The 72,089-nt window shown below is 39.8% G+C and overlaps 1 protein-coding gene and 1 non-coding gene across 4 annotated transcripts; one reads left to right on the forward strand and one right to left on the reverse strand.

The window, feature by feature from the left end:
- Positions 1-36,029: 36,029 nt before the first annotated feature.
- Positions 36,030-57,246, reverse strand: LOC140866300 (uncharacterized). 3 transcript variants are annotated; one of them, XM_073271269.1, is made up of 6 exons: positions 56,973-57,246; positions 55,301-55,927; positions 54,520-54,929; positions 53,451-54,120; positions 53,302-53,357; positions 52,636-52,905 (listed from the first exon to the last, which is right to left on the reverse strand). In XM_073271269.1, the coding sequence occupies exons 2-4, from the start codon at positions 55,321-55,323 to the stop codon at positions 54,023-54,025; spliced, it is 531 nt and encodes a 176-aa protein (XP_073127370.1). In that variant the 5' UTR covers positions 55,324-55,927; positions 56,973-57,246; the 3' UTR covers positions 52,636-52,905; positions 53,302-53,357; positions 53,451-54,022. The 3 variants fall into 3 exon arrangements, with proteins under 3 accessions (XP_073127368.1, XP_073127370.1, XP_073127369.1); XM_073271268.1 differs by having other exon boundaries at positions 54,520-55,927; XM_073271267.1 differs by lacking the exons at positions 52,636-52,905; positions 53,302-53,357; positions 53,451-54,120; positions 54,520-54,929 and adding an exon at positions 36,030-36,226.
- Positions 55,317-55,423, forward strand: LOC140869865 (small nucleolar RNA R71). The gene has a single exon (XR_012146856.1). It is a non-coding gene; the product is annotated as a small nucleolar RNA R71 (small nucleolar RNA).
- Positions 57,247-72,089: the final 14,843 nt, after the last annotated feature.

The following is a 72,089-nucleotide window of genomic DNA, read 5'->3' on the forward strand; positions in this document are numbered from 1 at the left end:
CGCCATACCGATACTCGCTTGGAAGCTGTTGTTGTAAGAAAACTCGACAAGAGGCAAAGAATCCTGCCAACTAGTGCCAAAGTCTAGCACTACCGCTCGTAGCATATCCTCCAACGTCTGGATAGTCCGCTCTGACTGTCCATCTGTCTGAGGATGATAAGCTGTACTCAGATGCAATCGAGTACCAAGCGCCTCTTGCAAACTATGCCAGAAGTGCGAAGTGAATCTCGGGTCTCTGTCTGAAACGATCGACTTCGGCACCCCATGCAATCTCACAACATTGCTAACATAAAGCTCAGCCATCTGATCATGACGATACGTCATCCTGTAAGGAATAAAGCAAGCTGACTTCGTCAAACGGTCGATTACTACCCAAATGGCATCGCATCCTCGAACGGATCGTGGTAGCTTCGTGACGAAATCCATAGAAATGTGATCCCATTTCCAATCAGAAACAGATAAGCTGTGCAATAGACCACCTGGTCGCTTCCGCTCTGCTTTTACTTGCTGACAATTCAAACACCGTGACACAAACCTCGCGATGTTGCTCTTCATTCTCTTCCACCAGAACTGACTCTTTAGATCATTGTACATCTTACGACCTCCAGGATGAATGCTAAACGGACTTCAATGAGCCTCCCGGAGAATACGCTGTCTCAACTCCGAAATATCAGGCACAACAATACGGTTATTCACAAACAAAACGTCATCTCTAACCTGGAATTCTGACTGATGCCCAGTTCTGACTTTCTCTACTGAAACCTGAATGATCGGCTCAGACTTCTGTGCTTCTCTGATTGCAACAAACAACTCCGGCTCGGCTTGAATAGCAAACACTCTGATAGTCTCCCTATCTGTTTCAAACTCTAAACCAGAAGTGCAACAATCATCGACCAACTGAGAAACACCGATAGTTGAAAGAGATAAAGAACAAAGCTTTCGGCTCAAGGCATCTGCAACTGCATTCGACTTCCCTGGATAATACTTGATCTCACAGTCGAAATCCTTCAACAGATCTAACCATCTTCTCTGTCTCATATTCAGCTCTGCCTGTGAAAACAAGTACTTAAGACTCTTATGATCAGAAAAGATCTCGAAAGACTCACCATAAAGATAGTGACGCCAGATCTTCAAAGCAAATACAATCGCTGCAAGTTCAAGATCATGAACAGGATAACGAGTCTCGTGCGGTTTCAGCTGCCTCGATGCATACGCTATCACATGCTTATGCTGCATAAGAACACAACCCAAACCTCGGTTAGAAGCATCACAATACACTGTGAAACCTCCAGTACCCTTCGGAATAGAAAGAATTGGAGCACTGGTCAGTCTCCTCTTCAGATCAACAAAGCTAGCCTCACAATCTGTAGTCCAGACAAAAGGCGCATTTTTCTGAGTCAGCTGGGTAATAGGCTTGGCAATAGATGAGAAACCCTCGATGAAACGACGGTAATAACCAGCTAAACCCATGAAGCTTCGGATCTCAGGTACTGATGTCGGTCTAGGCCAATTCATAACCGCTTCGATTTTGCTGGGATCGACAGAAATCCCATCTTCAGAAATAATATGACCGAGAAAGACAACTCGATCTAACCAGAATTCGCATTTCGATAGCTTGGCAAACAACTGCTCAACTCGCAAAATCAGCAAGACGATTCTCAAGTGCTCTGCATGGTCAGTACGGTTCTTCGAGTAGATAAGAATATCATCGATGAAAATAATGACGAACTCATCTAAATAACACTGAAAGATACGGTTCATCAAACCCATAAAAACAGCTGGAGCGTTAGTCAAACCGAACGGCATGACTATAAACTCAAAGTGACCATACCTCGTTCTGAATGCGGTCTTAGGAACATCTTCCTCTCGCACTCTCAGCTGATGGTAGCCTGACCTCAGATCAATCTTAGAGTAGACAGAAGAACCCTGCAGTTGATCGAACAAGTCATCTATTCGGGGTAAAGGATACTTGTTCTTAACTGTAGCCTGATTCAATTGACGGTAGTCGATACAGAGCCTCATAGAACCATCCTTCTTCCGAACGAATAGAACAGGAGCACCCCAAGGCGATACACTAGGTCTGATGTATCCCTTGGAAATCAAATCCTCAAGCTGCTCCTTCAACTCTCTCAATTCAACAAGTGCCATACGATAAGGAGCTTTTGAAATAGGTTGAGTACCTGGCACTAATTCAATGCTGAATTCAACCTCTCGAATGGGTGGCAATCCAGGAACATCTTCCGGAAACACATCAGCAAAATCTCTAACCACTGGTAAGTCAACCAAAGCTGGGCTAGATTTCAGTACATCAACCGCATAAACCAAAAATCCTTCTGCACCTCTCTGTAACAAACGAGTCATAGATAACACTGAAATCAAAGGAATTCTAGATCGAGAACCCTTACCAAAGAATTTCCACTCGTCTGCCATTTCAGGTCTGAACCTGACAACTTTCAGAAAACAATCAACTGTTGCCCTATACTTGGTCAAAGCATCTATACCGACAATACAATCAAAATCTGACAACCCAAGCACAATACAGTCGAATTCTAACAAGTTCCCCTCGAAACAAAGTTCACAGTTCCTGACTAGTCGGACAGAAACAATTCCTCCACCCAAAGGTGAAGTAACAGCTACTACTGTAGGCAACAATTCAGTTGGCAAAGCATGCAATAACACATATTTCTCAGAGATAAAGGAATGGGAAGCACCTGTATCTATCAAGACATGAGCAGAATGACCGAAAATCGAACAGTTACCTGCTATGACATCGTCAGGTGCTGCCTGAGCCTGATCCTCTGTCAATGCAAAGACTCGTGCTTGCTGTCTCGGAGGCTGATTTGCACTAGAGCTACCTCCCTGTCTGTTCTGTTGTTGCTGGGGTTGGAAAGAGTGCACTGCAGACGACTGCCTCTCCGGCTGAGCTGCAGGTCTAGACGAACTCCCACTCTGAGCTCTATCTCTTTTACGTTGAGGGCACACTTTAGAGAAGTGTCCCGGTTGCTGACATGTGTTACAATTGCCGAAGACTCCCACACACTGATCCGGTGAGTGTCTTCCTCCACACTTGCTGCAGTACAAGGATGATGACCCAGAACTCGGTCCTGAACCGAATTGCTTTGAACCACTGGAACTGGACGAACTGTTCCCCTGTCTCTTGAACTGTTTACCTCTTGCCTTGTACTGATCCTTTCTGTTTCCCCCACTGTTTCCACCTTCATACCTCTGCTGCTGGTTCTGATGTTGAGGTGGCTGATTCTGGTACTGAGATGGTTGGTTCTGATACTGCCTCTGCTGCTGAGGTGCCCCCTGATTACCTCTTTGCCTCCACAAGCCTGCTTCTGCTCCCTTTGCGTAATTCATGGCATCCGCAAAGTTGCTAGGCCTGTTGGTGTTAACCAACGTGAAGACATCGGGGTTCAACCCGTTGATGAACTGATCTGCCTTAGCTTCTTCATCTCCGGCAATTAGCGGTGCAAAACGCAACAGACTATCGAACTTAGCCACGTACTCTTCAATGTTCAGATTCCCTTGCCTCAGATTTGCAAACTCTGCTCCCTTATCCTTACGATACGAGATAGGGAAAAACCGCTTATAAAACTCAGATTTAAAAAGAGTTCAAGTAACCTCTGTACCTCTACTCTCAAATGCTTTCTTTGTCATGATCCACCAGCTCTTAGCACCACCACGCAGCTGATGAATTACTAACCTGATTCGGCGGTCATATGTGTAGTCAATGGAATCAAACAACTGATCCATATCATCCAACCAACTCTCACAGTCAACTGGATTTTCTGAACCCATCAACAATGGCGGATTGAACGACTGAAACCTCTTCAGCAAGGTTTCCATAGGAGTCGCTGAAGCATCCAACTGATCAACCTCAGTGCTAGCTTGCTCAGTCGCAGGGATAACTGGTGGTGTGTTTCTGTTTATCACTCGACGAGGACCCATCTGATAATCAAAGGTTAGCACACGAGATATCTCAATCGCTACCATCAGTGCCCTTACAACCGCTTGGAATACCGAATACCAGTCGAGAACAGAAACAGTTATATCTCAAGTAGATCATGCTTTATTAATTTAAATCACACAACCATGTAATTCAAATAATGCTCAAACAATAAAGCATGCTCGCATGGAATTAAGTACACAATTAAATAATTCAAACACATGCGAGGAGTCATTGCACAGAGACTCGATCTACCCCGCTCACTCTAGTTCGACCAAGAATCTTAACGCTCTGATACCACTTAATGTGAGACCTCGATTCTAAACCACTAATCTCGGATTAAACAACAATTAAGCGAACAAGAATCCAAGAGTAAAACAATTCAAAGTTTTTTTTTTTTTTTTAAACGCCGCGCGCCCGCGCGAGGAACCAAGCTCGCGCGTGCGCGGGCTTCAACAACCGATACCAACCAAAGGCTCGCGCCCGCGCGAGGTACCAAACTCGCGCGCGCGCGGGCAAACAATTCAGAGGCCCAACAGAGGCCTCGCGCGCGCGCGAGGAACGCCTCGCCCGCGCGCGGAAGGCCTGGGCAGAAATGCTCAGGCTGCAGAAAAATAAAGAAAGGATTCCGCGCTTGGTCCGACATGCCTTCAAATACATATGCAATAACAGGGTGTAGGGAAACATGCCATAAAAAGTCATGCTTTCAGAAGGCCTAAAAACAACCAGAAGTCTAAATCGATACAACAACAACATACTGCGATTTTAGATTACAATCCGAATACAAACTAATTCGAATAACAAAACATATCAAGTTCGAGTTCTAACATGCTTCAATCTTAAACTAGATAAACATGCTAATTCGACTTCTAAACCGAGTCTCACTTCTACTACTTGCCCTCGAAGCTAACCATGCCTCTTCTGACTTGTTCCTGCCCCACCTGTTGCCAAGTACACATACAAAACAAAGCAACAGCCGGATAACCGGTGAGAACGACATTCCCAGGAAAAGCAACATAACAAGTAATACAAGTAACAAACATTCTTTCAATACAATAACAAAATCAAAACATCGTAATGAAATTCATGTCTTTAAACAGGGATATCAAATCTGATAACGAGGGATTGCTGTTGTGCCTTTGGGATCCCGAGGATAAGATCACGTAACAACTCACCGACTCTCCCAATCGAGGTGGTGCCACGTATCTCACTCCTCTAGACTTTGAGCAACTATAATGAGTATGCTAGCACCAGACGAAACGACTACGACCTGGGCCACTCAATCATAGTTCCCAAACGTCTAAACAAAAAGGGCGGTTCTGCCCGCTGAAACAAGATTGGCTCAAGATGAATGCATAACAGAAACATAAAACATAATCCTTCTAACAAAACCAATACAATCAAACAATACACAAGTTCCTCATGCTAGAACAAGTGTAGATGCAAGTATGAGATTTCAAAAGGGAAAACTCGAGAACCACAGTCCCGAGTATGCTATCCCGCTACGATGACTGCTTTTACCTTTCAATGCAGTAGCTCCAACTCTGGATAAGCTACAAAAGAGATTGTATAAACAACTACACAATCTAACAACAACAAGGCAACGGTTCAAGGAAAACTCTTTATACCGTTCTTCGTCCAATTCTCTGAAACGATCAAACAGCTGCTAACTCTGGGCTTGACAACTCCAAACGAATCTGTTCAGATACAAGAGATGATTGATCAATAACCACGATCAACTTACAAGCCAAGTTCAAACTCAAAAACTGTTCAAAATCTCCAAAAACTCAAACCGACGGCATAACGGCTATAACTGAACAAACCGGCAACGCAGACAGCAGTTCAATACTGATAACAACTCAATTCAATGCTAATACAACAACAACAAGACAAACCCAACAAATCTCAAAACCACGATTTTCGAAAATGGCTTCCAAAAATCATAACAAATCCGAACGTCGCTCTATTTCAAAACTGACAGATAATAAACGATCAGAACTCTGTAGAGAACAACATACTCGAATCTAGAACGATTCTAACAACATCCAAAAACTAGAATGTATCCGATCGTAGAAAAACTTACGGTATAACGGAGCTCTCGCTGCAGTGATCGTGAACTCTGCAATCTCCGATTAACTCAAATAAACTCATTTAAGATAAAAACGGGGCGTCACATAAGTTCTGTTTAATAGGTGATCTCGGTAAGGGTCACTACACTAATGGGGGGTAATTAGGTTCTATTGGCAACTTTAGCAATTTAAAATGATTTTGCAAAAACGCAGGAAGAAGACTTCGGGACAATCAAATATAAATGCATTAAGTAAATAAAGTAAATGACGAAAAGTAAATAAAGTAGTAAATAAGAGATGATATGTTTATGGAAGTTTGACGATAAATCATCTACGTCTCCCCTTCTTGGTTAAGGTCGATTAACCAAGGTATCACTAGCACTTAGTCTTGGCCTTGATGGCTCCAAGTAAGCCAATACAACAATAATACGATCATCGCGTCTCTTGGCCTTAAGGGCTCCAAGGATAGCCACACAACAACTCAATACACTTGACCTTAAGGGCTCCAAGGATCGCCTCACAACAACTCGATACACTTAGCTTCACACTCAAGTATATATGATATCGACAACACTACAAACATACTTATACACAAATGTATTTGCAGAACTCAAGAATAGCTTTAAGAAGCTTGAAGGAATTGCTCAATGGATTCTTGAAGAATTGTTGATTTGTGTTGTGTTTTAAATGGCCTTGAAAATTCTCTATTTATAGTACTGAGACGGGTGATATCGGAACTTCTAATCTAGGCTTTGGAGCTTCCGATCGACATCAAATTTAAATTTAAATTTCCGGCTTCAAGTAGTGATCGAAACTTCCGAACTATACATCGGAGCTTCCGATCGGCGGAAATAAATACATTGTCGGGCAAAAGTCTCCGAACAAGATCATGTCTTCGCCGTAGAAGATTGGAACTTAAGATCTGGGAATAGAGCTTCCGATCAGGTGCCTTCGCATCTTCTGAACTTCTTTCGAAGAATAAAAAATTGCTGGAAATAGATCTGACTGTGCTTTTCTTTAAACTCAAAAATAGTATAAATATCAATGCACCAATTTAATATATCAGCACGAATTAATCCGCAAGTTTACGGCTGTCAAGTTTTAGTATAGATAGAAAATAAAGGTTATCGTTCCACTAGGACTAACTAACAAATACCAAATAAAATTATTTAAACTATATTTAACCTACGAAGAATGGCTGAATAATTTAATAAACTAAAATAAAATAAAAACAATATAAAAACTCAAATTCCAACAAAAAACAATTAAAGCTAGCAAGGAAAAATTTAATATGAGAAAATTATCAAGATTTCGGTTCACCGTTGCAATCCCCTAAAATTCTCATATTATTTATAATTGAAATTCCATTTATTCCTAAGGTGACGGGTTCTCCTAATTTATTTAATATACTCTCTCGAGCTATATTGTAAGGCCCGAAAATATTAAGTTCTTAATGACGGGATTTAAGATTTAAATTCCGAATAAAAGAGAAAAGATGAATTTAAGAATTTATGGAAAATTAGAGATTTCAATTTCGGGTCAGAAATATTTAATTTGAAGATTTTTTGGATTTTAAGATTTTAATATCCGGAATTCTTAAATGAAAAGAGTAAAAATATTTGAATTGTTATTTATGGAATTTAAAATGTGAATTTCACGATTATAAATATCAAGAATTTAATTTGAGGAAGAAATCCGAGCAAGGGCCAGTTTGCAAATATTGAGAAATTTAAGGACTAAAATGTGATAAGATCCTAAATGATTTAATTTTAATCTGATACTATTTAATTGGAGAATATTTAGAGTTTAGACTTGAATTCTAATATTCTTAAATTATTTAGGATTGAAATTGAATTAAATCGCTTGTCCGGGGACTGAATTGCAATTAAGCCAAAGTACAGGGACCAAAATGCAATTGTCATGCAAGTGGCCATAAAAACGTGTAAAGGGAAGAAAATTCATCAGAATATCCAGCAAGAAATGAGAGAAGAAGAAAAGATAAGGGTTAAGCCAAATTTTGATCTTTCAACTCCGATTTCTTTTGATCCGCCCGGTATAATTTCCGATTGAACATATATTTGCGATCACAGCTTCGAGTGCTACGTTTTGATGTAAGTTTTATGAATTTCTACCATGTTTGAATTTTAAGTTGTTGTTAGAATTAAGATGTGATTGTATAAACATGTTCTAGCATATACGACGATAGCATATCTAAGACGGTTCGAGAAAAGATCGTCGTTTGAACATGATTTCGATTTGTGTAAGAATTTTCAGAAATCTGAATTTTTAAGGCTTACATTTTCGAGATATAGCTGCTGAATTTTTGATGTTATTTTGTTAAGGTGGTGATGATATTGATGTTTAAGCTTTTGGAAAGACCGAAATCGTACCGCTACACCGCCGGTTCAAGATTTTGAATTGTTATGCATTCTAAATGTCTAGAGCTCATCTTCAAGTTTATTGTGGATGAATTGAATGTGAGATTATATTTAGAATGAAGATATAATGATATTTGAATCGAAAGATTTATCGGACTCGAATAGTTGCGACGTCGGTTTGAATTTCGATTGTATTAGCAAGAATTGAACTGTATAAGTTTGAAAGAACCATCGATTCAGATTGGAACTTGATTTTTAGATATGGTATAATCTATTTCAGATTTGAATGGAAGATTATCGAAGTTGAATCGATAGTTCGAATTCGAATGACTTGAAGTGTTTGAAGTTGAATCAAGAATACCTTCAAGTAGCACTGATTGAAATGAGCAGATTGATGACCGATTTGGCTAGCTTTTAGATGATCAGCATTGGCAACAGATTCAAAATATTTGAATCGTGATGAAAGGTATGAGTTGACATTATTCTTGCCAGGTAGAACAAATCGAGAACGTGGTGGTTTTCAAGTTATCTTGAAATCACATACTTACTTGTTTAAGTGTTTTTATGTGTTGTATTTCTTATTATGCCTTGAATGATGTTTGAATGGTGTGTTCAAGATGTGTTAGTTTATTTAATGCATACAGATTATGTTGCATTCATCTTGAACCCTACTTTGAATAGCACAGAGGGCAGAATGGCCTAGAGTGCAGATGACGTTTGGAGAACTGTAGTGAGTGGCATGGAATGTAGATTTACTTCCAAAGTCAGATGACTCATGGCACAGAATATAGATTTATATCCAGAGCTAGATGACTCACTATAGTTGCACCACAGTCAGGAAAATTAAGATATTTAACACTACCTCGATTGGGAGAGTCGGTTGTTAGTTAAAGATTTTATTTCCCGGGATCCCAAGAACTAAGCTTATTGGTATCAGATTTGATAGCCTTTTTCCTTGGCACATGCATTGCATTTATGCATTAACCTAAAGTTTTTTATGGTTTAGATTATGCAGTTATAAATGCTAGCATGTTGTAATACGCTATTCTAGATATGAATATGTGCTATTGCTGTAGATGAATCGTTATGCTTTAAGAGTTTCAGAATAGATGATATTGATTCTATGATCTACATGTTATTACATGTTTTATGATTTTAGATTAGTATGGAATATAGATTCCATATGCTTTCATGATGTATATGCATGTCTTTCATACTGAGATTTATTCTCACCGGAGTTATCCGACTGTTGCTTTGTTTGTATGTGTGCATTGCATCAGGTTGGGGCATGATCAAGCTAGAGTTGGCTTGGATAGCTTGAGAAGAGAGATAGCATGTGGTGATATGGGTTTTAAGCAGATGACATGTATTTATGCCTTGGTAAACATGTTAGAAAGCAAGAACAGTTGTATATGTTGTTTTTGTCAAGTATTGATTTATACTTGAGAGTTCATGTATTCTAGATCACTTGCTATTAGTTTGAATACATGTAAATTATCTAGAAGCATGTTTAAAAATTTATATGATGTTTGTATGAGATTTGGAATCACTTTGTACAGCAAAGTTGAATTTTTATTTCCTGGACAGAGTGCCCGCTCGATCGGGTAAACTCCACGGATCGAGCGCGGGCTGTGATTTTAAAAGCAGAGAAATGAGTGTTTGGGCTCGCTCGATCAGGTGATTTCCACCGATCGAGCGAGGCCAAAATTGTTGCAGGCCGAGAGCTTTTACTTTTAGCTCGCTCGATCGGCTAGGTTTGCCCAATCGAGCGAGGGGCCTTCTTTAAAAAAAAAATAAAATATTTTAGCTCTTGGTTTATTATTCATGTATTGTTTGATTAATTGTTATTAATCGTTTATTGCCCTAAGATGAGATTAGCAACCCGGGTCCCCACAAAAGTTGGTATCAGAGCGTAAAGTCTTGGACTAAGATAGAAGTTGAGCGGGGTAGATTGAGTCGCATGCATTTATAGTATTGCATGATTATGCTTTACTTGCTTTACAGAATTGTATGCGACGATGAGTATTGATTGCCACTGCTTGCTTTCCTGATAGAATTACATGCTTATATGCTGATATGTATGCTTGAGTTATTGAATTCATTAGAATAAGTGAATTCGTTGTAAGCATGTACTATGTGAAAAGCATGAGAATTTGCAAGCATGTGTTCTATTCAGAAGCATGAGATTATATATATGTTATACTGCAATTCTATTTTATAATCTCTGCCATATATATTGCTTCTGTTCTCGAATAAGACAGCTTATGCAGATAGCATGAGAACCTCAGACAGAACAGAACCGTGTTGAGGTAAGGTTTTGAACCGATTGTACTGAGGAGTATGTTAGTTGAAAAACTCCAAAGCTATGAATCATCAACTTAGAAAGATACAGAATATGCTATGTCTAGAAAGGAGTTTATTTGAAGAGCTAGATCAGTTGTTCAAGAGAAGCATATTCAGATGAACATAGAACCAGCCTGATTTTATATCAACTCCAGGACTTAGCAAGAAGTTGGTGAAGTTTCCAGAAGAAGTACTGAAATTGTTTGGCAGGTAAGTAAACAGAATTGTTTCTTTCCGTATATGAAAAATAAGATAGAAACGCATACTTTGCAGACTAGAAGCATAAGTTGATTTCAAGCCAGTAAGAGAAGAACGAAATCATGAACCGGTAGTACGAGGCAGAGTTGAATTTTTATTCATGCCTCTGTAATTGTGGAAACACTATGATCATCACTTCCACTACAACTTTCATAGCATTATAGCTATGAAGCAAGCGATAGTGACAATAACAGCAAAGATCGAGTCAGTCTAAATGCCAGAAGATGAAGATATATAAGCATAGTTCCCCTAGCTAAAAGGCTCAAGTTGTATCACATAAGAATATTACAGGTAAGTGAGTTAATTCTAGTTAACCGCTTATATATTGATTGCATAGTATACAGTCATAGATTAGTGATTTGGTATGCTATAATTCGTATCTGATGAGCCTTTATTCAATATATTTGCTGAGATTTTTGCCTTTGAGTAGAAGAAATGCATTTGAATGATTAGATAGAGAAGATGAAATGCAGACTTGAGGAAATAAGATTGAATATGAATTATAGATATTAATGCAATAACTGAGTATCATATAAGAATTTATTGATTCTGTGCAGTGAGTAAGTTAGATCAGCAATAGCAATGAGTAGAGATCTATTTGATATGAGTTGCAGAAATAAATTTCTATTATGTCGGTACTGTTTATATCACAATGATCGTGGAAGAATGTCAGTAGAAGTCTAGTCGATATATTGAACTAGTACAGAATTAACCTAGAATTGACAGATATGTCAATGGTTAGAATGTACAGCAATAGTTCAATGACATATATCGATTTTTCTACGACATGAATGCAGTTCTATATAGAGTGTTGTCTAGTACAATGGTATGATGACAACTAATATAGAAGAACATTACTTGAACTGAAGAATTTCAGAAACAGTTAGCTGATTGAGTCGAAAAGAGTTATTTGGTACCGAAATAATGATTAATTCTATGACAATAAGTTAAGTCAAAAAGATTATATTCGACTATTGTCAGCTGAGAATTAAGAATTAATAAATGAACTCATATCAATAGAGAATAAGAAAAAATCAGTTACAGTGGAGCTTTTCTTCAATTTTGCTGAAGCTGTTACATCATAGAAATCATGATTCTTGAATTTCTTGATATCAATTCTGAGGTTGTGTTATTTGGCCTCGATTGATGTTGATTGACTCTTATTCTTTGCTAGAGTCTACTTTGATTCACTCGTTGTCATTCAGAATATTTGATTTTGACTGACATTTCCTTGAGCGAGTTCCTTTGATATGAAATTTGAGAATTATTGATTCTTTGATGTGTTTATTCAGTGTATCTTGATGTATTTGGCTCGTAACTGATAGAAATTTAGATTCAGACTAGAAGCAAGATTTATGGGTTTTAGATAATTGATGGATTTATTGGGTACAGATTTGTACTTGTTGAATATTTATGCTTGGCAGATACTTAAACAATCAGAATTGTTGTGATCCAAGCTAAACTCGAATTAGTTTGGACAGATAAAAGAAACATGTTTCTTGAGAACGCTAGATTAAGATAAGAGATAAGACAGCCGAGCAGAACAAATGAATTGTTGCGGTAAATAATTGTTTGATTATGCCAGATATTCTAGATATGGAATATAAGATTCTGAAAGAGGCATATGACAACAGATTTAATATCCATTCAGTTGTCTAAACATGTATGACTTACATGTAGTTATTACTTGGAAATCAGTATTGGTGAAAGAACTGAAAGCATATACGACAGAATTGACAGTACCAATACTAAAATTCCAGTAAAAGAAGCAGAAAAGAAGAACTCAAGTGGTTTCTGTAACAGATTAGTTACATAAGAGTTGAAATTAGATCAACTTTTTGAATGACTTTGGTTCGAATCTACTCGAATCGTCATGATTTTGCGGTTTAGAGTGTAGTAGATTTTGACAGATTTATGAATATGTTGTATTCGATATGATACAAACATAAGAGATACTTGTCATGCATTTAGCAAGATGATCAGATTACAGGAATTATGGAAATCTATTCTCAAGATAGAGACTTTAGATTTGTTTTCTAGATTGTGGCATTGATTGTCAGATGTTCTGAGTGTTTGGTTGTATGAGATTTCATTATATCATCCTCTGATTAGTGGATTATCAGATGTGATTATCCAGATTTCCGAGGATATTCTCATAACGATAGTACTAGATTCAGTACTAATTGATTGATTATTTGCCACTTGATTACTATGATTCCTGTGACAGCTATTTGATTGATATATAGACAATATTTTGATGATTGATTGATCAGAAACACAGAAATTGTGTGTATATGGAAACAATATTTCAGAAGGATCAGCTATCAGACCAGATATGAGTCAAGAAACGATAGAGAATGTGAAGATTGCTTTGAACAGAATAAGAACATAACAGCATAGACAGAATGAGCAAATGAGTAACAGATAGAAATGTGAAGCCTGAACAGAATTATCAGTTAAGAAGTTCTTTTCCGAGCATCATTAGGTTCAGAAAGAGGTTTCAGAATTGATTCCTATGAGTATTTGATCTAGTTTATGGATTAATACTCGAATTGTCAGATAGATGAATTGTTATCCATATGCATTGGCTGAAGCATATCATCTAGAATATGTATGTGCATGCAATTCAGATAAAACAGAAGCAGATAAGAGTTTAAGAGAAGCTGACTAACTGATGCAAAATTAGATCACGAGAAAGAGCAACATAGATATAAGTTGACTCAGTGATTATATGTTAAGAAGCATTGATATGATTGCAGAAGCAATCAGAAAGAAGATTAAGATATTATAGAAGATAAGATATCAGAATAGATATTGAAAGCTCAGAGAATTGAAGTCAGTATTACTTCAGTCAGCTATACAGATTACGAGAATCAGCAGTAAGATCGAATGCGATTTCGAGGACGAAATCATTCCTTAGAGGGGAGGAATTGTAAGGCCCGAAAATATTAAGTTCTTAATGACGGGATTTAAGATTTAAATTCCGAATAAAAGAGAAAATATGAATTTAAGAATTTATGGAAAATTAGAGATTTCAATTTCGGGTCAGAAATATTTAATTTGAGGATTTTTCGGATTTTAAGATTTTAATATCCGGAATTCTTAAATGAAAAGAGTAAAAATATTTGAATTGATATTTATGGAATTTAAAATGTGAATTCCACGATTATAAATATCAAGGATTTAATTTGAGGAAGAAATTCGAGCAAGGGCCAGTTTGCAAATATTGAGAAATTTAAGGACTAAAATGCGATAAGATCCGAAAAGATTTAATTTTAATCCGAGACTATTTAATTGGATAATAATTATATTTTAGACTTGAATTCTAATATTCTTAAATTATTTAGGATTGAAATTGAATTAAATCGCTTGTTCGGGGACTGAATTGCAATTAAGCCAAAGTACAGGGACCAAAATGCAATTGTCATGCAAGTGGCCATAAAAACGTGTAAAGGGAAGAAAATTCATCAGAATATCCAGCAAGAACCGAGAGAAGAATAAAAGAGAAGGGTTAAGACAAATTTTGATCTTTCAACTCCGATATCTTTTGATCCGCCCGGTATAATTTCCGATTGAACATATATTTACGATCACAGCTCCGAGTGCTACGTTTTGACGTAATTTTTATGAATTTCTACCATGTTTGAATTTTAAGTTGTTGTTAGAATTAAGATGTGATTGTATAAACATGTTCTAGCATATACGACGATAGCATATCTAAGACGGTTCGAGAAAAGATCGTCGTTAGAACATGATTTCGATTTGTGTAAGAATTTTCAGAAATCTGAATTTTTAAGGCTTACATTTTTTAGATATAGCTGCTGAATTGTTGATGTTATTATGTTAAGGTGGTGATGATATTGATGTTTAAGCTTTTGGAAAGACCGAAATCGTACCGTTACACCGCCGGTTCAAGATTTTGAATTGTTATGCATTCTAAATGTCTAGAGCTCATCTTCAAGTTTATTGTGGATGAATTGAATATGAGATTATATTTAGAATGAAGATATAATGATATTTGAATCGAAAGATTTATCGGACTCGAATAGTTGCGACGTCGGTTTGAATTTCGATTGTATTAGCAAGAATTGAACTGTATAAGTTTGAAAGAACCATCGATTCATATTGGAACTTGATTTTTAGATATGGTATAATCTATTTCAGATTTGAATGGAAGATTATCGAAGTCGAATCGACAGTTCGAATTCGAATGACTTGAAGTGTTTGAAGTTGAATCAAGAATACCTTCAAGTAGCACAGATTGAAATGAGCAGATTGATGACCGATTTGGCTAGCTTTGAGATGATCAGCATTGGCAACAGATTCAAGATATTTGAATCGTGATGAAAGGTATGAGTTGACATTATTCTTGCCAGGTAGAACAACTCGAGAACGTGGTGGTTTTCGAGTTATCCTGAAATCACATACTTACTTGTTTAAGTGTTTTTATGTGATGTATTTCTTATTATGCCTTGAATGATGTTTGAATGGTGTGTTCAAGATGTGTTAGCTTATTTAATGCATACAGATTATGTTGCATTCATCTTGAACCCTACCTTGAATAGCACAGAGGGCAGAATGGCCTAGAGTGCAGATGACGTTTGGAGAACTGTAGTGAGTGGCATGGAATGTAGATTTACTCCAGAGTCAGATGACTCATGGCACGGAATATAGATTTATATCCAGAGCTAGATGACTCACTATAGTTGCACCAAAGTCAGGAAAATTAAGATATTTAACACCACCTCGATTGGGAGAGTCGGTGGTTAGTTAAAGATTTTATTTCCCGGGATCCCAAGAACTAAGCTTATTGGTATCAGATTTGATAGCCTTTTTCCTTGGCACATGCATTGCATTTATGCATTAACCTAGAGTTTTCTATGGTTTATATTATGCAGTTATAAATGCTAGCATGTTGTAATATGCTATTCTAGATATGAATGTGTGCTATTGCTGTAGATGAATCGTTATGCTTGAGTTTCAGAATAGATGATGATTCTATGATCTACATGTTATTACATGTTTTATGATTTTATATTAGTATGGCATATAGATTCCTTATGCTTTCATGATGTATATGCATGTCTTTCATACTGAGATTTTTTCTTATCGGAGTTATCCGGCTGTTGCTTTGTTTGTATGTGTGCATTGCATCAGGTTGGGGCATGATCAAGCTAGAGTTGGCTTGGATAACTTGAGAAGAGAGATAGCATGTGGTGATTCGGGTTTTAAGCAGATGACATGTATTTATGCCTTGGTAAACATGTTAGAAAGCAAGAACAGTTGTATATGTTGTTTTTGTCAAGTATTGATTTATACTTAAGAGTTCATGTATTCTAGATCACTTGCTATTAGTTTGAATACATGTAAATTATCTAGAAGCATGTTTAGAAATTTATATGATGTTTGTATGAGATTTGGAATTACTTTGTACAGCAAAGTTGCATTTTTATTTCCTGGACAGAGTGCCCGCTCGATCGGGTAAACTCCACGGATCGAGCGCGGGCTGTGATTTCCAAAGCAGAGAAATGAGTGTTTGGGCTCGCTCGATCGGGTGATTTCCACCGATCGAGCGAGGCCAAAATTGTTGCAGGCCGAGAGCTTTTACTTTTAGCTCGCTCGATCGGCTAGGTTTGCCCGATCAAGCGAGGGGCCTTCTTTAAAAAAATAATAATAATTTTTTTTTAGCTCTTGGTCTATTATTCATGTATTGTTTGATTAATTGTTATTAATCGTTTATTGCCCTAAGATGAGATTAGCAACCCGGGTCCTCACATATATCAAACCTAATATTGAATTGTAACAAGTAATTCTCGTTCACTTTTTTGACAAACAATACTGCATTCAAGATTCATGAAAATCACTAACCTTTGATTAAAATAATCTATAGCTATCACACATGTATTTGATTTTATCTCTCGATCTCAATCTAAATCCATGACATAAATTATAATATCATACCACAATTTCATCTCTCGATCTCAATTATAGTACACAAAATCATTCAAAGGTAGCTAACCTTTGAAAGCATTAAAACCAATAAAATATGCACTCAAGAATTTTAGGACTCAATCAATAATCAATAACAAACAATAGGTTCAAGCAACGGATTCCCTAATCTTGATAAACAAAAATTAGTTCATAATCATATTAAATAAAATATGTTCAAAAATATTTCTCAACAATTCGAGCATATTCAATCCAAACTAAAATTCAAGAACAAAGTTTAGAGATAAGAGTAAACGATTCCAATCGATGATTCCTTCTCCGAAATCTGAAAGAGGAAGCAGAAAACTCTAGAGATAGATCTGCTCTGTGCGTGCTCTTCTTGGCTTTGCTTCCTGATGCGCTGCTGGAATTTCTCTTCTCCTGTACGGCGCACACAAACTTTTGAAATTGTCGTGTTAATCTTCTCCTCCTCTCTTGATCTCGATCCTTGCCGCCGCTGTGTTCTTCTCCTCTTTCTGCTATGCTTCGTGTGCTGCCCTTCTTCTTCAGAAATCTAAAAGTGTGCCGCAGAAAATCTGTCAAAATCCTCCCCTCTTCTGTACGTGAAAAGAAATATATATATATAGTGGGTTTCTAGACTTTTTTCCATTCCAATCACGTTCAGTCGTTAAGTTGTGTGGGTCGTCCATATTATCGGGCTTGGGCTGGACACGACTTCACTTGTTAAAATTCTTTGTTTACTTTGCACGTCACAGCCCAATCACAATTCTTGCACAATTCAAGACTTAATACCTTCAACATCTCACGGCATTTAATCCATCAATTTCCTTTCCTTTCTTCTTTCGTTTCGAGATACTCGGTCAGGTGACGCAGGGGTACCGAAACTATTCGAAAACCTTTATTTTTCCATCATTTCAACTCATCTCGCTCGATCGGACCTATACGGCATGAAAAACAATTATTACCTGCCACAAACAACAATTTATCAATTAAAATTTCATTTACTCAAGAAAAAAATAAATTAAATAAATGTATTAAAATATTAACTTATCAACTCCCCCAAACTTAGCATTTGATCTTCCTCGAGCAAGTTTTGAAATAAACAAAGATAAGTTCATTTTAGATAATAGAATAAATTAGTTCGTAAACTAATTATTGTCTCAGAAATCCCACTCACAGACAAACAAGAAATCATCAGAAAGTCATACAAAACATGTTTTCTCCTCAATCAAGCAACACATCGCAAATTCGGAACGTGTGTGTGTGCTATTGTCAATCTCAAGTCTCATGCATATTTTATAGATCAAACAAAGCAAGCCAACAACCACAAAGATCATCTCCAAGCACTCCATAGGCCAATTTTTCAAACACTTCTCCACTAATGTAGTTAGTCATAAAATTTAGATCAAAAGGTCTTTATAAGCTTGTAACGTTAGGCTCGGGTGTCGGCTTCAAAGAAAAGGATAAGATAATCACAAAGAAGAGAGCATAATATTCAGAAAATCAAATCTGCACTTTTTGAGCTTTTCTCTTCTTCTTTTTCTATTTTTTTTCTAGCCTTGTTCAATTTTTTTTTTCAAGGCTGTTCATTTTTTTTCTTCTTGTGCCTTAGCTATTTGCTTCATATTTTTTCACATAAGGCATTTTCCTTCTCTTTTTTTTTCACGCTCTTTCATCATTACATTTTTTCACCAAGATCAGCAAGATATAAAAATATGGCGTGCATCAATGAACTCCATCATACTCCCTTTAAGGTTTGGATAAAAATTTAATTTAGGCTCATCAAGGTAGGTATAATGAGTTTTTATCAAAAAAAAAAATCGAATAGGGGTCTGAAAATATGCAATGCATACACCATTCTTTTTAAATAAGGCTCAACATGGACACTAGGGAATATTATATCATAGGGTAGGCTTGAAAGGCTCAAACGGTCCAAAAATCGCCTAAATCATCTCTAAATAAAGTTCATAACAAGAATTTTGCCTCGAAGTGCCATCAAATAGGTTCTAGAATAACTCAAAGAATCTCAAGATAAATCATCAAACTCACAAAAATTTTCACCACTCCACATACAATCCACAAGATCATGACTCAAAGTGCGTAAAATATTCCTCATTCTTGACAAATTAACTCAAATAGGATATACATGTATAAGGCCAAAAATCATCAAATCTCAAGTCGATATGTAAAGCAAGATCAACATCATCACCGACTATCAGTCACTACTAAAATTTATTCTTTCTCGTCTATTAACTTTCTTCCAAAAAAAAAAATTTTGCCATGCTCAAGGACTAAACATATTTTCTTCCATTCACACAACAATAAAAACATGCAAGCCAACTACTCCCCCCAAACTTAACCCAAAATATTGTCCTCAATGTAACAAAAATTCAAAGGAAAAACAGAAAACTTTCCTGACAAATATGCTTGCATGAGGACTGAGGGTAAACTGACATTTCTTGTATTCTGCTGCTCTCTGAACTTGATATAGTCAACAACCAAACGTATTAAAGTACCTCGCAAAAAAATAAAGACCACGAAAAATCTGAATCAACAACGGAAAAAAAAACAAGAATTAAAAAAAACAAAAAAAACAGAATAATAAAATAATGTAATAAAAATAAAAGAAAAAAATTTAAGCAAAAAAAAACATAGTTCTTAATTTATAGTCTCAAGCTAGACTTCTTACCCAATACTCTTTAATGGTCAAAATAAATAGTGGTGCAACAATTAATGTCACCCACTTTATAATGTTTTAACCGCTGACCATTTACTGTGAACGTACCCTTAGTAGGATCACTAACCTCTATGGCGCCAGAAGGATACACTTTAGAAACTTTGAACGGTCCTGACCATCTAGATTTTAGCTTACCTGGAAAGAGTTGCAGTTTGGATTTATATATAAGTACCGTGTCTCCCTCAGCAAATTCCCTTTTATGGATTCTAGCATCATGTCATTTCTTTGTTTTCTCCTTGTAGATCTTGGAATTCTCGTAAGCTTGGTTCCTGAATTCCTCCATCTCATTAATTTGCAACAACCTCTTCTCACCTACAGAATGAAAATCAAAGTTTATAAATTTTATTGCCCAATATGCACAGTGTTCAAGCTCAACAGGGAGATGACAGGCTTTACCAAAAATCAGTCTATATGGTGAAGTGCCAATAGGTGTCTTAAAAGCAGTTCTATATGCCCACAAGGCGTCATCTAAACGTAAAGACCAATCTTTCCGACTCAAGTTCACAGTTTTTTTCCAAAATTCTTTTTAATTCTCTATTTGAAATCTCAACTTGTCCACTTGTTTGTGGATGGTAAGGAGTTGAAACTTGTGAGTGACACCATATTTACTCAAAAGATTTTCAAACTGTTTATTACAAAAGTGTGTGCCACTGTCACTAATGATTGCTCGAGGGGTTCCAAATCGAGTAAAAATGTTTTTTTTCAAAAATTTCACCACAACCTTAGCATCATTAGTGCGCAAAGCTTCTTCCTCCACCCACTTCGACACATAATCCATAGCAACAAGTATATATTTATTTGATAATGAACTTGGAAAAGGACTCATAAAATATATGCCCCAAACATCAAAAATTTCACATTCAAGAATATTACTTAAAGGCAGTTCCTACTTCTTAGAAATATTACCAGTCCTTTGACACCTATCGCATGCAAAAACATACTAGAAAGCATCTTTAAATAACGATGGCCAATAAAAACCAGATTCAAGTACCTTTGCTGCAGTTTTTGTTGGGCCAAAATGCCCACCTACCTCTCTGTCATGACAATTACTCATAATAGATCTCATTTCTTCTTCAGGAACAAATCTCCTAATAACATTGTCTGCACAAACCTTAAACAGAAATGGCTCCTCCCACATATAATGCTTAACATCAGCCAAAAATTTCTTTCTTTGATAAAAGGATAAATTTTGTGGGAGGATGCCACTAACAATATAATTTGCAAACTCAGCATACCAAGGCAATGCAAGAACATAAAACAAAAGCTCATTAGGAAATTTCTCATTAATCTCATCTATCTCTATAACATGCTCATCAGTTAATCTTTCTAGCCTAGATAGATGATCAGCCACAACATTTTCTACACCTTTTTTTATCTTTAATCTCCAAATCATATTCTTGCAACAACAAAATCCATCTAATCAAGCGAGGTTTAGCATCTTTCTTTGCAAGAAGATATTTAAGTGCAGAATGATCCGTGTAAACAATAACTTTAGCCAAACAAAGGTAAGAATGAAATTTATCAAATGCAAATACTATAGCCAGAAGTTCTTTCTCAGTGGTGGAATAATTCTGTTGTGCCTCATTCAAAGTTTGACTAGCATAGTAAATGGTGTGAAATACCTTATTCCTCCTTTGGCCAAGAACTGCACCTACCGCTGTGTCTCTAGCATCACACATAAGCTCAAATGGCAGTTCCCAATCCGGTGCTACCAAAATAGGTGTTGTGATCAGCTTCTCCTTTAGCGTTTTGAATTCCTGCAAACAATCAAAATCAAAATCAAAATGTGCATCTTTAGCTAACAGACTAGATAGTGGTTTAGAAATCTTAGAGAAATCCTTAATGAATCTACGATAAAATCCAGCATGGCCTAGAAAACTACGAACTCCCTTCACTGATACTGGTGGAGGTAATTCTTGTATCACCTGAATTTTTGCTCGGTCCACTTCAATACCTTTTTGAGATATTTTGTGTCCCAAGACTATACCTTCTTGAACCATAAAGTGACATTTTTCCCAATTAAGCACCAGATTAGTCTCCTCACACCTCGTCAAAACAAGATCCAAATTATTCAGACATATATCAAATGATGAGCTAAACACGGAGAAATCATCCATAAAAATCTCTAAAAAATCCTCTACCATATCATGAAAAATAGACATCATGCATCGTTGAAAAGTTGCAGGTGCATTACATAAACCGAAAGGCATTCTCCTAAATGCAAAGGTGCCATAAGGACAAGTGAAAGTGGTTTTATCTTGGTCCTCAGGTGCAATTTCTATCTGATTATACCCAGAATAACCATCCAGAAAACAATAAAAATCATATCCTGCAAGCCTTTCTACCATTTGATCAATAAAGGAAAGGGGAAAGTGATCTTTACGTGTAGCATCATTCTGTGAGACCCCGATTCTAATCATCTAATCTTAAGATAATATTAGCAAACATCGATAATCAAAGCCCGGTAGGAAATTAAAATAAAAATAAAAAAAATTTCTTGTGAACAGTGCCGCGCTCGATCGCATGAGTTCGCGCGATCGAGCGCGCCATTTATTCCAAGTCCTTGCCGGAAAAGTGGAGGTGCCACGCTCGATCGCAGGAGTTCATGCTATCGAGCGCGCCCTCCTGCGCAACTCACTGCCTCAAATAAAAAGGGGCCGCGCTCGATCCCATGAACTCGTGCGATCGAGCGCATAGTCTGCCCAAAAAATCTGAAAATTCAGAAAATGCACTTCTATTCCAATCATCAATTCAACTCAATCTAGATGATCATAATTCATAAACAACAACATGCAACCATGCTTAAACATCATTCAACATACATTGTACTTCTAGAGTTATTTATTTCTTCGTCGAAGAGAACATGCATCGGTTCTAGGTTCGACACAAATACAACCTAAAACCAAAGACTAGATTGACATGCTCTTCCGTTCTAAACCAAAGTCTCACTTCTAATCTTTGATCTCAATCTATCCTTGTCGTTTCTGACTCGGTCCTGCCCCACCTGTTGCCATGCACACATACAAAAACAAGACAACAGCCAGATATTCCGGTGAGAATACAATTCCCAGTAAAAGAGACAACATGCTATATCAAATAAACATATCAAACATGATATGCATCAATTCACCTCGTATATCAACTTCAGATATAATTCAAGTAATTCATTCAAGTACTGAATTAAAATTATATGCATGTCTGTAAAACTTCTGGATTATCAGACTCAGATAATCAAAGGGAATTCTTCTTTCTTTCTTTCTTCGGTTTGGGATCCCGAGGTTAAAATATCCAACAATCACACCGACTACCCTCTCGAGGTGGACGAGGCATATTTTAATCCTCTAGACTCCAGAGCATTATAGAGAGTTATTTCCGCACATGTAGTAATTCGCCTACAAGGCCACTCAACTATAATCACCAGATCATCTAATTCAAAACGAATAATCATTCGGCTCAATATGAATGCATGTAGTAGCCCGTGCCCTAATTGAGTAATTAAAGGATTAATGCTAATTAATTGAATTGGGTATCGGACGGATCGGAAGCTCCGAAGGCATGATCGGAAGCTCCGAACAGGATCGGAAGCTCCGATGAGCGATCGGAGGCACCGATGTTATTACGTCAGGCATGACATGTGGTTGGATCGAAAGCTCCGATCAGGACCGGAAGCTCCGATCACCCCTATCCGGAGTCATCAAGTGATATTTTGACACGTGGCAGATCAGGATCTTCGGAAGCTCCGATGACAGGATCGGACGTTCCGATCGAGGTTCGGACGTTCCGATCAAGGATCGGAAGTTCCGATCGTTGTCTATAAATAGAAGCCCGAGACTTCACTTTCATTTGCCAATTCCGAGTTCTCCTTTCCTTTCTAGTCCTTTTGGAGCTGTTCTAGTCTTCTTAGGCTTGGTCCGGAGGTCGGAGAGGCGTTCGGTAGTCGTAGCGGAGTCGTGCCCAAGTTCTGGAGGCATCGACATCAAAGGGCTAACGACGGACGAAGGTATAGCTTTTGCTCCCTATAAATATTTAGGAGTATGCAATAGCTTAGTTAAGGCTTTTAGAGCACTTTAATGATAGTAGTATCATTTTGCAGTGTAGAGCAGACTATAGGCGTGGACCTAGAGTTGGTAGAGCTTTCACTGTTTTGAGGTACGAAAGTACTGTTCGAGATATCCTGACTGAGTATGCATGTATTATGTGACTGCATGATTTATATACCATGATATTATGCTACATTCATTTGCATCTTGCTGTATCTCCTTCGAGATGTCTGTAGTAGGGTTGTACCCTATCCTGTTAGTGGATGGACTTCTATCGATTTGGGTCCGGCGTTTCCACGGTTATCTCGGTATGGGAGCCACCTCCTGAAGCGACAGCATAGCGTGCTACATACCAGGGCCCGGTCTGTCTCTGTTATCTGATCCTTGACCTCGAGTCTATAGGGAGTTCACTTTGCATGCATGTATACTCATACTCTCGTGCTGAGCGTTTTATGCTCACGTCTCGTACTCTGTGTTTTCTGGACACCCTATTTCATGGGGCAGGTTTGCGATTGGACGAGGAGGGTGGATCCAGGAGGGGCTAATCAGTGGTTGGCCAGCTGGAGCTTCGCTTAGGTTTTATTTCTGTTGTTTGGGTTTTTACAGCTATTCGATTTGGTTGTATATTATTGGATAATTACAGATTCCTTTACTTGGGATTGTATAATGTTATTGGATTCCGCAGTTTTATTCTGATATCTATTTAATTAAGTAAATTGCATGCATAAGTTCTGTTTAGTAGGTGATCCGGGTAAGGGTCACTACATTTATGGTATCAGAGCATGCAAAAGAATTCTTGGGATTTAGTCTCATCTTGAGGTATTTTTGTAGATGTCAAATCGTGACGACCAGAGTTCTCATGGCAGTGTTGGTGGGCGTTGGGGTGATGCCGACCGGGAGCCTCGTCGAGAACGGCGTCATCGTCATCATGACGACGAGCGTTTCACTATGCGTCGATTCTTAGCTATGGGTCCTAAGCCCTTAGTTGGAGGTGAGTCTCCGGAGGATGCGGAGAACTGGTTAGACCGCATGGAGACGACTTTTCAGACTTTCCAATGCACCGATGAGCAGAAGGTGGAGACCCTTGGCTATCTTCTGGATGGGCGTGCGCGCAGGTGGTGGAGGTTTACTTCTGCACCTTTTGTTACGGCGAGAGGAGTGGCCACCTGGGCCGAGTTCCGCACAGCTTTCCAAAAGCGGTATTTTCCTCCGGCACTCCGACAGTCGAAGGCAGGCGAGCTACTGAGTCTGCGACAGGGAACCATGTCTATCGATGAGTATCAGCAGAGGTTCTTTGATCTGCTATCCTATTGCCCCGAGATCGCTGATAGCTCAGAGATGAAGTATAATCTGTTTCTTCAGGGCCTTAACCCTGAGATCCATGACCGTGTGGCGGTTGGCGACGACATGTCCTACGAGGGTTTGGTGAGCCGTTGTCATCAGGCAGAGGACAGCATTCGGCGGAACAGGTCTTTCCCTCAGTCGAGGCCTGCTAGTTCTTTGGGTCCCCGTGCCCAAACTTTCAAGAAGTCTGGATCTTCTTCTTCCTCTGGTTCTGGAGGTGTTGTCCGTTATGGTAAGAAGGACAAGTGTGATCACTGTGGGAAGAACCATCCATCCGACAAGTGCCGCAGAGCTTCTGGAGCTTGTTTCCGTTGTGGAGAGACTGGTCATATCCGGAGGGATTGTCCACAGTCTGGGGGAGGCGGTTCTGGTTCTGGTTCAGGATCGGGTTCTCAGGCTACCGTACAGCAGAGGTCGCAGGGACAGTCTGCTGGGAGTTCTCATTTGAGGCCATGAGCTTCTGGCCAGGTGTTTGCCCTGAGACATGATCAGGCTGTGGAGGAGAATGAGAAAGTCATCGCAGGTACATATCTGCTTTATGGTATACCTGCTCTTGTACTTATTGACACTGGTGCATCTCATTCCTTCATTTCTGCACGTTTTGTTAAGAGGTATAAGTTACCATGCATTGCACTAGACGTAGTGATGTCTGTTTCTACTCCGACGGGCCAATCTGCTTTGGCTAAGCGCCTAGTGATGGGTTGCCCTTTAGAGTTCGAAGGAAACATTCTGTTAGCGAATCTCATGGTCCTGGCGATGGACGACTTTGATTGCATTCTGGGAATAGATATGCTGACTACCTATCGAGCTTCAGTGGACTGCTATCAGAGATTAGTACGCTTTCATTTGGAAGGGAGTGAGAGTTGGTTTTTCTATGGTGAGGGAGCGCGACCCCCGATGCCTTTGGTATCCGCTTTGAGAGCCTGTCGAGCTCTAGAGTCTGGTGGGGAAGGCTTCCTTATCTATGCAGTTGATTTGTCCGCTAAGAGTATTGGGATAGAGAGAATTCCTGTTGTGGATGAATTTCCAGATGTGTTTCCTGATGAGATTCCGGGTTTTCCTCCTGCTAGGGAAGTCGAGTTTGGCATAGAGTTGATGCCGGGTACTTCGCCTATTTCTAGAGCACCGTATCGTCTGGCTCCGTCAGAGATGCGTGAGTTGAAGAATCAGCTACAGGATCTTTTGGACAAGGGGTACATTCGTCCTAGTGTATCTCCTTGGGGAGCTCCTGTTCTCTTCGTGAAGAAGAAGGATGGGTCGATGCGGCTGTGCATTGACTATCGGCAGCTGAATCGAGTGACTGTGAAGAACAAGTATCCGTTGCCTCGTGTTGATGACTTGTTTGACCAGCTGCAGGGCACATCAGTTTACTCCAAGATTGACTTGAGATCTGGGTATCATCAGTTGAGAGTCCGTGATCAGGACGTAGCCAAGACTGCATTTCGTACTCGCTATGGGCATTACGAGTTCCTAGTGATGCCATTTGGTTTGACTAATGCGCCGGCTATATTCATGGATCTGATGAACCGTGTCTTCAGGGAGTATTTGGACAAGTTTGTCGTGGTCTTCATTGACGACATCCTGGTTTATTCGCGTAATACGGAAGAGCATGTTTCTCACTTGCGGTTGGTACTGCAGACTCTTCGAGATGAGCAATTGTACGCCAAGCTGAGCAAGTGTGAGTTCTGGATGGATAGAGTGGTTTTTCTTGGCCATATCATATCCAGGGAGGGGATTTCTGTTGATCCAAGCAAGATTGAAGCGGTACTTAATTGGTCGCGTCCGACGACAGTTGCTGAGATCCGTAGTTTTCTGGATCTAGCAGGGTATTATCGTCGCTTCATTCTGAACTTCTCTCAGTTAGCTCGACCGTTGACGCAGCTTACCCGCAAGGGTGTGGATTTTGAGTGGTCCTCCGAGTGTGAGGAGAATTTCCGTGAGCTTCGACGGCGGTTGACTTTTGCGCCGGTGTTAGCATTACCGTCAGGATCTGGAGGGTATTTAGTTTACACGGATGCTTCTCTTCAGGGGTTAGGTTGTGTCCTGACTCAGAATGGGCATGTGATCGCATACGCTTCTAGACAGCTGAAGCTTCACGAGGACAACTACCCAGTCCATGATTTGGAATTGGCAGCCATTGTGTTCGCTTTGAAGATCTGGCGTCATTATCTTTATGGCGAGAAATTTGAGATCTTCACCGACCATAAGAGTCTCAAGTATTTGTTCACTCAGGCAGAATTGAACATGAGACAGAGACGTTGGATGGACTTTCTTAAGGACTATGATTGCGAGATTAAGTACCATCCGGAAGCTGCTAATCTCACCGCTGATGCTTTGAGTCGCAAGGTGCGACTATCCGCACTTCAGACTTGTTCGATGTCTAGTGCGATCAGTGACTGTTGTACTTCAGGTTTTACCTTCAAGCATAAGAAAGGTATGCAGAGTATCCAGATGTTTGCGATATTATCTGAGCCAGCCTTGTATTCACGGATCCGAGATGCTCAGATGTCTGATTCGAAGACCTAGCGTTTAGCTCGTCTAGCTAACGAGGGTAGCTCGTCTGGATTTCATTATCAGTCAGATGGCTTTCTGTGTTTGTCTGGTAGGCTTGTGATTCCACAGGATGAAGAGTTGCTAGAGGAGATTTTATCTCAGGCACATCGCACTAAGTTGAGTATTCATCCTGGGAGCAACAAGATGTACAAGGATCTACGTACTCGTTTCTGGTGGAAGGGAATGAAACGCAGTGTTTATCAGTTTGTTTCGAGATGTTTGGTGTGTCAACAGGTCAAGGCAGAGCACCGACGACCTGGAGGATTGCTTCACAGTCTGCCTATTCCTAAATGGAAATGGGAGTTTATCACTATGGACTTTGTGACCCATTTGCCGGTATCCCCGAGGAACTGTGATGCTATCTGGGTGGTGGTGGACCGACTCACCAAGTCAACGCATTTCATTGCCTATAGCCGAGAGTACTCTGTGGATCGCATGGCACGGATGTACATTCAGGAGATCGTCCGACTTCATGGAGTGCCTGTGAGCATTGTCAGCGATCGGGACCCCAGGTTTACTTCTAGATTCTGGGGGAGTGTTCAGCGTGCGATGGGTACTACTCTCAGTTTGAGTACAGCCTATCATCCGGAGACTGATGGTCAGTCAGAGCGCACTATCCGTACGTTAGAAGATATGCTTAGATCATGCGTCATGGATTTTGGTTCAGCCTGGCAGGATCATTTGCCGTTGATCGAGTTCGCTTACAACAACAGCTATCACACTAGGATTGGGATGGCACCTTTTGAAGCGTTGTATGGGTGACGTTGTCGTACTCCACTCTTCTGGGAAGAAGTGGGGGAGAGACAGGCTGAAGGACCGGAGTTTATCCAGCAGGCGATAGACATTGTTGATCAGATCAAGAAACGGATTAAGACTGCACAGGATCGTCAGGCCAGTTATGCTAATATCAAGCGTAGGCCTTTGCAGTTCGAGGTCGGGGAGAAAGTGTTTCTGAGAGTGTCACCTTTCCGCAAGATTCTCAGATTTGGCCTTAAGGGCAAGTTGTCTCCCAGATTTATCGGTCCGTTTGAGATCTTGGAGAGTATTGGCGATTTGGCTTATCGACTAGCATTGCCACCGCATCTATCCAGCATTCACGACGTGTTCCACGTATCTCTGTTGCGACGGTATGTGGCGGATGAATCTCATATTCTGCAGCGATCTGAGGTTCAGGTAGACAAGGATTTGACTTATGTTGAGAAACCTCTTCGCATCCTTGATTATAAGGATAAGGTTTTACGGAACAAAGTCATTCCTTTGGTTTTAGTTCAGTGGCAGCACCGAGGCACTGAGGAAGCTACTTGGGAGCTTGAGGACAGGATGCGTAAAGACCATCCTAAGTTGTTTTGATTTCATTCTTTAAGTTGTATTCAGTTGCAAACTCTGTAAACGTTTGATTTGAATAAAGAATGTTTCTGATTTCTGTATTTGCATTCGTTACTTAAGATCTGATTTCGAGGACGAAATATCTTAAGTGGGGGAGAATGTAGTAGCCCGTGCCCTAATTGAGTAATTAAAGGATTAATGCTAATTAATTGAATTGGGTATCGGACGGATCGGAAGCTCCGAAGGCACGATCGGAAGCTCCGAACAGGATCGGAAGCTCCGATGAGCGATCGGAGGCACCGATGTTATTACGTCAGGTATGACGTGTGGTTGGATCGGAAGCTCCGATCAGGACCGGAAGCTCCGATCACCCCTATTCGGAGTCATCAAGTGATATTTTGACACGTGGCAGATCAGGATCTTCGGAAGCTCCGATGACAGGATCGGACGTTCCGATCGAGGTTCGGACGTTCCGATCAAGGATCGGAAGTTCCGATCATTGTCTATAAATAGAAGCCCGAGACTTCACTTTCATTTGCCAATTCCGAGTTCTCCTTTCCTTTCTAGTCCTTTTGGAGCTGTTCTAGTCTTCTTAGGCTTGGTCCGGAGGTCGGAGAGGCGTTCGGTAGTCGTAGCGGAGTCGTGCCCAAGTTCTGGAGGCATCGACATCAAAGGGCTAACGACGGACGAAGGTATAGCTTTTGCTCCCTATAAATATTTAGGAGTATGCAATATCTTAGTTAAGGCTTTTAGAGCACTTTAATGATAGTAGTATCATTTGGCAGTGTAGAGCAGACTATAGGCGTGGACCTAGAGTTGGTAGAGCTTTCACTGTTTTGAGGTACGAAAGTACTGTTCGAGATATCCTGACTGAGTATGCATGTATTATGTGACTGCATAATTTATATGCCATGATATTATGCTACATTCATTTGCATCTTGCTGTATCTCCTTCGAGATGTCTATAGTAGGGTTGTACCCTATCCTGTTAGTGGATGGACTTCCATCGATTTGGGTCCGGCGTTTCCACGGTTATCTCGGTATGGGAGCCACCTCCTGAAGCGACGGCACAGCGTGCTACATACCAGGGCCCGGTCTGTCTCTGTTATCTGATCCTTGACCTCGAGTCTATAGGGAGTTCACTTTGCATGCATGTATACTCATACTCTCGTGCTGAGCGTTTTATGCTCACGTCTCGTACTCTGTGTTTTCTGGACACCCTATTTCATGGGGCAGGTTTGCGATTGGACGAGGAGGGTGGATCCAGGAGGGGCTAATCAGTGGTTGGCCAGCTGGAGCTTCGCTTAGGTTTTATTTCTGTTGTTTGGGTTTTTACAGCTATTCGATTTGGTTGTATATTATTGGATAATTACAGATTCCTTTACTTGGGATTGTATAATGTTATTGGATTCCGCAGTTTTATTCTGATATCTGTTTAATTAAGTAAATTGCATGCATAAGTTCTGTTTAGTAGGTGATCCGGGTAAGGGTCACTACAATGCATATGTCATCTCATGCATTCAATCATAAATTCAATAATCAATTCAAATAAGCATTGAATCATGATTTCAAGTAAGCATTCAATCATGATTTCAAATAAGCATTCAATCATGCAAGTATGTGATTTCTTTGGAACACTCGAATCCAGTCTAATTCGAGTTAATCGTTCCATTCAAGTCTAAGTCGTCTTTTACCTTATTCGCTTCGAAGGTACTTCAATCTGAAATCAAATAGCAAGGATAATAGTCAATATCCAATCAAAATCATTCAAAACTCAATCAACTTCTTCAATCGATAAAAACAAAATCGATACTGTACCGACTTCAATCTTCCAAAATGACCAAAGATGTTATCTCACAACTCTACTGACTTCAATTCAAGCTATCAGAAGAAGTCATAAGGATCAATATCGACATCAAAAGCTCAATCAAACTCGATACGATCAAAACATCGAAACGATATCCAAAACTCAAACTGACGGCATAACGGCTATAAACTGATCAAACCGGAAACGCGGACAGCAATATATAATTTCAATAAACTCAATTCGATCAATTCATATCATTTCCAATCCAATCCCAACACATCTTAAAACTCCAATTTTTGAAAATAACTAGAAAATTCATATCAATTCCGATCGTCGTTAGATCTTCGAACCGTCTTAGATATACTATCACAGCTATCTCATAATCATCCTCTCCGAATATAAATCAATTCTAACAACGTCCAAAAAATCAAACTTCTCATAATTAAGATATACTTACTTCCAAACGGAGCACTCGTCGCTGTGATCGTTGATATCCAGTCAGAAATCAATTCTATCGGACGGATCGTTCAAAAATGGAAATCCCAAAGCTTGGGAAATGAAATGGGGCGGTTTCCATGGTGGGAGGCGGTGGAGGGGAAGAGATTGGAGTGGAAAAAGGAATCAATTGCCTCTTAAATATCTAACAAATCCCAAAATTGTGTTTTAGTCCCTAAAAATTTTGAAAATTGCATTCTAGTCCCTGATCAAAATCGAATCGGCCCTCGAATTCTAAAATCTCTGATTATCTTAAATAAAGTCCATTAAGATAATTTTGGGCCATTACAATTCTCCCCCTCTAAGAATCGATTTCGTCCTCGAAATCAATCACTGTTCTATCACAAGGTCGAGGCTAGAATCAAAGGACTGCAATAAGAATTTACATCTCGGAACTAAGTCCAGAATCTGCTTCCAATCTAACTCTGAATCGTTCGTCTCAATCAGTTCAGCATCTCAACAAATAGAGAAAGTCAGAAACTCTAGTCGATTAATTCATCAACACTCCATCCGTCTATCAAAAGTCAACTCATCCTCGTCAGAAAAATCCTTCTAATTTCTGTCACAATTCGAATCATCTTTCGTTCTAACTCATATGACAAAGAAAGTTCATCTCGAAAATGAAAGAAATCTTCATCTCTCCTCGTACAACTTCTAGAGAGGTTCTTTCAATAAATCATCTGATCGCTGTCGTTGAACGAAGTCCCCACAAGAATCAAGAATTCTGCCAACTAGTGCTAAGTCGAGCACTACAACTCATGGCAATTCCTCTAAAGTTCGATTCATCTAATCTAGTTGTACGTCGTTCTGAGGGTATCAAATCTAAACAAATTGAATCAACAATAAAAAGTCTCTTCTAAGTCTATGCCGAAAAACAATTACATCAAGGATCTCTGACTAGACTGACAGACTTCGGCAATTCATGACATCTGACAACCTCTGACAAGATATCAATCCTCTATTCTTCATCAAATCATTCTGAACAGAAAACTGTAACGGATTTCCTCAATTTACCAATCAAAACAGACAGTAGATAATATAAGGATAAATTCTTTGGTTCGAAACATCAGTTGCTGCATTTACTCCTTCAGTTAAAAAGATTCAAATCAGAAATTCCATCATCAAATAATAAGATCGAAGAAATTCATTCGGTCCAATCAGAATTTCAAACATCGAGATTAGTCTACAACTGATCGGCGTACAATTCTGAAAAGATTGTCGAAAGCTCTGTACGATCAGTACAATTCTCATAACCAGAAAACAAGAAATTCATCAATAACAATTCCTAATTTCAACTAATACTTCTGAGAGATTCGGTCAACAGAAAATTCTTCAACAATAAAGGATTATTCTTCAAATCAAACGGCCTGTTCAAAGTTCAAAATGGTCTTACCTCATTTCGCAAATGATTCTGAGAAAGCTCACTTCACGAACCCCCTGTAGATAAAAATTGGATCCCCATTCAGTGTCAAACTCATTCTGACAATCGGGACCAATCTAAAAGTTCATTCTGAACAACTTCAGTCGTTCAATAACCACTGGCACATCAACCAGTTCAGGTTACAATCCAATACATCAACTATAAAGCTTTGAGAGTTCGTTCATACTATTTTGTAACAACAGTCATTCAACAAAAAATCAAGAATTCTTAGAATCGAGAATTCTTAATGAAGTATTCCGTCCCTCGTTCAACGAGACTCAATTAACATCTCATCTCGGACTCAACAAGGAAGTCTTGCTACGAAAATCATCGAATTATCATCTCAATTCCACACTGAATCAGAATAGACTGTACAACAGATAATCGGATCGTTCTCTCTCTGACTGCTGACAGTTCAAAACATCAGAAGCCATACTTCGAACCTCATGCTTCCTCGTCCTCTATTCGATCTCATTCCTCAATTCATCAAACATCTTCCGATCATTTGGAAGAACACTGAATGGACTTCAAAGTGCCAATCTCCTGATACTCTGTCTCAAACCTAAACATCTGGCACAACAAAAGTTATTCGCTAATAAGGCATCAATAAAAACCTGAAACTCAGATTATACTCAGAACAGATCTATCTTCATCGGATTCTGAAAGGTCGAATCAGATTCCAAAGCGTTCTCAATCTTCTCAATCAACTTTGGTTCGAAGTCGAATGAAGTAGTCAAGACAAACGTTCCATCTGTTCCAGAATCTGTCAGAAGTGCAGCAATCATCTGTCAAAGAGGAAAACTGAAGTAGATAAAAATAAGAACAGATCGTTCAGCTTAAATTCTTAGCTGCCACAATCAATTCTCCGAATAACATTAGAATTCACAGTCAGATAATTCATCCTCTAAAACTCTCTCTCCCAACTCATAATCAGTTCGGACTGCGACAATCAAAACTTCTATCTTCCAAGATTAGAACAGATTACTGAAATCTTCCAAGCAAATAAAATGATGCTAGATCTTCCAAGAAATAAGATCTCTGTGAGACTCAAATCGGAAACTAACATTGCATCTCGAGCGTCTTCAACTTCTTCGATGCTCAAGATAACAAGGAGTTCTTCTGAACAAGAATAAGTCTCAACTTTCAATAAGAAGGAGTACAAAGCACCGAAAGGTCATCAATGCCGAAGAATCAATAATATTGAGGTACTGATCAATCTCTCCTTCAATTCAATAAGAACTGGTCTCAAAGATACAATCTAAACAGAAGAACATAATCTGTTGAGTAAACGTCTTCCCAACAATAAGAATTCTCAAAGGATTCGCGATAGAATTTGCTAAATTCAAGAATCTTTAAATTTCAAATAAGGACGTCAATCCAGATCAATTCACAACAGCTCCAGTCTTGAGGTGTTCAATAAAATTCCATCTTCTTAGAGAAAAGATCGAGGAAAAGACAACTCGGTCTCAACAAGATTCAGACGTCAGAAGAATAGCATAATTGATCGGCATGAAAATCTGCGAACAATTCTTAAAGAATCTGAAAGATCAATACGGCTCTTCGAAGGATAAGAAATTCATCGATAAGAATACTCAAGAACTCATCTATAAATCTCTGAAAGATTTGGTTCAAAGGACTCATAAACATTGCAGATCCAATTCCCATTTCAATCTGTACGATTAAAATTCAAATCGGTCGTACCTCATTTCGAATTCGATCTCTGAAACCTCTTCCATTCAGATTATCAGTTGATGATGTCTGATCTAAAATTAATACTGAACTCATCCTCTCACTCGGAGGCAAATCTAGAATCTCAACTAGAACAACATCAGCAAACTCAACAACTCTGTTGAATCAATCAACATGGCTGATTGAAGACATCATCTGCATACCTCAAACATTCCTCCGCACCTTTCTATAACAAACGGTAATCGACAAATTACAAGAAGGAATTCTTAATTCAAGAATTCTTACCGGAGGAAAAATCCATTCGTCTATCATCTCGGATCCAAATCTGGCAACAATCTGAAATCAACCTCGGTTGCCCTGTACTCGGTTAATATACTACATCGATAATATAATCAAAAACTGATAACCGAATATAGTACTGTTCAGTAGGAAGCATCAATCTCACTTCTCCACAAGAAGAAAAGTTGCATCAATATCTAACAGCAAAAGATTCGAAAGACTAAAATCAAACAGTTACCTGCTTCGTCATCGTCAGGAGCAGTTAGAGTCTGTGAATCCTTGGTAAAAGCAAGTACTAAAGTCTGTCGCAGAAACTCGGATTTAACAAACTCTACGAAACGACCAAACCTTGTTTCTCTAAGGCTTTCTTCTTTGATATCCACCAACGTTTCGCAATGTCTTGCAGTTGGTAACCAACTAACTTAATTCATTCGTCGGTGTAGTATAAAGAATCAAACAACTGATCGATCTCTTCTAATCAGCTTTCACACCCATACTCATTCTCAGAACTCCTCAGAGTTGAAGGGTTAACAGACTAAAATCTCATCAGTAATGCTTCCATCAGTGTCGGAGTGAAATCCATCAGTCCAGTCACAGAACAATTCTGTACAATCGGATTTGCTACTAGTTGAATCCTGTTCAAAACTTGTCGAGTAGAAAATTTGATTCAAGAGGATTAGGACACAACATCTCAAATACATCTATCCGGTGTCCAACAACCTCAGCTCGACATACTCATTCGATCTCAAGAGTATTTAATGCAACAAGTAACCCGAAATAGTTTGTATCTCAATTAATTCATGCTTTAAAATTTAAATCACAAATTCAAGTAATTCAAATAATTCTCAATCATAATGCATGCTCGCATATTCTTCAATCATATAATTAATCAATCACATGCGAGGAATTAAATTCAAGCGGACTCAATCTACCCCGCTCACTTCTAAAAATAAAATCAAGAAACTTATCTCTCTGATACCACTTAATGTGAGACCCCGATTCTAATCATCTAATCTTAAGATAATATTAGCAAACATCGATAATCAAAGCCCGGTAGGATATTAAAATAAAAAAAAATTCTTGTGAACAGTGTCGCGCTCGATCGCATGAGTTCGTGCGATCGAGCGCGCCATTTATTCCATGTCCCTGCCGGAAAAGTAGAGGTGCCGCGCTCGATCGCAGGAGTTCATGCAATCGAGCGCGCCCTCCTGCGCAACTCGCTGCCTCAAATAAAAAGGGGCCGCGCTCGATCCCACGAACTCGTGCGATCGAGCGCATGGTCTGCCCAGAAAATCTGAAAATTCAGAACATGCACTTCTATTCCAATCATCAATTCAACTCAATCTAGATGATCGTAATTCATAAACAACAACATGCAACCATGCTTAAACATCATTCAACATACATGGTACTTCTAGAGTTATACATTTCTTCGTCGAAGAGACCATGCATCGGTTCTAGGTTCGACACAAATACAACCTAAAACAAAAGACTAGATTGACATGCTCTTCCGTTCTAAACCGAAGTCTCACTTCTAATCTTCGATCTCAATCTATCCTTGTCGTCTTTGACTCGGTCCTGCCCCACCTGTTGCCATGCACACATACAAAAACAAGACAATAGCCGGATAATCCGGTGAGAATACAATTCCTAGTAAAAGAGACAGCATGCTATATCAAATAAACATATCAAACATGATATGCATCAATTCACCTCGTATATCAACTTCAGATATAATTCAAGTAATTCATTCAAGTACTGAATTAAAATGATATGCATGTCTGTAAAACTTCTGGATTATCAGACTCAGATAATCAAATGGAATTCTTCTTTCTTTCTTTCTTCGGTTTGGGATCCCGAGGTTAAAATATCCAACAATAACACCGACTACCCTCTCGAGGTGGAAGAGGCAAATTTTAATCCTCTAGACTCCGGAGCATTATAGAGAGTTATTTCCGCACATGTAGTAATTCGCCTACAAGGCCACTCAACTATAATCACCAGATCGTCTAATTCAAAATGAATAATCATTCGGCTCAATATGAATGCATATGTCATCTCATGCATTCAATCATAAATTCAATAATCAATTCAAATAAGCATTCAATCATGATTTCAAGTAAGCATTCAATCATGATTTCAAATAAGCATTCAATCATGCAAGTATGTGATTTCTTTGGAACACTCGAATCCAGTCTAATTTGAGTTAATCGTTCCATTCAATTCTAAGTCGTCTTTTACCTTATTCGCTTCGAAGGTACTTCAATCTGAAATCAAATAGCAAGGATAATAGTCAATATCCAATCAAACTCATTCAAAACTCAATCAACTTCTTCAATCGATAAAAAGAAAATCGATATTGTACCGACTTCAATCTTCCAAACTGACCAAAGCTGTTATATCACAACTCTGCTGACTTCATTTCAAGCTATCAGAAGAAGTCATAAGGATCAATATCGACATCAAAAGCTCAATCAAACTCGATACGATCAAAACATCGAAACGATATCCAAAACTCAAACTGACGGCACAACAACTATAAACTGATCAAACCGGAAATGCAGACAGCAATATATCATTTCAATAAACTCAATTCAATCAATTCATATCAATTCCAATCCAATCCCAACACATCTTAAAACTCCAATTTTTGAAAATAACTAGAAAATTCATATCAATTCCGATCGTCGTTAGATCTTCGAACCGTCTTAGATATACTATCACAACTATCTCATAATCATCCTCTCCGAATATAAATCAATTCTAACAACGTCCAAAAATTCAAACTTCTCAGAATTAAGATATACTTACTTCCAAACGGAGCACTCGTCGCTGTGATCGTAGATATCCAATCAGAAATCAATTTTATCGGATGGATCGATCAAAAATGGAAGGCTGTAACGCCCCGAATTTATCTTAATTGAGCTTAATTGAGTTAATCGGAGATTTCAGAGTTCAAGAGCCGAATTGATTTTGATCAGGATCCTTTTTGCAAATTTTGAATTTTTTAGGGACTAAAATGCAAAAATGGAGATTGTTAGATATTTAATGGGCTTTTGACTTTTCTTCTCCATTCCCTCTCCTTCTTCTTCCTCTCTCCCTCGCCTCTCTCCTCCATAGATGACGCCCCAAACCCATTCCAAGCTTTGTGATTTCGATTTCCGATCGATCCGTCCGTTGGAATTTAATTCTGAAGGAAGATTAGCGATCACGGCAGCGAGAGCTCCGTTATACCGTAAGTATTTCTCCGATCAGATACGTTTTGTTTTTCGGATGTTGTTAGAATCGACTGAGTTTCGAGTATGTTATTCTTGGCAGAGTTCTGATCGTTTATTCTCAGTCAGTTTTGAATTTGAGCGTCGTTCGGAATTGTTTTGATTTTTGGAAGATTATTCGAAATTTGGGTTTTGGAGATTTGTTGGGTTTGAGCCATTTTTGGGTTTGATAGTTGATTTGAGTTTATTGGATTGATATTATACTGTCTGTATTTCCGGTTTGATCAGTTATAGCCGTTATGCCGCCAGTTTGAGTTTTGGAATATCAATCGTTTATATTGATGAGATTTTGGATTTAGGAGTTGAAATTGAGTTTGAATGGTTGATTTGGATGGATTGACATTGGAATTCTTTTATATCTCCTTTCAAATTCAGTTACAGATTTTGGAGTCCAGAAATTATAGAATTCGAATCGTTGACGAATTGATCGAGGTTTGACATCGAGGTTACTTTATTATTTGACTTGAATCAAATGATGTTTGATTGAGCCTTTTTTGTGCTTGTAGCTTGTCCGTATTTCAACTACGTCAATCAAAGAAGAGGTAAAAGACGAATTTGGAATGGTATAGGACGATTAACTCGAATCCGGAATGATTCGAGTGTCGTAGGGAAAATCACATACTTGCATGCTTCTTGAATTATATGTTATTTATTTTACTGGAATCAGTTGAATGAGTTTTGATTTGCATTGTATTCATATTGAGCCAATTACCTTTGTTTTGCGGGCAAGAGAGGCCCAGAAGAGTTAGATGTTCTGTGGACTATAGTTGAGTGACATTGGTTAGCAGATTTTTACCAATTGTCGAGAAACACTTTCTATATGTGCCCAGAGTCTATATGAGAAAAATATGCACAGTCCACCTCGATCGGGAGAGTCGGTGTGTTGGTTATATTTTGTCCTCGGGATCCCAATTGAGAAAAGAGAACTTTTACCTTGTGATTATCCAGACTTGATAATCCTTGTTTCAAAGACATGCATTGCACTTTATGCAATTGATTTGGAGTTATTGACATGCTATTGGAACTATTGTTTGGTTAGTTCATATATCGCGTTCGATATATTATTTTATATGCATGGTTTGTCTTTTTTACATTGAAATTATATTTCTAATCGGATTATTCCGGTTGTTGTCTTTGTTTTGTATGTGTAACTTGGCAACAGGAGGATCAGGAGCTGGACTGAGTCGTCCTGGTTAGCTTGGGGTGAGATTGATAGAAGTGAGACTCCGTGTCGTAGGGTCGAGTCTATTTGAAATTGTATTAGTTTTGTTGAGTCGGTGGAACTCATTTATAAAACATGACTGGTTATTGTATTTTGGGCAGAACCTAGATTTGACATGTTCTAAATATTGATTTGTATTATGTTTGAACATGGAATGTTTAGAATTGCCTTGTTGGTTGTTTTTGCAGGCTCCTCGACCCCTCGGGAGATTTTGCCCGCGCGCGCGCGCGCGAGCCTCTGCTCGCGTAGCCTGCGCGCGCGCGAGGCTCTAAAAAAAAAAAAATTTTGATTCGTTTTCCGCGGTTTATTGTGTTCGATTATGTTTAATTATTCAATATTAGAGGATTAGAAACGGGGTCTCACATTAAGTGGTATCAGAGCGATAAGTTTCTTGGACTGAATTAGAGTGAGCAAGGTAGATCGAGTTTGCATGAATTGAATTCTCGCATGTGATTGAGTTATTTAATTGTTTGTTTAAATACCATGTGAGCATGCTTTATTACGTGAATATTATTTGGACTGCATGATTTTGTGGTTTAATTTGTGAAGCATGAATTATCTGGAATATAAACTGTAATTGTTTCTCAATTGCAACTGAATATTTCTGAGATAGAAGAAAATTATTGAATAGAGATTATGGACACTAGATGATTGAGTTGAGATTGAGATGTTGTGTCCTAATGCTCTCGAATTTGAAATATGCGTTCCTCGATAAATTTTTGAACAGGAACATTTCGTATCGAAATTCGATTGAATGAGGTTGTTCTACAACCGAAGAATGGACGTTACTCCAACACCGATGGAAGCCTTGTTGATGAGGTTCTAGACCTTTCAACCCCCAACCCTAAGAAGTTCAGAGAGTGCAGTGGAATGTGTGAATTGGTTAGAACAAATCGACCAGTTATTTGATTCTCTTGAATACAATGATGACCGTAGAATTTGGTTAGTTATGTACCAACTACAAGGGACTGCCAAAATTTGGTGGATTTCTAGGAAGAAGGCATTAGAGAATCAAGGTTTGGTTGTTTTGTGGAGTTTGTTCAAAGCCAAATTTCTTAGGCAGATTCCGTTCCAAAAACCGACCGTGTATAGAGGGAGTACCACTAGAGATAATTTTCAACCGAGAGGACGGTCATTCAAGAAGTATGGGAGTAGTTCTTCCAGCTCCTCGGATCGAAACAGTCTGGTTCCGGACATAGTTCAGGATCTTCCGGTGTATCTTGCAATAACTGTGGAGGTCAACACCTCAGTGAGCATTGCCTTCGGATTTCTGGATGCTGCAATATCTGCCATCTGCCAGGACACTTTGCTAGGAGATGTCCTCAGCGTTATACCAGGGGGTCTCAGTCGGGGAGTTCTTTTAGACCGATGGTTCAACAGGAGGGACAAGCTCGTGTAGTTCCCTCATTTCAACCGCCGCACGAGAATCGGCCTAGAGGCTCTTCGATCATGAATCAACCTCTGACTCAACAGACGTTGAATCTTTCTCTCCATGAGGATCCGCAGACTTGGGTTGCACCCGATGATGACACAACAGGTAATTGTTGAGTATGATTTTATGCTCTTATTCTGATAGTTCTGTTACGCTCCTTGTTCTTAACTGAGGATATTACTATGATGCATCCTCTGCCTTTTGAGCTTTTGCATTCCATAGTTGCTTTTGTCTGTTGTATGATCGCTTGATTTCAGAATTGTATGGAGGAATTCTCTTTGTATACAGTTGATGTCTTAGAATCTAGCCCGAATTGGTTGATAAATCAGTGGTTAGAGAGTTTGCTAGTATTGCCAGATGAGATGCCGGGATTGCCTCTGATTTATGAAGTTAATTTCAGTAACGACTTGAGATCAGACATCGTTATTTGAGAGTAGTAAGAAAGAGGTATGGAAGAGTGGATTCGGAATGAGGTATGGCCGCTTTGATTCTGTTGTAGTACCGTTTGAATTGTAAACTCGTATTTAGTTTTATAGACCCTTTGAACTCAATCTATCAGAGATGTTAAATGAATTCGTAAGTATTCGATCGGTGGATTTCTCATCCGTTTGAAGAGTTGTGCTGATCTTTTAGATTCTTGGTTGATGATCGCTGATTTCAAGCCGAGCAGTGATACGCTATTTTACCGACGGAATTTTGATTGGTTTGAGGTGTTCTTATCAACCATGTTATCTGGAGGTGGAATTTCTGTTGATCACCTCACGACCGGCACAAAATGAATTGATCTGTATCGACGTCTTTACCTAGAATTTGAAGATGTTTGAGTCCTATCGCAGATTCTGTGAGAAATTCTTATCGTTCGTAAAGCCGATTACTCAGCAGGATATATTCTTATGTCTGGACTTAATCTTATGAGACCAGTTCTTATAAATTTGAATAAGAGATTGACCAGCGCTTCAGAATTCTTTATTCTTCTGTATTGCATACCTTACGGTGCTTTGCACTTTTTCTTATTGAGATTTGAGGTTTATTCTTGTTTGGAAGAATCATTTATTATCCTGAGCATCGAGACAGCTGAAGACGCTCGAGACTCAATGTCTGAATCTGGACTTTGATCTCGTCGCGATCTTATTGATTAGAAGATCTGTATCGCTTTTCTTATGAGGAAATTTCCGTAATCTTCCCTGATGTTGGTAGCTGTAGTAATAATTTTCCGTACAGACTGAGTATAAGAAAGAGAAGATGATTAAAAGTACTGAGGAATTTCTGATTGGAATCTTTTCATTCCGGGGATATCGAATGCAGCAGCTATTGCTCTAAGCCGAAAGATATGTTTTTATTTTATCTACTATTGATAATTCTCTTAGAGTAACGATTGATACAGTTTCGATTTTGAGTTTGAAGCAGGTATGAGAATTCGTTGAAGAAATTTAGATTGGGTTACAGTTTGAGTTTCAGTTCAGTGCCGAGATCTTATGTTGGGAGTAATTGTTTTGTTACGTCAGATGTTTTGAAAAAGCAGAGTATCTAGAGATCGGCACTTTTGAGTTATTCAGTATTCTTTCAGATGACAGACAGATATTCAGAGAATTGAGGGATTGATCTTTTCAGAACAGATGCAGAAGTAAGTTTAAAGAATAACTACTGATAATCTGGACTGTCCACAGCTGGTAGCTGAGAGAGAGATCTGATTTCGGTGGTACAGTTTATTATTTCAGAATAGAATTGGGAACTTTCGACAGGTGTTGTTGCAGAGCTACCGGTCAGTCTGAGTTTGAATTGCCATCCGAGTTTGATTGACCAATTGATGAATCTGCTATTGTATTCCCTACAGAATGGTTCTCAGACATGATCAGATGTTAGTGTTTCTATCAGAACTTTTGTCAGATTGATTGAATGTCGAATTTGGTCATTTTAGATAGAGATCTTGGTTATGGCCTTTCTTTTGGTATAATCTTCGAAGAGACTTTTGTTATTCTAGTACACCTGAGTTCAGTGATTATCCTCAGAATGACGGACAGCCAGAACAGATGATATGGATTAGAGGTTTGCCTCTTGTTTAGGAAAAGTTTTTGTATGAGCAGTCGATGCCCTTTCTTAAGCTCAACCTTAACCAGACTTGGTAAATCATGGTACCGATCCTGAAGGTCCATGGTTCGAATGAGAGGAAGATATTGAAACTCTCTGATCCCGGGAGGGGAAAATCTGAAGCATGGTGCTTGACTCTTGCGCTAGCTGACGAGTGTCGCTAACTTTTATGAAGTTCTTGTACAACAAAAACTATCAGATGATTATCTGGATGGAATCTTTTGACGAGTTGTACGAGCATAATTGAAAACCTTCATTGTATTGGGATGGTTCTTCTTTTGAATCACATGTTTTGGGACTAGAATTGTTTCGAGGTTTTGATCAGTTGATGATTTTGTGTCAAGAATGAAGATGACTTGGACTAAGCGGTCGGAGTATTCAGATTTTAGATGCAGAATTTTTTTATTTTGGTCGGAAAGATCGAATATTTCGGAAGACTCCGAGTTTCAGAAAGATTTGTCAGAGATGAGAAGAGAGATAAATAGTCTCTGAGATTGTTTGAATATCATTAGAGTCCGGAGATGATGGGCGATATTTCCTACAGACTTGTTTATTCCGTCTCTTTCTGGTTTTCACGTAGTGTTTTCCGTCTTTTGATGCGGATTATCACCGAATCCTTGTTGTTGGGTTACTATATCAGAATTTCTTTAGCTCTTTAACTGATGAGGCCGGATTTGTTGAGATGACAAATTGCTTGAGATGACTAATTCAGAGTTTCGACCTGAATCAGAACAGTTCTGAGACAAACCGTTTCAGTTTGTATTAGTGCAGTGAATTTGCTACGGATTTGAAGAAGCAGTTAGAAGAACAGAGTTTGTTTGGAGCAGCAAATTCAGGGTTAGTCCTGAGAGAAGAATCTTTATTGCAGTCTTGACTCTATCTAGTTCTTATGAGATTGAACCGTTTTGATTTCGAGGACGAAATCTATTTTTAGAGGGGGAGAATTGTAACGCTCCGAATTTATATTAATTGAGCTTAATTGAGTAAATCGGAGATTTCAGAGTTCAAGAGCCGACTTGATTTTGATCAGGATCCTTTTTGCAAATTTTGGATTTTTCAGGGACTAAAATGCAAAAATGGAGATTGTTAGATATTTAATGGGCTTTTGACTTTTCTTCTCCATTCCCTCTCCTTCTTCTTCCTCTCTCCCTCGCCTCTCTCCTCCATAGACGACGCCCCAAACCCATTCCAAGCTTTGTGATTTCGATTTTCGGTCGATCCGTCCGTTGGAATTTAATTCTGAAGGCAGATTAGCGATCACGGCAGCGAGAGCTCCGTTATACCGTAAGTATTTCTCCGATCAGATACGTTTTGTTTTTTAGATGTTGTTAGAATCGACTGAGTTTCGAGTATGTTATTCTTGGCAGAGTTCTGATCGTTTATTCTCAGTCAGTTTTGAATTTGAGCGTCGTTCGGAATTGTTTTGATTTTTGGAAGATTATTCGAAATTTGGGTTTTGGAGATTTGTTGGGTTTGAGCCATTTTTGGGTTTGATAGTTGATTTGAGTTTATTGGATTGATATTATACTGTCTGTATTTCCGATTTGATCAGTTATAGCCGTTATGCCGCCAGTTTGAGTTTTGGAATATCAATCGTTTATATTGATGAGATTTTGGATTTAGGAGTTGAAATTGAGTTTGAATTGTTGATTTGGATGGATTGACATTGGAATTCTTTTATATCTCCTTTCAGATTCAGTTACAGATTTTGGAGTCCAGAAATTACAGAATTCGAATCATTGACGAATTGATCGAGGTTTGATATCGAGGTTACTTTATTATTTGACTTGAATCGAATGATATTTGATTGAGCCTTTTTTGTACTTGTAGCTTGTCCGTATTTCAGCTACGTCAATCAAAGAAGAGGTAAAATACGACTTTGGAATGGTATAGGACGATTAACTCGAATCCGGAATGATTCGAGTGTCCTAGGAAAAATCACATACTTGCATGATTCTTGAATTATATGTTATTTATTTTACTGGAATCAGTTGAATGAATTTTGATTTGCATTGCATTCATATTGAGCCAATTACCTTTGTTTTGCGGGCAAGAGAGGCCCAGAAGAGTTAGATGTTCTGTGGACTATAGTTGAGTGACATTGGTTAGCAGATTTTTACCAATTGTCGAGAAACACTCTCTATATGTGCCCAGAGTCTAGATGAGAAAAATATGCACCGTCCACCTCGATCGGGAGAGTCGGTGTGTTGGTGATATTTTGTCCTCGGGATCCCAATTGGGAAAAGAGAACTTTTACCTTGTGATTATCCAGACTTGATAATCCTTGTTTTAAAGACATGCATTGCACTTTATGCAATTGATTTGGATTTATTGACATGCTATTGGAAATATTGTTTGGTTAGTTCATATATCGCGTTCGATATATTATTTGATATGCATGCTTTGTCTCTTTTACTTAGAAATTATAATTATTCCGGCTGTTGTCTTTGTTTAGTATGTGTAACTTGGCAACAGGAGGATCAGGAGCTGGACCGAGTCGTCCTGGTTATCTTGGGGTGAGATTGATAGAAGTGAAACTCCGTGTCGTAGGGTCGAGTCTATTTGAAATTGTATTAGTTTTGTTGAGTCGGTGGAACTCATTTATAAAACTCGACTGGTTATTGTATTTTGGGCAGAACCTAGATTTGGCATGTTCTAAATATTGATTTGTATTATGTTTGAACTTGGAATGTTTAGAATTGCCTTGTTGGTTGTTTTTGCAGGCTCCTCGACCCCTTTGCCCATTTTGCCTGCGCGCGGGCGAGGAATCACCTCGCGCGCGCGCGAGGAGATTGAAGAGGCTTGGGAGATTTTGCCCGCGCGGGCGCGAGCATCTCCGCGAGCCTCTGCTCGCGTAGCTTGCGCGCGCGTGAGGCTCTAAAAAATAATAATAATATTAATTTTGATTCGTTTTCCGCGGCTTAATGTTTTCGATTATGTTTAATTATTCGATATTAGAGGATTAGAAATGGGGTCTCACTGAGGCGGTGGAGGGGAAGAGGTTGGAGTGGAAAAAGAAATCAATTGCCTCTTAAATATATAACAAATCCCAAAATTGCGTTTTAGTCCCTGAAAATTCCAAAAATTGCATTCTAGTACCTGATCAAAATCGAATCGGCCCTCGACTTCTAAAATCTCTGATTATCTCAAATAAAGTCCATTAAGATAATTTTGGGTCGTTACAATTCAATCTCCTATAATCTATGCATACTCTCCATCCAGTTACTGTTATAGTAGGAATCAGCTCATTATTTTTATTAGTAACAACAGTCATACCTCCTTTCTTGGGCACACATTGGACTGGACTTACCCACAAACTATCAGAAATGGGATAGATAATACCTGCGTCCAATAGCTTAATAACTTCAGTTTTTACCACTTCTTGCATCTTTGGGTTGAGGCATCTTTGTGGCTGTACCACAGGGTTGTATTTTTCCTCTATCAGAATTTTGTGCATGCAAATTGAAGGACTAATCCCCTTGATGTCCTCTATCTTCCATCCAAATGCCTTCTTGTGCTATCTAAGGATCCTCAAGAGATTTTTCTCATTTGTTCCTTTCAAAGATGAGGAAATAATCACTGGCAAAGAATTTTCAGAATTTAAATAAGCATACTTGAGATGAGAAGGTAAAGGTTTAAGCTCAAGAGTTGGTGGATCTTCAATCGATGGCTTTTGTGGCTTGATATCTTGCCCCAACTCTCCAAGATTTCCACTTTAACGTCATTTGTAAGGAGGATTAGCATTCAGCTGTGCAATTATTTCACTCTTCTCCTCGTCGTGCTCATCCTTGCCTTTTGGATTCATTAGACATCCCTCCAAAAATTCCTTATATGAACCTCGCAAAAATTCAGCAGACAAAGCATCAATAACATCAATACTAAAACACATGTGCTCATTGTGTGGGTTTTAAAGCTTTAAAAACATTAAAAGTGACTTGATCCTCTCCCACTCGGAGGATCAACTTCCCCATTTGGACATCAATAAGTGCTTTCCCAGTAGCTAAGAATGGTCGTCCCAAAATGTAGTGACCCTTACCCGGATCACCTACTAAACAGAACTTAGGCATGCAATTTACTTAATTAAACAGAAATCAGAATAAAATTGCGGAAACCATAAATAGTTTACAATCCCAAGTAAAGGAATCTGTAATTTATCCAATAATATACAACCAAATCGAATAGCTGTATAAACCCAAAACAATAGTAATAAAACCTAATCGAAACTCCAGCTGGCCAACCACTGACTAGCCCCTCCTGGATCCACCCTCCTCGTCCAATCGCAAACCTGCCCCATGGAATAGGGTGTCCAGAAAATACAGAGTACGAGACGTGAGCATAAAACGCTCAGCACGAGAGTATGAGTATACATGCATGCAAAGTGAACTCCCTATAGACTCGAGGTCAAGGATCAGATAACAGAGACAGACCGGGCCCTGGTATGTAGCACGCTGTGCCGTCGCTTCAGGAGGTGGCTCCCATACCGAGATAACTGTGGATACGCCGGACCCAAATCGATGGAAGTCCATCCACTAACAGGATAGGGTACAACCCTACTAACAAACATCTCGAAAGAGATACAGCAAGATGCAAATGAATGTAGCATAATATCATGGCATATAAATCATGCAATCACATAATACATGCATACTCAGTCAGGATATCTCGAACAGTACTTTCGTACCTCAATACAGAGCAAGCTCTACCAACTCTAGGTCCATGCCTATAGTCTGCTCTATACTGCCAAATGATACTACTATCATTAAAGTGCTCTAAAAGCCTTAACTAAGCTATTGCATACTCCTAAATATTTATAGGAAGCAAAAGCTATACCTTCGTTCGTCGTTAGCCCTTTGATGTCGATGCCTCCAGAACTTGGGCACAACTCCGCTACGACTACCGGACGCCTCGCTGACCTCCGGACCAAGCCTAAGAAGACTAGAACAGCTTCAAAAGGACTATAATGGAAAGGAGAACTCGAAATTGGTAAATGAAAGTGAAGCCTCGGCCTTCTATTTATAGACAACGATCGGAACTTCCGATCCTTGATCGGAACGTCCGAACCTCGATCGGAACGTCCGATCCTACCATCGGAGCTTCCGAAGATCCTGATCTGCCACGTGTCAAAATACCACTTGTTGACTCCGGATAGGGGTGATCGGAGCTTCCGGTCCTGATCGGAGCTTCCGATCCAACCACACGTCATGCCTGACGTAATAACATCGGTACCTCCGATCGCTCATCGGAGCTTCCGATCCTGTTTGGAGCTTCCGATCGTGCCTTCAAAGCTTCCGATCCGTCCGATACCCAATTCAATTAATTAGCATTAATCCTTTAATTACTCAATGAGGGTACGGGCTACTACATTCTCCCCCACTTAAGATATTTCGTCCTCGAAATCAGATCTTAAGTACCGAATGCAAATACAGAAATCAAAAACATTCTTTATTCAAATCAAACGTTTACAGAGTTTGCAACTGAATACATCTTAAAGAATGAAATCAAAACAACTCAGGATGGTCTTTACGCATCCTGTCCTCGAGCTCCCAAGTAGCTTCCTCAGTGCCTCGGCGCTGCCATTGGACTAAAACCAAAGGAATGACTTTGTTCCGTAAAACCTTATCCTTAAAATCCAGGAGACGAAGAGGTTTCTCAACATAAGTCAAATCCATGTCTACCTGAACCTCAGACCGCTGCAGAATATGAGATTCATCCACCACATACCATCGCAACAGAGATACGTGGAACACGTTGTGAATACCGGATAGATGCGGTGGCAAAGCTAGTCGATAAGCCAAATCGCCAATGCTCTCCAAGATCTCAAACGGACCGATAAATCTGGGAGACAACTTGCCCTTAAGGCCAAATCTGAGAATCTTGCGGAAAGGTGACACTCTCAGAAACACTTTCTCCCCGACCTCGAACTGCAAAGGCCTACGCTTGATATTAGCATAGCTGGCCTGACGATCCTGTGCAGTCTTAATCCGTTGCTTGATTTGATCAACAATATCTATCGCCTGCTGGATAAACTCCGGTCCCTCAGCCTGTCTCTCCCCCACTTCTTCCCAGAAGAGTGGAGTACGACAACATCGCCCATACAACGCCTCAAAAGGTGCCATCCCAATACTAGTATGATAGCTGTTGTTGTAAGCGAACTCGATCAACGACAAATGATCCTGCCAGGCTGAACCAAAATCCATGACGCACGCTCTAAGCATATCCTCTAACGTATGGATAGTGCGCTCTGACTGACCATCAGTCTCCGGATGATAGGCAGTACTCAAACTGAGAGTAGTACTCATCGCACCCTGAACACTCCCCCAGAATCTTGAAGTAAACCTGGGGTCCCGATCAGTGACAATGCTCACAGGCACTCCATGAAGTCGGACGATCTCCTGAATGTACATCCGTGCCATGCGGTCCACAGAGTACTCTCGGCTATAGGCAATGAAATGCGCTTACTTGGTGAGTCGGTCCACCACAACCCAGATAGCATCACAGTTCTTCGGGGATACCGGCAAATGGGTCACAAAGTCCATTGTGATAAACTCCCATTTCCATTCAGGAATAGGCAGACTGTGAAGCAATCCTCCAGGTCGTCGGTGCTCTGCCTTGACCTGTTGACACACCAAACATCTCGAAACAAACTGATAAACACTGCGTTTCATTCCCTTCCACCAGAAACGAGTACGTAGATCCTTGTACATCTTGTTGCTCCCAGGATGAATATTCAACTTAGTGCGATGCGCCTGAGACAAAATCTCCTCTCGCAATTCTTCATCCTGCGGAATCACAAGCCTACCAGACAAACACAGAAAGCCATCTGACTGATAATGAAATCCAGACGAGCTACCCTCGTTAGCTAGACGAGCTAAACGCTGGGTCTTCGAATCAGACATCTGAGCATCTCGGATCCGCGAATACAAGGCTGGCTCAGATAATATCGCAAACATCTGGATACTCTGCATACCTTTCTTATGCTTGAAGGTATAACCTGAAGTGCAACAGTCACTGATCGCACTAGACATCGAACAAGTCTGAAGTGCGGATAGTCGCACCTTGCGACTCAAAGCATCAGCGGTGAGGTTAGCAGCTCTCGGATGGTACTTAATCTCGCAATCATAGTCCTTAAGCAAGTCCATCCAACGTCTCTGCCTCATGTTCAACTCTGCCTGAGTGAACAAATACTTGAGACTCTTATGGTCGGTGAAGATCTCAAATTTCTCGCCATACAGATAATGACGCCAGATCTTCAAAGCAAACACAATGGCTGCTAACTCCAAATCATGGACTGGGTAGTTGTCCTCGTGAAGCTTCAGCTGTCTAGAAGCGTATGCGATCACATGCTCATTCTTAGTCAGGACACAGCCTAACCCCTGAAGAGAAGCATCCGTGTAAACTACAAACCCTCCAGATCCTGACGGTAATGCCAACACCGGCGCAGAAGTCAACCGCCGTCGAAGCTCACGGAAATTATCCTCGCACTCGGAGGACCACTCGAAATCCACACCCTTGCGGGTAAGCTGCATCAACGGTCGAGCTAACTGAGAGAAGTTCAGAATGAAGCGACGATAATACCCTGCTAGACCCAGAAAACTATGGATTTCAGCAACTGTCGTCGGACGCGACCAATTAAGTACCGCTTCAATCTTGCTTGGATCAACAGAAATCCCCTCCCTGGATATGATATGGCCGAGAAAGACCACTCTATCCATCCAGAACTCACACTTGCTCAGCTTGGCGTACAACTTCTCATCTCGAAGAGTCTGCAGTACCAACCGCATGTGAGAAACATGCTCTTTCGTATTACGCGAATACACCAAGATGTCGTCAATGAAGACCACGACAAACTTGTCCAAGTACTCTCTGAAGACACGGTTCATCAAATCCATGAATATAGCCGGCGCATTAGTCAAACCAAATGGCATCACTAGGAACTCGTAATGCCCATAGCGAGTACGGAATGCAGTCTTGGCTACATCCTGATCACGGACTCTCAACTGATGATACCCAGATCTCAAGTCAATCTTGGAGTAAACTGATGTGCCCTGCAGCTGATCGAACAAGTCATCAATACGAGGCAACGGATACTTGTTCTTCACAGTGACTCGATTCAGCTGCCGATAGTCAATGCACAACCGCATCGACCCATCCTTCTTCTTCACGAAGAGAACAGGAGCTCCCCAAGGAGACACACTAGGACGAATGTACCCCTTGTTCAAAAGATCCTGTAGCTGATTCTTCAACTCACGCATCTCTGACGGAGCCAGACGATACGGTGCTCTAGAAATAGGCGAAGTACCCGGCATCAACTCTATGCCAAACTCGACTTCCCTAGCAGGAGGAAAACCCGGAATCTCATCAGGAAACACATCTAGAAATTGATCCACAACAGGAATGCTTTCTATCCCAATACTCTCAGCGGACAAATCAACTGCATAGATAAGGTAACTTTCCCCGCCAGACTCTAGAGCTCGACAGGCTCTCAAAGCTGATACCAAAGGCATCGGGGGTCGCGCTCCCTCACCATAGAAAAACCAGCTCTCACTCCCCTCCGGATGAAAGCATACTAATCTCTGATAGCAGTCCACTGAAGCTCGATAGGTAGTCAACATATCTATTCCTAGAATGCAATCAAAGTCGTCCATCGCTAGGACCATGAGATTCGCTAACAGAATGTTCCCTTCGAACTCTAAAGGGCAACCCATTACTAGACGCTTAGCCAAAGCAGATTGGCCCGTCGGAGTAGAAACAGACATCACTACGTCTAGTGCAATGCATGGTAACTTATGCCTCTTAACAAAACGTGCAGAAATGAAGGAATGAGATGCACCAGTGTCAATAAGTACAAGAGCTGGTATACCATAAAGCAGAAATGTACCTGCGATGACTTTCTCATTCTCCTCCACAGCCTGATCATGTCTTAGGGCAAACACCTGGCCAAAAGCTCGTGGCCTCAAATGAGAACTCCCAGCAGATTGTCCCTGCGACCTCTGCTGTACGGTGGCCTGAGAACCCGATCCTGAACCTGAACCAGAACCAGAACCGCCTCCCCCAGACAGTGGACAATCCCTCCGGATATGACCAGTCTCTCCACAATGGAAACAAGCTCCAGAAGCTCTATGGCACTTGTCGGATGGATGGTTCTTCCCACAGTGATCACACTTGTCCTTCTTACCGTAACGGACAACACCTCCAGAACCAGAGGAAGAAGAAGATCCAGACTTCTTGAAAGTTTGGGCACGGGGACCCAAAGAACTAGCAGGCCTCGACTGAGGGAAAGACCTGTTCCGCCGAATGCTGTCCTCTGCCTGGTGACAATAGCTCACCAAACCCTCATAGGACATGTCGTCGCCAACCGCCATACGGTCATGGATCTCAGGGTTAAGGCCCTGAAGGAACAGATTATACTTCATCTCTGAGCTATCAGCAATCTCGGGGCAATAGGATAGCAGATCAAAGAACCTCTGCTGATACTCATCGATAGACATGGCTCCCTGTCGCAGACTCAGTAGCTCGCCTGCCTTCGACTGTCGGAGTGCAGGAGGAAAATACCGCTTTTGGAAAGCTGTGCGGAACTCGGCCCAGGTGGCCACTCCTCTCGCCGCAACAAAAGGTGCAGAAGTAAACCTCCACCACCTGCGCGCATGCCCATCTAGAAGATAGCCAAGGGTCTCCACCTTCTGCTCCTTGGTGCATTGGAAAGTCTGAAAAGTCATCTCCATGCGGTCTAACCAGTTCTCCGCATCCTCCGGAGACTCACCTCCAACCAAGGGCTTAGGACCCATAGCTAAGAATCGACGCACAGTGAAACTTTCGTCGTCATGGTGACGATGACGCTGTTCTCGACGAGGCTCCCGGTCGGCATCACCCCAACGCCCACCAACACTGCCATGAGAACTCTGGTCGTAACGATTTGACATCTACAAAAATACCTCAAGATGAGACTAAATCCCAAGAATTCTTTTGCATGCTCTGATACCATAAATGTAGTGACCCTTACCCGGATCACCTACTAAACAGAACTTAGGCATGAAATTTACTTAATTAAACAGAAATCAAAATAAAACTGCGGAAACCATAAATAGTTTACAATCCCAAGTAAAGGAATCTGTAATTTATCCAATAATATACAACCAAATCGAATAGCTGTATAAACCCAAAACAACAGTAATAAAACCTAAGCGAAACTCCAGCTGGCCAACCACTGACTAGCCCCTCCTGGATCCACCCTCCTCGTCCAATCGCAAACCTGCCCCATGGAATAGGGTGTCCAGAAAATACAGAGTACGAGACGTGAGCATAAAACGCTCAGCACGAGAGTATGAGTATACATGCATGCAAAGTGAACTCCCTATAGACTCGAGGTCAAGGATCAGATAACAGAGATAGACCGGGCCCTGGTATGTAGCACGCTGTGCCGTCGCTTCAGGAGGTGGCTCCCATACCGAGATAACTATGGATACGCCGGACCCAAATCGATGGAAGTCCATCCACTAACAGGATAGGGTACAACCCTACTAACAAACATCTCGAAAGAGATACAGCAAGATGCAAATGAATGTAGCATAATATCATGGCATATAAATCATGCAATCACATAATACATGCATACTCAGTCAGGATATCTCGAACAGTACTTTCGTACCTCAATACAGAGCAAGCTCTACCAACTCTAGGTCCACGCCTATAGTCTGCTCTACACTGCCAAATGATACTACTATCATTAAAGTGCTCTAAAAGCCTTAACTAAGCTATTGCATACTCCTAAATATTTATAGGAAGCAAAAGCTATACCTTCGTCCGTCGTTAGCCCTTTGATGTCGATGCCTCCAGAACTTGGGCACAACTCCGCTACGACTACCGAACGCCTCGCTGACCTCCGGACCAAGCCTAAGAAGACTAGAACAGCTTCAAAAGGACTAGAATGGAAAGGAGAACTCGGAATTGACAAATGAAAGTGAAGCCTCGGCCTTCTATTTATAGACAACGATCGGAACGTCCGATCCTACCATCGGAGCTTCCGAATATCCTGATCTGCCACGTGTCAAAATACCACTTGTTAACTCCGGATAGGGGTGATCGGAGCTTCCGGTCCTGATCGGAGCTTCCGATCCAACCACACGTCATGCCTGACGTAATAACATCGGTACCTCCGATCGCTCATCGGAGCTTCCGATCCTGTTCGAAGCTTCCGATCGTGCTTCGGAGCTTTCGATCTGTCCGATACCCAATTCAATTAATTAGCATTAATCCTTTAATTACTCAATTAGGGTACGGGCTACTACACAAAATCAATGGAATGTCCAAGTCTTCCTCCATGTCTAACACAAGAAAATCCACTGAGAAAATGAATTTATCCACTTTGACTAGAACATCCTCGATAATTCCTCGTGGATATGTGATGGATCTATCCGCCAATTGTAGAGACACTGTAGTAGGCTTTGGCTCACCCAATCCCAAGCGCCTAAAAATAGAAAGAGGCATCAAATTATTTTTTGCATCTAAATCACATAAAACTTTAGGAAATGAAATAGAACCAATGGTGCAAGGTATGAAAAAACTCCCAGGGTCTTTTAACTTTGGAGGTAATTTATTTTGAACAATTGCATAGAACTCCTCAGTCAAATTCACAGTTTAATATTCCTCCAATTTCCTCTTATTTGATAAAATATTCTTAAAAAATTTAGCATAACTAGGCATTTGAAGTAAAGCATCAGCAAATGGAATATTAATATGAAATTTCTTAAAAACCTCAAGAAACTTAGCAAAACTAGCATCTACCTTTGCCTTTTTCAATGTTGCAGGAAATGGGGGAGGGATACTTGCTTCGGTGGTGTGCTAGGTGTAGTGATAGAGTACTTACCTTTTTCTCTCTCCTCATTCTCGTGTTCATTCTTGTCCTCCTTGCCAGTCTCTAATCCAATCTCTTTTCCACTCTTGAGTGTTATAGCCTTCGCTTGCTCCTTAGGATTCCTTTCAGTATCACTTGGCAAAGTTCCTTGAGTTCTTCCAGCAATGATGTTAGCCAACTGTCCCAATTGAGTCTCCAAATTCCTAATAGAAGCATCTTGATTTTGAAGTCTAGTCTCAGTAGATGATATGAAATTGGTCATCAAATCCTCCAAACTCGGCTTCTTGTCTTGCTGTGCAAATCCAGGTGGCGGTCTCACGACATTCTGCTGATTCAGATTCTGATTTTGGTTAGACCATGAGAAGTTTGGGTGATTCTTCCATCCTGGATTGTAGGTATTCGAGTAAGTGTTGTTCGGTGGCCTGTTTCCAACATAATTTGCATTCTTAGCTGGCTGAAATGGATTTCCAACTTGACACTCAGTGCTATGATGATTCCCCCCACATAGATTGCATGTGATCATCTGAACCTGCATTGTTGTCACACTCATACTATCTATTTTCTTGTTCAGAGCTTCCAACTGTGCAGAAATAGCCGTGAACTCATCAATTTGATGAACTCCAGCTGGTCTCTTTGGAATATTCCTATATGACTGCCACTAGTAGGTGTGTGATGCTATATCTTTCAGTAGTTCATATGCCTCTTCCGGTGTTTTTCTCATGATAGTACCTCCTGAAGCTGAATCGATTGTGGAACGATTAGCAAAAAATAAACCATTATAAAATGTTTGTACCTGAATCCAGACAGGCAGTCCATGGTGTAGGCATCTCCTCAACAACTCCTTGAAACGCTCCCATGCCTCGTATAAAGTCTCAGTATCATGCTGCACAAAGTTGGTGATATCATTCCTCATTTTTGCAGTCTTAGAGGGTGGGAAATATTTGGATAGAAAAGCTTTTGTCATCATCTCCCAAGTAGTTATTGACTCTGTAGGAAAAGAATTTAACCAAGATTTAGCTTTATCACGTAAAGAAAATGGAAATAAACGTAATCTGATAGCGTCGTCAGTAACGCCATTTTGCTTAAAAGTGTCACAAAGCTCCAGAAAATTCGCAATATGAGCATTAGGATCATCAGTTGCAGAGCCTCCGAATTGCACTGATGTCTGAATCATCTGAATGATTGCTGGCTTGATCTCGAAAGTATTAGCTTGAACTCTTGGCTTTGTGATGCTAGACGTATTGCCAAGAACAATGGGTTGTACGTAGTCCATCATCTGTATAGCAGCTGGCTCCTCAGTTTCTTCTGCCATTGATTCTCGAGTTTCTCTTCGCCTCCTATGAAAAGTTCTTTCAATTTCTGGATCAAAAGGCACAAGTTCTTGCACCTCACAACTTCGCATCCACTATAAAACAAATTCCTGCAAGAATAAATAAGAAAAAATATAAGCTCGCGCAAGAATGTTTTTTAAAAAAAAATTCAGAACTGAAATAAACAAAAATAATGGCTAAACTACAGTAAAACAATCTCTTATGATATTGCTAAGAATAAGACCCCGGCAACGGCGCCAAAAACTTGACCGTACTTTTCTTTAAACTCAAAAATAGTATAAATATCAATGAACCAATTTAATATATCAGCACGAATTAATCCGCAAGTGTACGACTGTCAAGTTTTAGTATAGAGAGAAAATAAAGGTTATCGTTTCACCAGGACTAACTAACAAATATAAAATAAAATTATTTAAACTATATTTAACCTACGAAGAATGGCTGAATAATTTAATAAACTAAAATAAAATAAAAAAAACAATATAAAAACTCAAATTCCAACAAAAAAAAATTAAATCTAGCAAGGAAAAATTCAATAGGAGAAAATTATCAAAATTTCGGTTCACCGTTGCAATCCCCTAAAATTATCATATTATTTATAATTGAAATTTCATCTATTCCTAAGGTGACGGGTTCTCCTAATTTATTTAATATACTCTCTCGAGCTATATCAAACCTAATATTGAATTGTAACAAGTAATTCTCGTTCACTTGTTTAACAAACAATACCGCATTCAAGATTCATGAAAACCACTAACCTTTGATTAAAATAATCTATAGCTATCACACATGTATTTGATTTTATCTCTCGATCTCAATCTAAATACACGACATAAATTATAATATCATACCACAATTTCATCTCTCGATCTCAATTATAGTACACAAAATCATTCAAAGGTAGCTAACCTTTGAAAGCATTAAAACCAATAAAATATGCAATCAAGAATTTTAGGACTCAATCAATAATCAATAATCAAACAATAGGTTCAAGCAACGGATTTCCTAATCTTAATAAACAAAACTTAGTTCATAATCATATTAAATAAAATATGTTCAAAAATATTTCTCAACAATTTGAGCATATTCAATCCAAACTAAAATTCAAGAACAAAGTTTAGAGATAAGAGTAACGATTCCGATCGATGATTCCTTCTCCGAAATCTGAAAGTGGTAGCAGAAAACTCTAGAGATAGATCTGCTCCGTGCGTGCTCTTCTTGGCTTTGCTTCCTGATGCGCTGCTGGAATTTCTCTTCTCCTGTACGGCGCACACAAACTTCTGAAATTGCCGTGTTAATCTTCTCCTCCTCTCTTGATCTCGATCCTTGCTGCCGCTGTGTTCTTCTCCTCTTTCTGCTATGCTTCGTGTACTGCCCTTCTTCTTCAGAAATCTAAAAGTGTGCCGCAAAAAATCTGTCAAAATCCTCCCCTCTTCTGTACGTGAAAAGAAATATATATATAGTGGGTTTCTAGACTTTTTTCCATTCCAATCACATTCAGCCCTTAAGTTGTGTGGGTCGTCCATATTATCGGGCTTGGGCTGGACATGACTTCACTTGTTAAAATTCTTTGTTTACTTTGCACGTCACAGCCCAATCACAATTCTTGCACAATTCAAGACTTAATACCTTCAGCATCTCGCGGCATTTAATCCATCAATTTCCTTTCCTTTCTTCTTTCGTTTCGAGATACTCGGTCAGGTGACGCAGGGGTACCGAAACTATTCGAAAACCTTTATTTTTCCATCATTTCAACTCATCTCGCTCGATCGAACCTATACGGCATGAAAAAAAATTATTACCAGCCACAAACAAAAATTTAACAATTAAAATTTCATTTACTCAAGAAAAAAATAAATTAAATAAATGTATTAAAATATTAACTTATCAAGATCGGGGCTTCCGATCTGCAATCGGAGCTTCCGAACAGGCCATCGAAGGTTCCGAACTAAATTCCAAAGATTAAATAATGGCAAATATTCATCAAAGCTTCCGAACTGACATCGGAGCTTCCGATTCTGTCCTTCTGTACAGCTTCTAATTTGTTTCCAAAATGGTTTCCAAATTGTGCACAATATTTTCTTCAATCTTTTGAACTTGCGATTAATTTTATTTTCTAATCTCTGCAAACTTCTCACTTGAAAAAATTAGTAATAATTAACCTAGTTTATTAATCATCAAAACATAATTTTTGAGATATATTAATGCATTAAAATATTAATCTCATAACACAAGATTTGTATGCGTTTAAGGCGTAACATGGTGTTATTTGGGTTTCACTTTTCGACACAAGAAGGAACATCAAGGATTCCTATTCTTCTCAATGTTGCATGAGCCAGGTTTGTTTGCCTGTATACGACAAATGTAGTTTTCAGATCCTAAGACGCATAAGTTAGTCAGGCTTTCTCGAGGAGACAACACATCTGGTTTCTATTTTCAGTTAGATGGATTGTTGTGTTTGTCTAACAGAGTAGTTTTAACACCTCGTTTTTATCTTAAATGAGTTTATTTGAGTTAATCGGAGATTGCAGAGTTCAAGAGCCAACTTGATTTTGATCAGGGTCCTTTTTGCAAAATTTGGATTTTTCAGGGACTAAAACACAAATATTGAGTTTTATATATTATCTACACTTAGAATTAAGTTGACAAGTCTCCTCCATCTTCCCCAAGCACGCCTCCTCCATTGAAGTCGATTCATTGAGCCTCCAAGCTTTCTGAATTCAGTCCGAGCTCGATCCGGCCGTTGGAATTTATTTCTGAAGGCAGATTATCGATCACTGCAGCGAAAGCTCCGTTTTATTGTAAGTCCTTCTACGATCGGATATATTCTAGTTTTTGGATGTTGTTAGAATCACTTTAGATTCGAGTATGTTGTTCTTGATGGAATTCTGATCGTTTATTATCTGTCGTTTTGAATTATAGCGACATTCGGATTTGTTATGATTTTTGGAAGCCATTTTCGAAAATGTGGTTTTTGAGATTTGTTGGATTTGCCTTGTTATGGTAGTATTAGCATTGATACGAGTTGATATCGTTATTGAACTGCTGTCTGCATTTCCGGTTTGTTCAGTTATAGCCGTTATGCCGTCGGTTTGAGTTTTTGGAATTTCGAACCATTTCGGGTTGTTGAACTTTGGTTGGTGAATTTGATCGTTGTTGTTGATCATCTTTTGTCTCTGTACAGATCCGTTTGGAGTTGTGAAGCCAGTGTTAACAGCAATTGATCGTCAAGAGTTTGGACGCGTAACGGTAAAGAGATTTACCTTGAACCGAAGTTGTTGTTTAGATTGTATAGTCTTTGATACAATCTTTTGTTGTAGCTTATCCAGAGTTGGAACTACTGCATTTAAAGGTAAAAGCAGTCATCGTTAGCGGAATAGCATACTCGAGACAGTTGGTTCTCGAGTTTTCCCTTGAAATCATATTGCATCATACTTGTTCTAGCTTGTGGTACTTGTATTTCGTTGATCGAATGAACTCTTATTACGTGTCTTATGTTTATGTTTTGTTATGCATTCATCTTGAGCCAACTTTGATTTCAGTGGGCAAAACCGCCCTTTTTGTTTAGACGTTTGGGAACTATGATTGAGTGGCCTAGGTCGTAGTCGTTTCGCCTGGTGATAGCATACTCATTATAGTTGCTCAATGTCTAGGGGAGTGGGATACGTGGCACCACCTCGATTGGGAGAGTCGGTGAGTCGTTACGTGATCTCATCCTCGGGATCCCATAAGCACATCAGCAATCCCTCGTTTATCAGATTTGATATCCCGATTTAAAGACATGCATTTCATTATGTTGATATTGATTATGTGTTGTCTGGAAAGCATGTTTACTGATTTCATTACTTGTTATGTTGCTTTTACTGGGAGTATCTTTCTCACCGGTTTATCCGGTTGTTGCTTTGTTTTGTATGTGTACTTGGCAACAGGTGGGGCAGGATCAAGTCAGCGAATACCTGGTTAGCAACAAGAGGTAGAGCTAGTAGTGGGACTCGGTTTAGAAGTCGTGTCAGCATGTCTACCTAGTTTATGTTTAGAACATGTTTAGATCTCGAACTTCGTGGTTTATGTTGTATCGATTATGCGAACTTTATGGTTGCATGTTCTATCCTTACGCGTAGTTGATCAACTCTAGTCCTTCATGTATTATTCGGATAATTTGTGAGTGTAATGCATGTTGGTATTTTGAATGTATTGGACTTGAGTTTCCAGCATGTTTTCTGCTATTTTTGGATTCAGAGCTGTCACTGCTCGATCGGCGAGATTTAACCGATCGAGCGAAGGTCCTTTTGCTGAGTTTCTATTTTGAAATTTTGGTGGCCGCTCGATCGGTAAGATCTTACTGATCGAGCAGAGCTGGGAGTTTTCTCGGGCAGTAACTTTTGCTAAGTTGCTCGCTCGATCGGTTAGATCTTACCGATCGAGCGAGGCACTATTTTTAAAAAAAATAAAAAAAATTTTGTTTTTAACCTTGGCTTATTGTATGCCTTTTAATTGTTTAATCCCGAGATTAGTTGTTTGGAACCGAGGTTTCACATTAAGTGGTATCAAAGCCTTAAGATTCTTGGTTGAACTAGAGTGAATGGGGTAGATCGAGTCTGCGTGTATTGGCTCCTCGCATGTGTTTGAATTATTTAACTGTGTACTTAATTCCATGCGAGCATGATTTATTGTTTGAAAATTATTTGAATTACGTGGTTATGTGATTTAAATAATAAAGCATGATCTACTTGAGTTATATCTATTTTTGTTATCGACTGGTATCCGGTATTCCAAGCGGTTGTAAGGGCACCGATTGTAGCAATTGAGATATATCGTGTCCTAACCTTTGATTATCAGATGGGTTCTCATCGAGTGATAAACAGAAACCCACCGCCAGTTATTCCTGCGATTGAGCAAGCTAGTACTGAAGTTGATCAGTTGGATACTACAGCGACTCCTATGGAAACCTTGTTGAAGAGGTTTCAGTCTTTTAATCCGCCTTTGTTGATGGGTACTGAGAATCCAGTTGACTGTGAGAGTTGGTTGGATGAAATTGATCAGCTGTTTGATTCCCTGGATTATACAGATGACCGCCGAACCAGGTTAGTCATTCATCAGCTGCGTGGTGTTGCCAGGAACTGGTGGATCACGACCAAGAGATCCATGGAGAACAGAGGTACAGTTGTTGATTGGTCTCTTTTCAAAACTGAGTTTTATAAGCGGTTTTTCCCTATTTCGTACCGAAAGGACAAGGGAGCCGAGTTTGCCAATCTGAGGCAAGTGAATCTGAACATTGAGGAGTACGTAGCCAAGTTTGATAGCTTGTTGCGTTTTGCCCCGCACATTGCCGACAGTGAAGAAGCCAAAGCTGATCAGTTTATCAACGGCTTGAATTCCGACATCTTCACGTTGGTGAACACCACTAGGCCAGATAACTTTGTGGATGCCATGAATCACGCAAAGGGAGCGAAAGCAGCCTTGTGGAGGCAGAGAGGTAATCAGATGGTGTCTCAGCAGCAGAGGCAGTTTTAGAACCAACCATCTCAGCATCAGAATCAGCCACCTCAGTTTCAGAACCAACAGCAGAGGTACGAAGGTGGAAACAGTGGGGGAAACAGTTTGGTTCAGGTCAGAGTTCTGGATCTTCATCCTTGTACTGCAGCAAGTGTGGAGGTAGACACTCACCAGATCAGTGTGTAGGAGTCTTTGGTAACTGGAACACTTGTCAGCAACCGGGACACTTCTCTAAGGTGTGCCCTCAGCGTAACAGAGATCGAGCTCAGAGTGGAAGTTCATCTTGACCTACAGCTCAGCCTGAGAGGCAGTATTCTGCAGTGCACTCTTTCCAGCCCCAGCAGCAGAACAGACAGGGAGGTAACTCTAGTGCGAACCAGCCTCCGAGAAAGCAGGCACGTGTCTTTGCACTGACAGAGGATCAGGCTCAGGCAGCACATGACGACGTTATAGCAGGTAAATGTTCGATTTTCGGTTATTCTGCTCATGTCTTGATAGATACAGGTGCTTCCCATTCCTTTATCTCTGAGAAATTTGTGTTATTACATGCTTTGCCTACTGAGTTGTTGCCTACTGTAGTAGCTGTTACTTCACCTTTGGGTGGAGGAATTATTTCTGTCAGATTAGTCAGGAACTGTGAACTCTGTTTTGAGGGAAATTTGTTAGAGTTCGATTGTATTGTACTTGGACTGTCAGATTTTGATTGTATTGTTGGTATAGATGCTTTAACCAAGTACAGGGCAATAGTCAATTGTTTTCAGAAAGTTGTCAGGTTCAGACCTGAAATGGCAGAGGAGTGGAAATTCTTTGGTAAGGGTTCTCGATCTAGAATTCCTTTGAATTCAGTATTATCTATGACTCGTTTGTTACAAAGAGGTGCAGAAGGATTTTTGGTCTATGCAGTTGATGTACTGAAAATCTAGCCCTGAATTGGTTGATATACCAGTGGTTAGAGATTTTGCGGATGTGTTTCCGGAAGATGTTCCTGGATTGCCGCCTATTCGAGAGATCGAATTCAGTATTGACTTAGTGTCAGGTACTCAACCTATCTCCAAAGATCCTTATCGTATGGCACCTATTGAATTGAGAGATTTGAAGGAACAACTTGAGGATTTGATTGCCAAGGGATACATTAGACTTAGTGTATCGCCTTGGGGTGCTCTTGTTCTATTTGTTCGGAAGAAGGATGGTTCTATGCGGCTCTGTATCGACTACCGCCAATTGAATCAGGCTACAATCAAGAACAGGTATCCTTTACCCCGAATAGATGACCTTTTTGATCAACTGCAGGGTTCTTCTGTCTATTCGAAGATCGATCTGAGGTCAGGTTATCATCAGCTAAGAGTGCGAGAGGAAGATGTTCCTAAGACCGCATTCAGAACGAGGTATGGTCATTTTGAGTTTATAGTCATGCCGTTCGGATTGACTAATGCTCCAGCAGTTTTTATGGGTTTGATGAACCATATTTTCCAGCGCTATTTAGATGATTTTGTCATTATCTTCATCGACGATATTCTTATCTACTCTAAGAACCATACTGACCATGCAGAACATCTGAGGACCGTTTTGCAGATTTTGCAAGTTGAGCAGTTGTTTGCCAAGCTATCTAAATTGAATTCTGGTTAGATCGGGTTGTCTTCCTCGGTCATATCATTTTAGGTGATGGGATTTCTGTCGATCCCAGCAAGATTGAAGCGGTTATGAATTGGCCTAGACCGACATCAGTACCTGAGATCCGAAGCTTCATGGGTTTAGCTGGTTATTACCGCCAATTCATTAGGGTTTCTCGTCTATTTCCAAGCCGATTACCCAGCTGACACAGAATAATGCGCCTTTTGTTTAGACTGCAGATTGTGAGGCTAGCTTTGTTGATCTAAAGAGGAGACTGACCAGTGCTCCAATTCTTTCTATTCCGAAAGGTACGGGGGGTTTCACAGTCTATTGTGATGCTTCTAACCGAGGCTTGGGTTGTGTTCTTATGCAGCATAAGCATGTGGTAACTTATGCATCGAGGTAGCTGAAGACGCATGAGACTCGTTATCCGGTTCATGATCTTGAACTAGCTGCGATCGTCTTTGATCTGAAGATCTGGCGTCACTATCTTTATGGTGAGTCTTTCGAGATCTTTTCTGACCATAAGAGCCTTAAGTATTTGTTTTCACAGGCAGAGTTGAATATGAGACAGAGAAGATGGTTAGATCTGTTGAAGGATTTCGACTGTGAAATCAAGTATTATCCGGGAAGGTCTAATGCAGTTGCAGATGCCTTGAGCCGAAAGCATTGTTATTTATCTCTTTCTACTATTGGTGTTTCTCAGTTTATCAATGATTGTTGAACTTCTGGTTTTTAGAGTTTGAAACAGATAGGATGACTATCAGAGTGTTTGAGATTCAAGCCGAGCCAGAGTTGTTTATTGCGATCAAAGTAGCACAGAAGTCTGATCCGAGCATTCAGGTTTCAGTGGAGAAAGTCAGATCTGGGCATCAGTCCGAATTCCAGGTTAGAGATTACTTTTTGTTTGTGAATAACCGTATTGTTGTGCCTGATATTTCGGAGTTGAGACAGCGTATTCTCCAAGAGGCTCATTGCAGCCGGTTCAGTGTTCATCCTGGAGGTCGTAAGAAGTATAAAGATCTGAAGAATCAGTTCTGGTGGAAGAAAATAAAGAGCAATTTTGCGAGGTTTGTATCTCGATGTTTGAACTGTCAGCAAGTGAAAGCAGAGCGGAAGCAACCAGGAGGTATGTTGCACAGTCTATCTGTTCCTGAATGGAAATGGGATCACATTTCTATGGATTTCGTCATGAAGCTACCACGATCCGTTCGAGGATGCGATGCTATTTGGGTAGTGATCGACCGATTGACGAAGTCTGCTTGTTTTATTCCATACAAGATGACGTATCGTCATGATCAGATGGCTGAGTTGTATGTTAGCAATGTTGTGAGATTGCATGGGGTGCCGAAGTCGATCATTTCAGACCGAGACCCTAGATTCACTTCGCACTTCTGGCACAGTCTGCAAGAGGCACTTGGTACTCGATTGCATCTGAGTACAGCTTATCACCCTCAGACCGATGGACAGTCAGAGCGGACTATCTAGATGTTAGAGGATATGCTGCGAGCGATAGTGCTAGATTTGGCACTAGTTGGCAGGATTCTTTGCCTCTTGTCGAATTTTCTTACAACAACAGCTTCCAAACGAGTATCGGTATGGTGCCTTTTGAGGCATTGTACGGTAAGAAATGCCGATCTCCATTGTTTTGGGATGATTTGTCCGAGTCACCTGATTTGGGACCGGATATGCTTCGAGATATGGCAGAACAAGTTAAGATCTTACAGTCTAGAATGAATTCAGCTCAGGATAGGCAGGAGAAGTATGCTAATGTCAGACGTAGACCTCTGAGTTTCGAGCAGGGGGACCGTGTTTTTCTTAAGATTTCTCCTTTCAGAGGCACTTTCAGATTCGGTAAGAGAGGGAAGTTATCTCCGAGATTCATCGGCCCGTACGAGATTTTTGAGAAGATAGGCGATCTTGCCTACAAACTTGCACTTCCTCCGTCTTTATCTGGTATTCACGACGTTTTTCACGTCTCTATGCTGCGGAAGTATCATCCAGATCCTTCTCATATTCTTCTGCCTGATGAAGCCGAGTTAGATGAGACTCTGAGTTATTTTGAACGACCGATTCAGATCCTTGATCGGAAAGAGAAACAGCTCAGAACCAAGTTGATTTCGTTGGTGAAAGTGCAATGGAGCCGTCACGGGGTCGAGGAAGCGACTTGGGAGACAAAATCTGACTTGAGACAGCGATTTCCGGAGTTATTCGGATGACGTGAGTTCTTCTTACTGTCTTTAGTTCTTTATTCTATCTTATGAGTTGTGGTTCTCGTTGATTTCGAGGGCAAAATCTCTTTTTAGTGGGGGAGAATTGTAACGCCCCGTTTTTATCTTAAATGAGTTTATTTGAGTTAATCGGAGATTGCAGAGTTCAAGAGCCGACTTGATTTTGATCAGGGTCCTTTTTGCAAAATTTGTATTTTTCAGGGACAAAAACGCAAATATTGAGTTTTATATATTATCAACACTTAGAATTAAGTTTACAAGTCTCCTCCATCTTCCCCAAGCACGCCTCCTCCATTTAAGCCGATTCATTGAGCCTCCAAGATTTCTGAATTCAGTCCGAGCTCGATCCGGCCGTTGAAATTTACTTCTGAAGGCAGATTATCGGTCACTGCAGCGAGAGCTCCGTTTTATTGTAAGTCCTTCTACGATCGGATACATTCTAGTTTTTGGATGTTGTTAGAATCGCTTGAGATTCGAGTATATTGTTCTTGACGGAGTTCTGATCGTTTATTATCTGTCGGTTTTGAATTAGAGCTACGTTCGGATTTGTTATGATTTTTGGAAGCCATTTTCGAAAATGTGGTTTTTGAGATTTGTTGGATTTGCCTTGTTATGGTAGTATTAGCATTGATACGAGTTGATATCATTATTGAACTGCTGTCTGCGTTTTCGGTTTGTTCAGTTATAGTCGTTATGCCATCGGTTTGATTTTTTGGAATTTCGAACCGTTTCGGGTTGTTGAACTTTGGTTGGTGAATTTGATCGTTGTTGTTGATCATCTTTTGTCTCCGTACAGATTCGTTTGGAGTTGTGAAGCCAGTGTTAACAGCAATTTATCGTCAAGAGTTTGGACGAGTAACGGTAAAGAGATTTACCTTGAACCGAAGTTGTTGTTTAGATTGTATAGTCTTTGATACAATCTTTTGTTGTAACTTATCCAGAGTTGGAACTACTGCATTGAAAGGTAAAATAAGTCATCGTTAGCGGAATAGCATACTCGGGACAGTTGGTTCTCGAGTTTTCCCTTCAAATCACATATTGCATCAATACTTGTTCTAGCTTGTGGGACTTGTATTTCGTTGATCGAATGAACTCTTATTACGTGGCTTATGTTTATGTTTTGTTATGCATTCATCTTGAGCCAACTTTGATTTCAGCGGGCAGAACTGCCCTTTTTGTTTAGATGTTTGGGAACTATGATTGAGTGGCCTAGGTCGTAGTCGTTTCGCCTGGTGCTAGCATACTCATTATATTTGCTCAAAGTCTAGGGGAGTGGGATACGTGGCACCACCTCGATTGGGAGAATCGGTGAGTCGTTACATGATCTCATCCTCGGGATCCCATAAGCACAGCAACAATCCCTCGTTTATCAGATTTGATATCCCGATTTAAAGACATGCATTTCATTACGTTGATATTGATTACGTGTTGTCTGGAAAGCATGTTTACTGATTTCATTACTTGTTATGTTGCTTTTACTGGGAGTATCTTTCTCACCGGTTTATCCGGCTATTGCTTTGTTTTGTATGTGTACTTGGCAACAGGTGGGGCAGGATCAAGTCAGCGAAGACCTGGTTAGCAACAAGAGGGAGAGCTAGTAGTTGGACTCGGTTTAGAAGTCGTGTCAGCATGTCTACCTAGTTTATGTTAAAACATGTTTAGATCTCGAACTTCGTGGTTTATGTTGTATCGATTATGCGAACTTTATGGTTGCATGTTCTAGCCTTACGCGTAGTTGCTCAACTGTAGTCCTTCATGTATTATTCGGATAATTTGTGAGTGTAATGCATGTTGGTATTTTGAATGTATTGGACTTGAGTTTCCAGCATGTTTTCTGCTGTTTTTGAAAGAGTGGGTGCCCGGTGAGCCAACTTGTGGCTAAGGGCTTTGATGACTCTTTGTATAAACCATCTTTTGTTTAATATTATTTACACTTTTATTAATGGCAATGACTTTATCTTTCTTCATATTGTTATATCGTGATATACTATTGTTGTTTTGATAAAGACCTTGAATATACTATAGTGTATGTAAGATGTGGTAGAACATGGGGATGTCTATCATGAAACACATCTTATAGTCACTGTATATTCTAAACTGTTCCTAGTCGATTGAGCCGTCCGATAATAAGGATAAGGATCGCTCGAGTTTGAGACTAGCATTTGCGATGCAGAGTACCACGTTTCATTGGTAAGGAACATGGAGATGTTCGAAGCATGCAAATGGATATTCATACGATGAATGATCGAACTACCCTATCCGGATTTTCCAAGTGGTTATCACTTATCGAGTGGATAAAGTCCGCGGTTTTGGTTGTACACCATTAGTCCTTACTACTTGAAACATCATTGAGACTCTATATGCTATTACTGTGCTTTGACTCGTTTACCGACTCTATTGGGGTCATCAGGTGTCGGGATTGGGTACAGTTACAACACATATAGGAGTCGATGCTTTGTTGTCAAGGATTCACCACATACTTGCGAGTGTGGATATCCTATGCGATCTGAGGAGATATTAGTGTGACGAATCTCTGGCCAGAGTACATGATGTGATTTAAGAAATGGTTTCTTAGTAGCACATGCGATGTCACTATTTGATCTTCAAGATGTATTGCATAGTTATCGAATCTCGAACGACTCTCGATATACCAATGGTTGTTGATTCGATCGGGATATATGGATGAAGGGACCGTACTGTACGCTAACCAAAATCTATTGGTTCTTGTAGGCACTATCAGTGATACCTAGGGAATCATGGGGCGATGTTGCTAGGCGCTCTTACCATGATTCGATGGGCAAGTCGGAAATTGTTGTTCCGAGTCACAAGGAGTTGTGAGCCCACGGCTAGCTGTATCCCTGAACCATTGAGGGTCACACAGTGTAATGGATTTTTAATCCCCGTTGAGATAGTTAAATTTAAAGAGTTAAATTTAATGAACAAAGAAGTTGGACTTCTTAATTAAGAGTAGAGGAGTAAGATTTCCTAAAATGACATAGGGATGGCCATTTTTGGAAATCACTGAATTCGGATTCAGAAAAATTTATCTTGACTTTAAAAGGTGCAGAAATGGTTTCTGTGCACATTGGTGAAATCGGTTTATCAATCGGAGTCACGATGAATTTTATATTAATTTCTGAACATGCGGGCTTTGCTTGTCGGGCTTGAACTTATGACTAATGGGCCCTAAGCTGTTAGTGGCCTACATTATAAATAAGTTATTGCAGTACAGAAATTACGCACAACAGGTCACAAAATATTTTTAAAACCCTAGCTGCGTTTTTAATAAGTGGCCGCCCCCTCCCTCCCCTCTGCTCGTGAAAATCCAGTCTGTGAATTTTGAATTGCAGTCTGGTTTAACGGATCAAATTCGTTAATCTCTTCGTAGAAACTTCTGATAGATTTTCTAGTGCAATCTATCAGAGGGATTAAATATCCGTTCGTGGACCTGATTGAAGAACAGTTCGTCCATCAGTTCCAGGGATATACAACAAGAGCAGAGCAATCTGTTGGTGTCCATAATCTCGCTTCGAGATTGGAGGTAAATATTTTATAATTGTTATTTAATTTTTACACACACAATTTAATCGTAAGGTTGATACCCATTATGGAATCGTTCCATATAAAAACTTTAAACTTCCGCTGCACCGGGTATCAATCCTGATTGATCTGATCGCCGCGTTCTCCAACAGTGGTATCAGAGACAGGTTGCTCAGATCAAGCGATTAAATTAATCGATTGTACAAAAATTTTTAGGCCTCGGTTTTTGAAACAAAATAAATATTTTAAAAAATAAAAAAAAAAAAAATTTCTCGGGCAAAAACCCGGGCAGCGATTGGATCGCTGCCCGGGGGGTGGCAGCGCACGGCGCTGCACAGGGCAGCGATCGTCGCTGCCCTATGGGCAGCCGGGCTGCCCGGCCCGACCCCATTAGGGCGCAGGAAGCCCGGGAATGTCCCGGGCGGCCCGCGGGAAAAATTATTTTTTAATTTTTAAATTAAATTTTAATATGTTAAAATTCTATTTTTGGTCCGATCGAAAATTGTTTTTGATTGGTCCACGAGGCGTCGGATCGAATTGTTCGAGTCCGAAAATTTTAAAATTGATTTTTGGATAAATTTGAATTTTTGGAAAATTTAAATATTTTATCCGTTAAATTGAATTTTGAAATTAATTATTTTTGGTACAATTGATGATAAGATATGATCTTATGGATATATTGATAAAATATGATTTTATGTATAAAATTGGATTTTATAGATAAAATATGATTTTATTTGATAAAAAGATAAAATATTATTTTGTATGTAAAATAAGATTTTATGTATGAAATATGATTTTATCCTTTTAAATTTAAATTGCCATTGCATGTTATTCAATGAATTAATTTTGAATTAAATGTTATTGGATAAGGATGATCGATTGTCATGACCAATTTTGTAGGTGTATGTTAGGAATTTACATTTGTTTTTATTGTTGTTGGTTTTATTAATGGGCCTGGTTTATGGCCCAATATGAATTGTCATATGTAATAAAAGTGGGCTTGGTTTATGGCCCGTTCCCACCCCTTGAAAATGTATCCCCTACTTGTCATTGTTATTTATTGTAAATACATTAGATTTAGTGGGAGATCAAGATTTGAAGATGGAGGTGGGCCCAGCAGACAATAAAGACAGAAGAAATGTAAATTAGAAGCAAATGTAATAGGATTGCATTGCATACTGCATATTACCTAGGATTGGACTAAGACTCGTGATTGGAAAACACGGGTCGATTAGAAATGGAATCGATCATCCTATATATTATGTGATATTATTGTTGTATGCATGTTTTAGACATAATTGTGTGAATCCGGCAAGCATACAAAATTTTAAAAATGATGAGACAAATTTTTATAATTAAAATCCCTCATTTTAAATATGATTTAAAATTGATATCAAGTTAAATAAAGGAAATTTAAATTTGTTTAAATGTTCTTACCTTCCATCAACGATCAATGTATGAGATGCTACCCGTGGATACGGTCCGGCTCATATTATTGAGCGGGCCCGTTCGTCAGAAAGCTGTACATTGGATCGACACATGTTGTAAGTTGGGTGGAACTCCCATGGGATTGGCTCATATTATTGGGGGATCCACATGGCGACCGTCCATCACAACTTAATATTGATGGGTCATCTTGACATGTCACAATAATCGGCGTCATATTATTGGGCCCTTATTGGACATGAGGTAAAAACGTGGAGGTTGCTTTGGAAGCAATTGGGCTCTACCTTTTGTCAATTGGACTCCATGTTCTCACTAAGGAAAACAGTTTCTCGTTTTCACTAGAGGGTAGTGAAATCGTTAAAATAGTGGGAGTGAGATTCATAAAATAAATTTCGCCTATTTTATGTCTTAGTAAATTTCTTAAACAATCACTGATATTTGTCTGTTTCTTTTCAGTATTTCATAAGATGAATTCGCGTAATCCACTTTTCTTGATACTCGAACAAAATAAGTTGACTGGCGCAAACTATACGGAATGGTTCCGTAAGTTGAAGATTGTCTTGACTTCGGAGAAGATGCTCTACGTGTTAGAGAAATCTCCTCCGAAGGAAGCACCAGCTAACGTAAGTCCGGAAGAGTTAGCCAAACTTGATACATGGTGGGACCATGATATCAAGGCCAAATGCTATATGCAAGCCTCGATGTCTGATGAACTCCAGAGGCGATTTGAGGACACCGTGAATGCTGCTGACATTCACGTTCAACTCAAGGAACTTTTTGGGGCTCAATCGAGGGCTGAAAGGTTCGCTACTGTAAAGTAGCTAATGACGTGTCGCATGCGTGAAGGGACTTCGGTCCGTGATCATGGGGTACGAGTGATTTGGCTCATACAGAAGTTGGTAACCCTTGATTTGGTGTTGGAGCATGAACTCAACGTGGACTTACTACTTCTGTCTCTTCCTTCTTCGTTTGACGGATTTGTGGTGAATTTCAATATGAACAAGATAGAGGCCTCCCTTGAAGAGATGGTCAATATGCTTGTGACATATGAATCCACATTAAAGAAGGATAAACCGGCTTTCTTGGTAGGCTCCTCTTCTTCTGCTAAGAAGGGGTCAAGTACAAAGGGTAAGAAACGTTCTGCCCCACCCAAGAAAATCGAACTCGAGAAGAAGTACAAGACAAAGGCTTCAAGCATGGAAAAATCCAAGGATGTTTGCCATTACTGCAAGAAGCCCGGTCATTGGAAGCGTAACTGCAAGGAATATCTAGAGCAGTTGCGAACTGCGAAGGGTATGTTCTATATTGAAATAAATGTTTCACTTAATACTACTTCTTGGGTATTGGATACCGGATGTGGATCTCACATTTGCAATGATTTGCAGGTGATGACAAGAAGTCGCAGGCTTAGAATGGGTGAGACCCAGCTGAGGCTCGGAAATGGTTCCAGAGTTGAAGCTAAAGCTGTGGGAGATGTTTATTTATTTTTGCAGAACGGTTTTAAGTTACTTTTAAGAGATGTTTTATTTGTTCCGGATTTGATTAAAAACATTATTTCTGTTTCTATGCTTGATAGAGATGGTTATTCTTGCAATTTTGTGAATGGGATTTGCAATATTTACAAGAATGAATGTTTGATTGGAAATGGACAACTTGAAAACGATCTATACAACTTAAAACTAAAAGAAGTTCCAATAATTTATGTTGATAAACCGGCAACAACAAACAAAAGGAAAATCGATAGCCAAAACCCGGCAAACCTTTGGCACGCTAGGCTAGGTCATATTTCCTCAAGGAGGATGAACAAGCTAGTGGGAGAGGGCATGTTTGATATGTCTGATATTAACTCTCTACCTACTTGTGAATCCTGCCTAAAAGGAAAAATGACTAAATCTCCTTTTAAGGGGAAACCTGAGCGTAGTAA

Source organism: Henckelia pumila, chromosome 4 (genome assembly GCF_033568475.1).
Source record: "Henckelia pumila isolate YLH828 chromosome 4, ASM3356847v2, whole genome shotgun sequence".
Taxonomy (NCBI): domain Eukaryota; kingdom Viridiplantae; phylum Streptophyta; class Magnoliopsida; order Lamiales; family Gesneriaceae; genus Henckelia; species Henckelia pumila.

Excerpts from the sequence above, each read along its gene's own strand:
- LOC140866300 (XM_073271267.1), bottom strand. The coding sequence starts at position 55,909 with ATGCGAAGTTGTGAGGTGCAAGAACTTGTGCCTTTTGATCCAGAAATT. Across the intron at positions 36,227-55,300 it reads GACTGCCTGTCTGGATTCAG|GTGGGGCAGGACCGAGTCAA; the intron begins GTACAAACATTT and ends GCATGGCAACAG.